The sequence below is a fragment of the Nuphar pumila genome, chromosome 7 (assembly GCF_984573655.1).
Source record: "Nuphar pumila chromosome 7, dmNupPumi1.hap1.1, whole genome shotgun sequence".
NCBI classification, from domain to species: domain Eukaryota; kingdom Viridiplantae; phylum Streptophyta; class Magnoliopsida; order Nymphaeales; family Nymphaeaceae; genus Nuphar; species Nuphar pumila.
Window position 1 is genome coordinate 128,803,462 of NC_143255.1, and position 54,030 is coordinate 128,857,491.

Sequence of the window (54,030 nt, forward strand, 5' to 3'; positions counted from 1 at the left end):
GAAACAGAAACAACCCTACTTATTTATTGCTTATTTGGTTGTCATATAGTTGTGAGTGATGAATCACCAACTACTAGGGTTCTTTGTTTTAGCCTTTTATTGGATCACACTTTGCTTAGTAGGTTCTTGATCAGCAATGCTGTAGAAAAAAAGCTATTAATTATCACATTCAAATGCAGAGCCAATTAAGTAGAATTTCAGGAGATGCAATATGAAGCAAATCAAAATAAGAAAGTCAATAAGTTGGTAAGCCCACGGAGTTCTACGCGGTTTCTTATAAGTGTAAATATAAAAAAAAAAAAAAGTCAATAAGTTGGTGTTTGATATTAAATAACAATTGATAGTGTCTCACAGTCCTGCAGGTTTCAAGTATAATTTAAATTAAATAAAAAGTTAACTGGACCTTAACTATGGTCACCAAGGCTTTAAAATATGGTCCAATAATATTAGCCACTGAAGTTTTTTCAACGTTCCTATTGGCTTCTAGAACAAAAGTGGCGAATCACTTATTAAAAAAAAAAATTTAATATCCCCCTTCAGATTGCCTACTATGCAAGAAGAACCATTGGTTACCAAATAAACTATTATAGTCTGATTTCTATATTCTATGCAACTTTCAAAGTAATAAAAAAGAATAATTGCTAGTTCCATCAAACTTCCTATCAATTTGAAATAGTTTAATTTTTTATATTTACACGAAGAAACCACCTCCAAGAACAAAGACCTATGGCTCTATCTGCCGTAATTACAGTCAATGTCCTGGCAGCATAAAATGCACTACTTACATAAGCTTGCTTGGATACAGTTCGATTGTGTGTTTAAATAAGAAGATAGGATCCCACCAGGAAACTTCAAAATCAAAGCTTCCATCTCTCCATTCTTTCTGCTGAATCCATTAAGTTTATTGATTTTTTTTTTTTTGAGAGAGAGAGGAGTCAAGTACTGAATTACATAGAACAAGCCCTACAAGCAATCTTGCATATCTAATGGCTCTTGGCCACATGATGAGTTGTCATATTCAACTCCCAATCTAGGACTAGGGGTGTCACAAAAAGAGATATCTACATCTTTTGGGCTTTATACACCAAATATAACATGGAGTTGGTGAAGATATGAAGTTGAGCAGACATTCACTCCCATTTGATTTTTGTAAGAAGCACTAACCAATTAAGGGGTGTTTGAGAGCTTCGAATCTCGGATCTATGGATCTGAGGTGGCATGTGCCCCATGCCAAGATCCAAGGCTTCTCAAACATTGGATCTGATATCAACGGGCTGAGATCTCCCATATAAAGGGAATGAGAGAGATTTGTATATTTGTGAACAGATGGGGAAGGGTCTGTTATCGGATCCTTGGATTTTCCTCAGGTTTGAGATATTAGGGACATGGTGACAAAAGTTTAAAAAAGGACAAAAATATTGGCAGCCAAAAATTCCTTGGAATTTGATTTTTTTTTTTAAATCTCACATTTTTTGACAAAATTTCAACAGTAAAAAATAAATTAAAAATATAAAAATTAAATTTATAAGAAAATATAAATAAAAAATATTTAAAAATAATACCACAGTTTTTCATGATAGATAGCTGATAAAAACACAAATATCATGTTTAAAACACGATATTTATGTTTTTGACGGAAAACTCACAAAAAATTACTGTTTTAACTTTCAGGTAATTTCTTGCGCTATTTTCGTGATATTTTCATAAATCTCGCGAGATTTGTCACTACGATGAGGGATTCAAACACACCCTTATACTATAATGGAAATGAATTCCAGGAACAATGAAACAAAAAAAAAACAAGTTTGAGATAATGGGTGCCATGCAACAGCCTCTGTTTGGGGACTTTGAATTGGAGTTCCATTGCTGTTTCTCCAACTCTCTAGCCCAGTTTTGGAGGCTCAAATTGAAGGCACTTTGCGGTTTCCCCCAGTGTTCTCATGCTCTTTGCTCTTTGGGAGCAGTGGTTGTTGCCAATCCATCCCAATGCAAAGATTCAAATTAGAGCCAATGAGAATAGCTTTTGCCATCGGTTGATCTCCTTCGGCCACCTTACTCTGCCATCCATCAATGAAAGCAACAAAACAAAGTATTTGCCATCCTATCAATTAGCACATCAGTATTAAGCAAGGAAAAATCATCTTTAGGCCTTTGCTTGCCTCGATGATTTTTCACAGACATAGGGTGTCAACAGGTCGGGTTTGCTTCGGACTCAGGTGAAACCAGACTTGGAACAATTTTTTGGATATGATATTGGGTCCGGACCCGAATCTAATCGGATTCATTATAAAAAAAACCCTACCTGGACCCGATAAGAATTACATTAACCAAACCTCGATCACACTCGGTAAAACCATATTTTTTGTCATTTTTACATTGAAAAATTGCAGGTCTTAATCAGAAGTTGGGACGGGTCAAAGTCTGGCACAAAATTTCACAAACTATACCCAGGTCCATGTATTAATTGGACTTTTGGGTCCGTACCAAGGTCTTGTTATTTATCACCATACCCGGACCCTATAAGGGTTGGTTTGGTTAACTAGGCCCGTTGACACCCAACACAGAAACAAACATCAATCAAACACGCATGCACATTCAATCTCATCATTCACAAATTAATGAACTTGTAACTTTTCTTTTTTTAACCATTAGGGTTATTGTAGTTGGAATGAGCCTCGGCTGTTAGATGGGCAATTAGGGTTCGATTCCTGTACGTAGGGAGTTAATCTCCTTGCGTAAGCCAAAGCCGGGAGTCAAGGGGTGGGCTCGGGTTTACACCCCTCTAGGGTGATATCTCCGTTTCTATATAAAAAAAACTATTTGAGAGATGTTGGTGCAGAGAATGGATCCCACTATCTGACATATGATAGAATCCATTCTACATTCAGTCATAACTGTCCAAACAATTGTTAGTATTAGTCTAAATTCTCACCTGCACCATTTATTCATACTCAGGTGGAAAGCCAGGATCAACATAGATCCTCTGACACCATATTTCCTTTATGCACAATAACCGATAATAAAAAAACTATTTAAAATTCAAGATTGTACAACTTTGCAGTGAAGCACCTAATAATGAAAGCAATCGATCACCAACTTGCTCCATCTTTTACAGATTCTAACATTGAGAGTGAGGTCAATTTGGAGCAATGGGCACTAGGTTGGACAGCTTAATATGAGGCATCTTTTTGAGCCAAGAAGCTTATTCGTAAACAAGCCTTTCACTCTTTTTCACAGCAAAGACAGACATAATCTTCTGGAATGCAAATCTTTGCTCGGTTGCATTGACTTATGAATGAGTTGGTGGACATTTTTGCATGGAATAATGAATCCATAAAGCATGAAAAGAGAGGGGGCTAGCAAACATGGAAGTCCTACCATGGCTGGATTGTGAAAAAGATTGGGATCCCAACTTTTTGTCAAAATCAAGCATGATTCTCTACTCTCTCTTTTTTAACTGAAGTACACAAGAATGCTTGAAAGGAACATTTCCCACTTTAGAATATGAAGCTACTACCACCAATACATGAGGATCACTCCAGTTAAGTGGCCATAAAAAACTTGAAGGGTCATTTGTAGAAGCTAGAGACACTAAAGGAGTTTGGTCTAGGCCGCTAGATAAGCACTCTAAGTTCAAATCATGCAGCATCACTCCCTGGTGCAAGTCAAAGCTAGATGAGTCTTTGAAGGTAAGGGGTGCATGCATGCACCCACAGAGTTTTACGCTACAGAGACGGCGACCGTGAGCGCAACAGGCTAAGTTCAGTGAGATTAGGTCTCCAGTTTGAGTTTGACTGTGCACCCGACTGCCCTTCATCGGCTTTTGGGCCCTACAACTGACAGACTGTCATCCAAAGATGGAGGGCATCAGGTACAGCGGCACACTTCAAAGTGTGCCATGTGATGGCACCTGATCATGGCTCCAGTTTCTTGGTGTTATAAAAAAATTTGTAGAAACTAGAGGACTAGTTGGGTAGCCCAACGAGCTACATATGCATTCTAGTGACAGCCATAGTGATAAAAATTTTGAATGGCAAAATAATAGCACAAAACTTTTGTGAGAGTTGTTTTTTTTTTTTCTTTCTAAATTTTCTCATATTTTGACAAAAATTAAATAATTTAAAATTGAAAATAGAAATGCAAAAATTGAATGATATAAAAATAAAATAGATTGTTTCTCCTTGAGATATTGCAGATATAAATGCAAAAAAACTTGACAGGATCATGATATTTAAAATTCACAAATTTCAGCATTTTCTCAAAACACACACAAGGAAACACCCACGAATTTTAACGTGGTTCGATCCTTCAAGGATCTAAAACTCTCTCACATTCAACCGGAGAGAGGTCACTTTATTGATAGATGGAAACGTTTGATTACAAACTTGCAGAGAAAGTCTCTCTCTTGATGACAACTTCATATATATTCTCTTTGGAAACCCACTCTTATTAGGAAACTCTTCTAATGAGCTTTTCTTTTTACAAGCACTCTCTTTAAGAAACTTTTTCAAGGTCACCACGTTTAGGTTGATCTTTCACAAGAGTTCCTTGAGCAACCTTAGTTCTCAACTCTTCTAGACTCTTCTTGGAAAACGAATCCAGACTCGGATCACTTGAAGTTTTTTTTTTTAGATTTATAACCTGAAGAAACTGCACCCGACACGAAGACCTGATTGCGCTGATCATAAAACTCTGAGGCTATAGAACTTGAATTTCGTCCTTTAACAATACTTGCATGATAATTTCTCCATATTAGTGATAATATCATGATATTTTAGATATTTAAAAAAGGTGACTGAAATAAAAAAAATTATATTTTTTGCAATATTTTCAGAATAGCACTCATATTTGTCACTAACACATCACCAATAAGACAACGGCATGACTCTATCTAGAAATTCTTTCGAATCATGAAGAAAGAGGAGGCCAAATAGAACCTCAAATCTTTTGTTGGGCCAAAAAATGATTAGAGAATATATTCCTTATGAGCACAGCTAGCAGAATTGAATGTTGGTCATGATCTCTGAGGGATAAGGTTGTGGATGGGGAGGAATGAAATTGAGCTCTTTAATTAACTGGCCAGATTTTCTCTGCTAGTTGAGTATAAGTTTATGTGATTTGGTGGATGTAGAAACATATGGGGTTATCAGTGCAACACTTGTGGCTTCATTTTGAGATGGTGAGGAAATGGGAAGAAGGGTCTCACATGAAGAAAAAGTGATCTTTGGTAGCCAAGGATGACTTGCCTATGTCCTTATTCAAAGGTAAGATGGCCTTGGGGGGCAGGGGTCCTCGGAGTTTTAAGTTGTTGGCACCATGACCGTAGGTATGGCAGACTGAGCAAGCACGACCAGGTCTTTGTGCCGGGTGCAGTTTCTTCGGGTTATAAATTAAAAAAAAGGTAAGATGGCCATCAATCTTTGTGTGGTGTAAAGGCAGTCTCCTTGGCTAGCCTGAATGACTTTTTTCTTTTATGTCAGACCTTCAAAATTCCTTCAATTGCAAGCATGGTTCATTTGTGAGATTTGGTCAATCCACTAGAAACTAAAAAAGATCTTTTGATCTACTTCTTATAGAAACAAGTAAATGTGGCGTTGCTCAATACTTTCTTCTTCTTTTTTATTCCTTTGATAGAAGGTGGGGACAACCCGTGTTGGATTCAGACCCTAGACCCCTCGGTTATGAGAGTGAGACCTCACCATCCATCTATTTCATTTGACACTGGTGTTCCTAGATCACAGTTGGCCAGTTCAATAGCTCCGCCAAAAATGGTGTGGAGTCCACTCTTGAACCGATGAGAAACTGGGTTGACTCACATTCATTTATGTTTTATTTTTTAATACACAAAATGCTAAATATTTGGGATGGGCGTAGTGTCAAACTGGTAAAGCGTCCGATGAAAATTGGACACTTTCCTGCCACTGATCGCTCAAGATCAGCAGCAGGGACATCTTTTTCTGATGAGACCTTTAGTAGTGGTTGTGACCACTGCTAAAGGAGGTCAAATACACAGAAAAAATGTGTAGCCCGACGTTATATATATATATATATATATATATATATATATATATATATAGTGTGTGTGTGTGTGCCCGCGCGCACGTTCTATATGATGTAAAAAATATCTAAAGTATATTTCTGATTACTTGACAAGCTCATATAAGTTGAGCTGAGCGAGTTCATGTTCAGCTTGTCATGCCAATTTTACAAGATTAAACGAACTCTATACAGGTCGAACATGAACCAAGCCACGAGCCGCTCGGCTTATTTTACAGCTCTAGCAGATAGCCCACTTGTACTTAGCTATGTGCAAGCACACTTGTGATTGCATGCAGAGAGAGAGAGAGAGAGAGAGAGCCAAACTATAACCATCAACATTACGATACGAAAACAGGTTAAACCAAACATTGAACCTACCGGGTAACCAAACACGGGCCCAAGACATGCCAAGTAGCCCAAAAAAGGAAAAAAAGAAAAGTAGCGATGCAAGGAGAAAAAGAAGAAATAAACAAGAAAACAAATACAGTTAGGCGACGAGCATCACTCTGGATCATGAATGGTCCCTGGAGGCAAATGGTGTTGCAGATCAGGGATGTTGATGCGGAGAATAGCGTATATGTCTGCCAAAATAAGGTTCACCATTTTGTTGAACACTGCCAGAATCTGCCGAAAAATAGCATTGTTGCGAGTCATCCATACGACCCACCGTGACGAGAGCAGCCAGGTTCGCCAAATAATATGCCATTTGTTACAATGACGAACTTGTTGAGGACCCCACAAAAAATCGTTGGCGAATGATTCCTGGCGCACGCTGACCCCGGCTTATTCCAAGTCACCTTAAAGATGTTTTGAAAAACAAAGCACTCCCAAAAAAGGTGGAAGGCAGATTCTTCAACCGCCTCACACAACACACATTTACTCGGCAGATGAAATCTGATGGATTTGAGAGAGAGAGAGATCTGATGGTAAAATTGAAGAATAAATTCTCCTCCTTTTATGTGAGATCAAAATATTCGTCAAATGGCAATGTGAAAGGTATTGAGAAAGTTGTAAACAAATAAAAATAAGATGAGGTAATAATTAAATTTTCCCACCTGGCACGATGCTTTCATCCACCTATAAAACAACCTTTGGATCATGTTTTTTGATAAGAAATTGATTTTTAAGCGTTGAATGTTTATGTAAATCTTAGATAGGTGTTTTTTAGACCTTATAAAACCTACCTGTGCATTAGAATCAGACAATCCAAGAGTAAATTCTTATAAAATCAAACATGTAAAGGTCGGATTTAAGAAAAACAAGAAAAACCTTTCAAAAGCCCCATAAGATGACAAATAGGCTAATTAAAAGAGTGGGAGGCAACTATCACCTTATATATATATATATATATATATATATATATATATATATATATATATATATATATATATATATATATATATATATATATATATATATATATAAAATTGAAATTTCACCATGCAAGCCGTTTTGATTCAACCTAACCTCGTAGATTTATTCAACATGGCCAACTTAGTGGGAATCAACCTCATTTTTTTTACAAAGAAACTTATTTTTTGAGTTGAGAAAAATTGGTGCATTTGTAGCTGTTGATTTTTGCATTGAAAAAATCAATACACAAGTCGGATTCCAACAATCCAAAACTCAATTCCTACTAAAAAAACATGTATATCACATCTCTATAATGTTAGATGAAAAAACAGAAAAAGGGCTTTGCTAAGCTGATTGTGTGTATGCGTATGCACACACACACACACACACAAGCATGCATGCACTCACACATACACAAGTGCCTGCACACATACACATATTCTACTGAAGGTACGATACTATTGAGCTAGACATCTTATTTACAAGCTATATCAACTCAATTCTACTGCATGGACTTGCCTATCGCGGACGTTGGTTTCCTAAGGATCACACTTTTGATCCTGTTTTATCAAAGTAAAAACATAATTTTATGTCATAAAATATTTATATATTGCGGACTGTTTATTTATGAAGCTTTTGAAAAATCTGCTACATTGCGAACACAGATTCAAAACCTGTTTTTAATGAACAAATTATGTAGATTACATCATTAGGATCTAATTTACAGATACAAAAAAAAAATACAAAAAAAAACTGTTATTTCTGCTCAATGTAATGATACTTCTAATGGTAACCAAAATATCAAAGGTCACTGCCAAAATAGCTCTAATGAGCCCATGAGACGTAACGAGTTTTTTTAAAGTCCAGCTGGGGTTAGGCAGACCTCTACCAGAACAACAGCCGCCCCATGTGGCAGAGGGATTCGATCTCGGGCCTTCAGCTTGACTCAGGACCCCGCTTACCACATGGGATACCACCTCGGTGGTAAAGAGATGTAACGAGTTCATTCCATGTCCTCTGTCACATTGCCTAAGTTGGGTATACTCCCTTATGGACCAAGGGGACATGGGTTTTCCACGAATTCATGAGTGTGGGAGGCAGTTTTTCATGGTGATCTGAAAAAAAAAAGTCAGACTTAAGGGCGTATTTGAAAGAAAGAAAAAGTTTCAAAAGAAAAGAAAATTTTGCCTATAAGAAATTTTGATACGATAACTTATCCAAATGAATTTTTTTTGTTTGTTTGTGCAGCATGAGTAAAACAAAATAGAAAATATGAGAAAAATGACATAGAGATAGAGATCTAAAAATCGTGGTAGGGGGTGGGGAGGAAGATGAAGATGAAGATGGAGCAAGCTCTTTTTATGGCAGATTATGAATTGAGACGTGTTGTAGGTGAATGCATGGTTGTCCTAATGCAAAAAAGGAATTTTTGATGGAAAAAGTTATTCCACCCGCTCAGGTGGAGGAACTTATTCTATCAAAAATCAAACTTTTTAGAAAAACTTTTCTTTCAAAAAAATTTCTCTCATTTGAAAAGGATGGAAAAGTTATAATTTTTTTTCCTACCTTCACTTTTTTTAAATATTTTTCCACTTCCAAAGCGCACAAAGTTTTGATGATACTTTACTTTGTCAGATCTCATACTTGTCCCTTTCGCAGGATTAACAAACTATACAATGAGAAAATCTAGGAGCGAGCTAAACCAACCAGTCAATCACTTTCATATTGATTAGTCAATGTAATCTTCTGTAATTTACCTATCATGTTAGGGTTGGATATCGGGTCTGGTACAAATGGGTTCAGGGTACGGACCCAGGATGGCTCCCAAAACCTGATAAGACCCAGGCGTGACATGGCCCCAACGACTAGGCTTAGGTCTGTGTTACAAAAGTTCAGTAGGGCACGCCGAGCCCAGCCAGGTTGCTCGTATATATAGAGGTGTGTAAATGTGTCTGACTTGGATCACATATAACTGGATGTAGGTCAAGCTGATTCAAACTCAGATTTGGACTCAGATGAAGGAAGCCTTTATGCCTACAACAGGGCTCAGCTTTGCGAATATCGATAAGATAAGTTGACTGGAAATCACAAGTTCGAAACTCATGGGAGCGTCCATTGCTGCAAGGTCGAAGCTGAGTGTACTCTCGTAAATGGATCTCTCCGGTGTTCCTTCCTTATTACAGTAAAGTTGCAAATGGAGCGGGTTTGGTTGAACATCCTGTCCGAATTCTCTATATTTCTTAAATAATTGGTTTCAAATTCGCTTTCATGAGTCTAATTTTTATATATACTTTTTATATTTACATAGAGAAACAGCTTCCAAGAACACAGACCTAGGCCCGCTGGCTCTGCGCCTTGCCGTACACTTATGGTCACTGTACGTGGGATTATCCCTTGGTCCCAAAGCCTCGGCCACGCTTCAGCTTGCACAAGGGGTGATGCCCTTGAGATTTGAACCTAGACCGTCTGCCTAGCGGCCTAGGCTCCATCCGACTACGCCAAACCCCTTTAGGGTGCTAATTTTTGGATTCATATCAGTATCTTACGTCGGACCCATGTTTGGATTCAAGTTTCAGACCTTATCGGATCCCCTTCAGATCCAGAATTTGATTTGGACCGTATTCCAATATGCTTAATCAGATTATTTTTCAGATTCGGATAAGTATCGTACATCAGGTCTGTGTTCAGATTCAGGTCCTATATTTTTGCACTTTTCACATGTAACAACAAAGCTTGTCATCCACAAATATCACCATATAGGGTTGCAAACAGGTCAGACTCGGGGTGGATCTTGTCAGATTTGAATCTGAATCCAAAATGTAAAAAATAGATCCAGATATGAACCCGGATCCGACTAAGTTCTGAGGAGGTAAGGTTGAATCCAAATGAAATACACGTGGTACTACTAGATCCAAAACAACAACAACAAGCTGTTTATATGTAAAAAAAATTGCAATCAGGTCGGATTTTGAATTGGATCAACTCAAGATCCGACTTAAAATGCTGATCTGATTTCAACCCAAATTGGAAAGTAATCCGATTGAACAGATCCTAATCCAATCCGAATATACATTTGGATTTTACTTAAAAGATCTATATCTGAAAAAAACATGTCAGACTCGATCAAATATTCGGATCATATCCAATCCGTTTGCAGCCCTAGACAGTAGACACCAATCACCATATGCATTTCGGATCCTGATTCAGACCTTTATGCATACTTATCCAGATCAGGACTCGGGTTCGGATCTGTGGCAGATAATCCGGGTTTTGGATTTGGATCAAACATGATTCGTTCCGTATCCGATGGGACTGAACTGGCGTGTCGTCTCCCTCTGCCCTCATGTATATAAGGCCCTCCGGCCGAAATCTGAGCGATAGGGCACACGGATAAGATGGCGAGATCGAAACTCGTGGTCTCCTTATTTCACCCTTCGTTGTGCTGCTTCTTCTTCCTCCTCTTCGCCTCATTTGTATCCGCTTCGTCCTCCGACTCCCCGTTCCTGATCGTCCACAAGAAAGTCGATCTCTCGAGGCTCAAATCCGGCGTCGAGCGGGTCTCCGTCTCGATCGATCTCTACAATCAAGGAACCGCGTAAGTTTCAGGGGAAATTCTCTTCAATCTGGTTAGTAAATGGTGATCTAGGGTTTTCGATGGGAGTTGGGTTCGCTTGACCCGAAATCGCGTTCTGATCTGGGTTTTTACGCCGTCGTTTGGTGTTTTCTCTGTTTGTTTTCTCGATTTCGTGCTTAATTATGGTGCTTGTTCGCAGTAATTTTGCTTTTATGATTATTCCGTCTCGGATGGAATGCCCAGGGTTTTGTTTTCAGGAATTTCTTCAGAAATGTGGTGATTACTTCGGTGTTGTTTTTATTGATATAGTTATGTTGCTTGTTTGAACTGCGTATTAGGTAGATGTACGGTTTTCATTGGCTTCACTGAGAGTTTGTGTGCCGTTTGATGTTGCGCTCAACACTTTGTGATGCGTTAATTTGTTGATTATTTTTGTTTTTGTTTTGTTTTGGATTTCATCTATTTCTGTGTTTTATAGACATGGTTGCAGTGCATATTGATATTCGTTGATGTATTTTTTAACGCAATAAAATGAGTCTTTTATCGACATTATTTGGGAAGGAGTGAGAAGGCATCACTCGTTAAGAAAGAAACTCAAGCAAATTAAGTACAAACTAAGTGAAATGCAGAAAGCGATTGTTGTTCAATGCAAATGCTTGATGACATTGCTAATTCTTAGAGTATCTTAACTAGATTATTTTCCTTAATTGCTGGGAATTGGGATGCTTAATTGCTCTTGATGATTTTCTTGCACTTTTACATGTGCATGTGGGTGGGTGGGTGCTCGCATGCTCGAAGGACTCGACTTTAACGTAAAGTTTTGAGTATGTGGTGATTTGTTTGACTTGTGTGAGGCATCAATTAACCATGTTATCTCTGTCCATCTTATCTTAATCAGCCTGGTTTTATTCATTCATTTCTTTCTTCCCCGTTGACCACGACAACTGAAACAACAAACAAATCAAAGTTTATTTAGTCAGTTTTGATGGTGCAATTGAAGTAAATTGGTATGCATGGATTATGACCGGTATATCTAGTATACATTAAAGATGATTAAAAAAAAATGGCAACTGGATTGGAATGTTCTGCCAAGTCTTAACAATATGGGAGTGCAGTTCCTTATTGTTGCATCAGTTTTACTCTTATAATCAATGAAAAGCACCAATGAATGTCCTGACCGATGAATATGATAAGCTACAAAGAAGTTGATAGTAGTCTTCCTTGCAGATTATATTTTCTAGCTGAATTTATCTAAAATTATGTGTACCAGCTAAGCAAAAGGCTTTTGTGGTTGCACTTCATGTATATCCAAATAATCATACAATAGTAAATGCTTTTAACTATTAATAGCATAAAGATATTTACAACTGTTGTAATGACTGTGCCTAAACAAACATGCTGATGAAAATAATTTAGGCAACTCCAGCTGTCACAGCAGACTGCCGACCAACCCACCCGCCAATGCACCTTTAGTCGACTCTCTCTCTCTCTCTCATGTTTAAAAATATATAAATACTCCTTTGTAAACAAGGGATTATTACCAAAAGTTTCCTTGGCATTTTTAAATTCTTACAAAGAAGATCGAGTTTGCACCAGACCATCATCACTTTAACATGCGTGTGTGCATGAATGCACAAAAACATTCACTGGCAATTCCATGATCGTGCTCATGATCCTATCCTTTTTACCAATTTGTATAATCTGTGGATATTTCATAATCAGATATTAGCTGTTTTGTATATTTGAACGAAATAATGAAGAGAACAAAGGGGCATTTATAGCCCAAACTTTGAAACATGCATATGGGATATGTAACATAGGCATCTAATAGTCTTCTGCTTAAGAAATGGACTTAGTAAAGAGGAGAGTGGAACTTGAGAAAATGATTTTGCTTAAGAGAAAGATGTGTAAGGAGGTGTTGTTGCGTTCTTCTCTTTTGAGGTATAATAGATGATTTGACTGGTAAATGGAAAACCTGATTGTTGCCTTATCGTCATCTCCTCGATGAGAAGTAGGTCGAAATCCATGATCAATACTAATCACTGGGAAGAATGTAAAATGGTTTGGAGGGTGTGATTCCATCTTCTTGGTAGAACTGGAGTGGTGTACAACCAAGTTTTGGTGGGAAGTGCTGTCTTGCATTCATGTTGTATAGGATGTAGATGAGTGTACATATTTTTTCTTAATGTTTTTCTTGAAAATCAAGGTGACTGCTTGGGGCACTCTTGGACATAGTGGTGCACCTGGTCCTGCTTTTTAATCTTTCCTCTCTTGTTCATATATCTTTAGGTGGGTTGTCGTTGCTGTAACAAACAAATTATGCCGTCTTTCTTCTGTAAGCATGGTCTGATCTACCCAGACGACCTGTTTGTGTTGCAAGATTTTGATCAAGAATGATGTTCCAGCTATTTCTTTTAGAAGTGCATCCGTTCTGGTTCCTTTCTTCACCCTCCCTTCTAAAGCAAATTGGAGGAAATTTTTTAGAAAATGAAGTGAAGAGAGAACCAGAATGGGCAACAAGGACTTGTTAGAAGTCCGACAGGCAAGGATGATGTTGTATCAAATTTCAGACCCCACCCAACTTACTAATGCAAACTATTTTCTAGGCCATGTAGTGGAGGCAGAGGCTTCTAATTGTTGGCATAAAAGCTTAGTTGTCACAGGCGGAGCCTAGGCGTTGCCTAGGCTTGGACCGCCTAGGCTTAAGCCTAGGTCGGTCCAATTCTTTTTTGTTACGTTGACTATAGACCGTATAAAAGGGGGAAAAGGGGGAGACCTTTTCCCCCTTTTTCTCGTTCTCCCTCGCTCGGTTCTCTCTCCTCTTTCTCGCTAAGGCAGAAGAAGAAGAATATGAGGTACATGCCTCTCTCTCTCTCTTTGTCTCTCGTCTCTAGTCTCTCACTCCTCTCTCTCTCTCTCTCTCTCTCATGGTCTCTGTCTCTCGGTCTCTTGACTGCTAATTCTGTGTTTGACTGTATCTGAGTTATATATAATCTGTTTATATACTGTTTGTGAGTTATATTTCTGTGTTGTATTTTTGGTTGATATTTCTGAGTTATGTTTTTCTCTTTGAGTTATATTTTCAAGTTATATATTTGCGTGACTGTTTATAGTTCATATGATCTGTTTATTGTTCTTGTTCAGAATTCACACTTCACAAGTTCACATGCACCCACAGTCCACAGACACAGAATTCACACTTTACAGTGTTCGACGACATGTTATTATTTGTCTATTGCTTATTGTTGATTGATTTTATGTTGTATACATGTTTGTTGTTAATTTTAGTAGTTTGTTTACATATTTTGTATATATTTTTTTATTTTTTTATTTGGGGTACCGCCTAGGCCCAGCCTAATCTTTTTAGGGGCTCTCCACCTAGGGCCTTTGACAACTAAGCATAAAAGTAATGACAATGATGAAACCAGTCACCAATATCCTCTGGCTATACAGCTGACAACAGGAAACTTCTTTCCTTCACAAATGGCAAAGCGGGTGCTGCTAACCCCAAGTGCTTTTTTTTTGCAAATCAAGCTACTTTCAAAATTTTATACCTTTTCTCCTTGGATTCTTCATCATCAAATGGTTTGATTTTAACTGAAAGCCAGTCATAAGTTTATCCAGAGGACTAGGCCCCCACACCCAAATATTTGTCTCATCCATGGCTTGAGAAGAGCATGATAACAAGATTTAAAGTCCTGCCTCTGCATCCCCACCCTCGACCGTCTTACTGTCTTGTGTTCCTTCTATGTTAAGCAGTAATTTGTAGATTGTACTTTATTGTGTTGATGGGTTTGATTGCTGCTGCCTTTAATCAAATACATACGACATGGTTTAATTTAATAATGGCTTTTTAACCATGAACATTCATGCTGTGTTAGTGGAGCTTCAGGGAATCTAAACCAGATAAGCTGATGGTCTGAAATCATCAGTAAATGTTGTGTTTGCAATGCTTGTATTGATCTACTTCTTCTTTGATGCTTGCAGAACTGCATATGACGTAAGTCTTAGCGATGATAGCTGGACAAAAGACATTTTTGATCTGGTGACAGGTAGCACGTCCAAATCATGGGAACGGCTGGATGTGTAAGTTGCACGATGATGAAAATCAGCGTTTCCCAGCATTCATTTGTATCCATCTGAAACCTTTATGTTGTCGCAGTGGCGCTTCTGTTTCACATTCCTGCATTCTAGAGTCGAAGCAGCAAGGTGTTTTCTATGGCACTCCAGCGGTAGTTAAATTCCGTGTGCCTTCAAGAGAAGCACTGCAGGTATGCTTCCCTTCTCTTCTAGTCTTCTGAGATACGCTATTGTGTGTTTTTTTTGGTGTCTGATTTCGACTGTTTACTGGTTCAAGGAGGCCTATTCAACCCCCATTCAACCTTTGGATATCCTTGCAGAGCGACTTCCAGAAAATAAATTTGAATGGGTGAGCTTCTTTTAAGTTTTAACCATGAGCACAGAGTTGCATTTTCAGTCTCGAGTTTCCTTCTTTGTATTTCTTAACATACAATATGACACACTGCTTCTTCTTGTTCATTGTTTCACGTCCTTGATTGTTCTGCAATCTCTGGAAATTTCTCAGGCCAAGGTAAGGATGGTAACATTCGTATAATCTTAGCGGGTAACATTTTAGTCTGTCCCACTCATATAAGGCAATTCCTTCCATGCAGAGACTGTTAGCCAAGTATGGTCCGCTGATATCAGTTCTCTCGATCGCTGTGTTGTTTGTGTATGTGATCGTCAGCCCCTCAAAGTCTGGTGCGGTGAAATCAAGCAAGAAAAAGCGTTGATCATTGAGGTCCTGTTAAGCTTTCTCTTGTTTTTATCTTTGAAAAGCTTTGTTACAGAATTTTCAGTACGTGATGAACCATGGTTAGCCTAGATCGCTTGGTTCACTTTTTTCTCTTTTCCCTTAGTTTTCTCCCAAGTATATTAGAAGGCACACGCTTCAGCCAATTTTGGGCTGTAACTGTGGAGGTGTAAGAAAAGAATTTTGTGCTAACTTGATAACGAGCCTCTTGATACTAATTAATCGGCAATCATCATTTATTCTTGGATGGTCATTTTTTTTTTTATGCCGAGGAACCCTCGCCAAACCAAGGAAAACCCGGGGTGAGGCCTCACGATAACCCTGCCCTGTGGATGGTCGATTTCAAGATTTGATTTGCTGGATCTGTTGGCATAAACGGTGGTAGATACACGGACTCTTAATTAATTATTAAATAGTCTCCATGGATCACCACTATACCTATGTGTGCAGCTGCGCCCCTCGTATTGTCTTTAGGTAACGAGTTGTTATTTGGAGAGGATGGTACCATTATATTTGCTGCGTAAACACGGTTTCATTATCATGCTTGATCTGGTTTGGAACAAATTCCAGCCTTCATTATTATTATTAATTTCTTTTTGAAAGGCAAGCTGGGGTTAGGCAGACCCCTACCAGTTATACAACTATACCATTGGGTTTTGAACCTGCATCGTCCCAACACAAGGTGACGTGCACTAGCTGCTCCTACCAGACAAGCTGAGCCTCCGTTGGTTTCAGCCTTCATTATTTGGGTGCCGTTCAGGTCAGGGGCACCCCTCGGGACCTCCAAAAATAAGTGTGGATACATGTTAAAGCTGTGCATGGATGCAATCGGGTAGCTTAGAGCGTCCAAAAATAAGTGTGGATCCGACTTCTTTTTGACTGGGTGGGTGTGTGTGTGGGAGAATTGGCTGCTTGATGTTTGGGCTCGGCTTACTTAGGGCATCCAATGATGAAGCTTTGGTTGTTCTGTAAGGACCAGAAACCAGGGGATTGAAGTTGGGTCTCAAAGTTCAAATGGTGAAAGATGTTTAAGATGTCTGATTAAGAGTGGGAGGATATGGGAGTAGTTACAGTTCAGTTCTCATGGCAAAATGAATGATAGGACAACTTTTTGCTACTGTCCGGAACACTTACTGATTCTCATAAAGGAACGATTGAGTTCCTCTCGGCCATGTTTTGAAGCAGGAAAATCGAAAGGCGGATTCTTTGAGAAATGTAGAAAAATGAATCTTCCCATGATATTCCAAGTGAAGGAAAAAAAATCCCTCTAACTTCCTACAATTTTTCGGGACATACGGGGGATATTTCTCCATCGTAGGGAGGTGAAGAATTGCTCACATGCGACAATCGTCCGTTCAAATGGTTGTCGTTTTCTCACGAACTCCAGTTTGTGACATAGAGCTTTTGATGTCATCATTTAAACAAGCATGAAAATTCATTGGGCGTTGCCCCCTGAGAAATGCAATGTTCTCTCTCACTGGTATCAAAGCATTCTTGTTTTGTTATCACCCGTAGCAACACATGGAGTTTGAATCTGCTTATGTTTAGACCCAATAAAATCCAACCTTGTAAATTACCATTAAAAGGGATAATTTTTTTTGAAAGAAAGATATTAAAAGGGATAATTCCTACCAGAGCTGAATCTGATTATCCTATGAATCCAATCAAATTATAGTTTTGTAAGTTTCCAAATTCTAAAACCGTCTATGATTGGTGCCTACTACCAAATCCGACTAAACACAGCCCGGTTGGTCAGAAATTTGAGACAAATTCGTGCCATTGAAGTTCTATCTACATATTTCTAACTTTTCAGGAAACAGAACAGTATAGAGATTAAGCTGATTTTTTGCTAAATCTTGAGCTGCCTTTAAGAAGGCAGAACTGATCGGTCTTGTATTAGTTCACCACTAGTCAAGGCATGACACTAGACGTACCCAAAGATTAGCCACCTACGCTGCACATGGCAGAGAGAGAGAGAGAGAGAGAGAGAGCACTCTGAAATAACAATCTCTTGTATTATGGGTTTCTGTAGTACTCTTAAAAATCACTATTTTTTACATGACTAGGAAGAGAAATCCACACCTTGATTATTCAAATATATGTAGATTTTTGCATAAGAGATCAAGCCAACACACAGTCTGTTGAATAAGCACGCATGGAGTAAGCAAATTCAGGCAGGCAGTGCAAAACTTTCCTGAATCCAGTGTGGAGCATCAACAACAGCACATGGATCATTTTTCTCAAAATCAGCAACCTGGACAGAAAATTACAGAGATTAGCTAATTTCCTGAATGATACTGAATTAAATAGTGATCCAAACAGGTGATAAACAGCATAGGTTCTTAATATATGGGCAGTAATCTGCTTAGTGAAGATGATGAGGCAGCTGAAATACTAAAAGCATGTTTGGTATGAACCAGATGGGATCTCTACTCTTTGCACAACAGTGTACTTGGAAATCAAACATGGAGTTGGTAAGATGGTTCACTCACCTTCTGTCCACAGCTTGGGCAATAGTGGTACTTATGCCAGAGGCAATCAAGACCAGGGCACAGGAAGCAAACTCCAAGCATCATGGGCATCATACAACCGATAACAGCAGCAAGACTTGGCTCAGATCTGCAAGTGCATCAAGAAGTTATGAGCGATTTTTTCCAACTAAGAAAATTACTTTCGAAGTGCATAGATCCAACAGAAAGCAGTTTTCAATATTGAATATGGTTCAAACTTCAATCTGATGCAGGAAACATTCTTTTTGGATCCATCATCACGTAGTGTCCAAAATAGTAAAGAAATGCAGCCACTTCTATAAGACCAATTCAAATTGGAAAATAAGCAATTTTAACAACATTGTACATAAAACAAATATTGTTATGAACGCAGCATCCCAAACTCTGAATCCTATATATATCATTAATCTAAAGTCACCGAGTTCTAGGAGGAACAGAAAATGAAAAGCATAAGAATTCACGAAAGACTTCCTAGCTTACCTACTAATATCTGCTCCCTAAATTGCACGACAAAGGCCTTCCACTTTATTTGACAATCCTTGTAATTGTGATTCTCAAGACTCTTCTTGGTCTGAACATCATTGTATACCAGACACCGAGAGAACTAGATAAAGCCTAAATGGAAGGATGAAGGCCTCTTCATAGAGCAGGTGAAAGAACTAACGAAATGCCCAAAGATGACTGGTCTACCATAGACAATGGTTCGATCAATTTTTGAATTACAGTAGTTTTGAAGTCAAAGAGGATTCCAGCAAATCAGGGTTTCCAAAATCATGACTAGGATTAGAACCTTCTACTACTCCAATCACCACTTACTACCTTTGGGAAGATTTATCATTTAAAGCTTATTAAAAAATTAACACTAAGACAATGATATTCCTCAACAATGTCAGCGAAGTTACTTCAAAAGAAGTTGGGGGCACAACACATTTGCTGTTCAGTCTAGCTGCAGACAAGAGATAGTTGTCCAAGTAATACACAAATTTAATAGTCAATAGGATTGGCTCAAAATTCCTAAACATGAAGCACAGCCAATCAAGTTATTACCCTTAGAGGGAGGAACACCAGCATATAGGTAGAAGAAAGAGGTAAGATGTAGGTATGTGCATCTTATATGCTAATACTTTCAAAAATAAATAATTGAACATATGTGCATGTGTATTTGTGTGTGTGTGTGTGTGCGTGACAAGTGCCAATTAGTATCAAGAATTGTGTCCAAGCTGGCATCCTACTGATGCAGACAGAGAAATTGCAAGATTCCATTGCCAAAATTTCCTTGTTACTCCCCACTTCATTCTCATATTTTGCTACACATTTTCCCTCACTTATATGTGAGAAAGAACTTGTGACTGCATTTATTGAATATCCTCAATAAATCAAAATTCAACGGTGGTAATATCAGCACAAAATCAAGGAATTTGTGGCGGTCACAGTTGGGTCTATCATTATTAGTTGGCAATGTGGGGCCATTTTACTGGTCTTGCCACACCAAGCGTCAGTGTGAAGAACAAAGAGAACAACCATTTCCGAGGCCTTTCTAGAGACTTTAGATGTTTATAAGAAATACAATTATGCTAGCAAACATATACAACACATAATTATATGCAGCACGCACGGGTACTACCTCTACCCAGTTGGATAAGCAGAGAGTATAGCAAGGCTATAAAAGAACTCATACATGGTGTCTGCAACTCAAACCATATAGAGTATGGTGTAACCTATAGCCATAACAATCCTCATCTAGTACTTTTGGTTGTTTTTTCATATTTTATTTTACAATCATTAGTAATAATATAATACCTTGCCTTTCTTCATTAGGCTTTTTTTGTGTGTTCTTTTTATGTTTTATATGTTTCATTTTTCTTTATACTTTAATTTAATTTTAAGAACTGGCTACCAGTGCTTCTCTATTTCAAGAAAATTAATCGATCTAGCTATTAACTATGTCCTACTTGATGCCCACACATAACTGCATAAAACTATGCAGTGAACAGGATGACTTGTATTAATTTAGCACAACCCGTATTACTTGATGTTCATGCTTCACATACAGGGGCTTAAGGGTATGTTTGAATCACTGTCCCCCGCCCGAAATGGGATCAAATGAACGGCGTCCGCCGCATCCTTAAAAAGGTGTTATTTTTGTAACACCCCTCCCCTTGTTATAAAAAGAACAGGACGCGGGGAACACATGTTAAAAAAAATCGGGGGTAGGGGTGGGGAACACATGTTAAAAAAAAAGTCGGGGGTAGGGGTCCCTCAACTCTCTCTCTCTCCTTTGCAGCCAAGGTGGTCACCGGTGCCGGGGTCACTGATGCCGGGGATGAGGTCGCCGTCAATGCGACGCGAGGCCGCTGTCTAGGCGACTCGTGGCCTCCGTCGATGCGATGTGAGGCCGCCGGCGAGGTTCCCCCTTTTCTTTCTTCCTCTTTTCTTCTTTCTTCTTTCTTCTTCTTCTTTTATTTCGGTTTGAATCAAAAAAATTTTAGGGCATTTTTAGGTTTTCTTCTACTAGGTTTTTTTGTTTGATTTTATTGATTAGGGTTTCTTCTTCTTGATTAGGGTTTCTTCTTCTTCATTCTTCTCCCATCAAACAACGGACATTTGTTGGACTTGGAACAAAAAGAACAGAATGAACAAAACCAATGCTGTGTTCCATTCTGTTTGTCCATTTCATCCAATCCTGGACAAGCCATCAAACAACCCCTAAGGACCCTTTGACACAGTAAATTTACGATTAATGAGTGTTAGCAACTGCCCAAACAATGCTAAAAACAACACATTATAATGGCTTCAAGCGGCTCCTGTAAATGTCTTATTCACGCAATGCTTCAGAAGCAGGAGGCATATGGGACTTTCAAGCTTGTTGAACCTAGCTTTGGGATTTTAAAGAATGCTAGGTAGAGTTGTCATTAAAGTGATTAAAGAAATGAGCTTTAGCCCCATTTCTCTAAAAGCTATCCACATTACAACACATGTCAGACTGTTGGATAATATATTAGCCATATTTGGCTTAATTTAACATTAGAAGCAGCATATAGTCATAATCTAAAATTCTCAAAATTGGATTTTATAAATCGTGAATTCATACTAGTATGAAATCCTAATACTACTATGCACTTGCCTTTACAAAAGGCATCTTTCCGTCCTAATTCACAACCATTCCACCATAAGTCTCATCAATATCCATGTACGACTATTCACTTAAATATGAATATTGTTTTATAAAGGAAGCATCCTTTCATAAAAGCTGTTCTTTTGAGAGGATAAAAAAAATTGAGAACAGCTTTGATAACAACTGTTGCGTGCTACTTACAGGCTTACGAGTAAATGATTTAATTAGTTTTTATATATCTTTCCTTGATAGGATGTAATCAATACTTTTCTGTAATTATATGGTATAAAATATGTGTTACTTAGCCTGTAACATACCGTATAGGGTGAATCAAAGTATTGAACACATCATCATCGACTCCATTTGCACAAGGTGTGAGAAGACAAGAGTAGAGACAGATTGTTGTATCATGGAGATAGAATGTTGAAACTACTTGCACTGTTGTGCGAGGCATCTGCCACCTTAAAGGCTGGCAATATTATAATGTGCCTGAAGCTTGGTTGAGGGTACCCTGAATCTTTTTCTCATTTATTAAATATGATGTTCTATATTTCCATAGTCGCTCAAATTTTACATCTGTTAACCTCTAGTGCTTAGTGATTGTTTGCTTTCAAGTATTGGAGTAATGCAAGCATATGAAGTCGGCCTCAAATTTACGGATTGTGAGCTATGGAGTCACATCCTGGTCATAGTGGTGTCATCAGTTCATGGGGTTTGAATGGGATAACTATTATTCAGCTATTTTTTAAGGCTCCGTTTGATTAGTCAAGAGGCAGCATGAATTTCATTTCTGACGTTAATTAGGAGGTCTATCTCTCCTCCAGTTGATATTCTTTTTCTTCAGTTCTCTCTTTGTCTTCTTCCACCATAGCACACAAAGGCCAAGGATGTAGAAGATGTAGGGACAAAGGACGCAATACCACATTACAACACTTTGTTTTTCCCAAAATAACACTACTGTTTTAACATCACGGCAGTCGGAATTGCACACAATTGTCATGTATAACTTGTTTCCCATTGTTTCATCCTATTGAACACATACAAGACATTATTACTTTTCATCACTCATGGTCTCCCGATTCCCAACCAACATCTTTCCCGTATATAAAAAAATTCTTTCTAATTGTGTGGATCAACAACTCAAAACCATCTTTAATCCCACAAAAGTACACATCCCAATAATCCCCAATTCATCAACCAAGGAAATCAATGAAAACCACCCTATATAGGAATCCCAACCTCTTCCTACCGTGCCAAGATCATTCAAAAGATCCATTCCCCAATTCATAATTGACGCACTAAAACAAGAAACCGATGAAACAATTCATCATAAACCATAAAGAAAACCCAAATCGAGCATCACCAAGAAAAGGAAAAACGCCGGAAAATTAACCAGTGGAGGGAGAAAAGCGAAAAACCTGACGTTGGTGAGGCCAGATCCCCCACAATAGACGCAATTGAAGGGGGCGGGGGTGTCCCGGAAGATGGTCTGCTGGATCGGAACTCCCTTGGGGTCCCCAAAGATCGCGTTCGGGGGGACGATCCCGGCCTGATGGGGATTAACCCCCGTGTAGAAATACTGCTGCTGCGGCGCCGGAGGGTTCGCCGTCGCCGGATAGGCGTACGGAATTCCAACCGCCGGTTCTTCCTTCGACATTTCTTCTTCTTCTTCTTCTTCTTCTTCTTCTTCTTCTATACCAAGAGAGGGAAATACTTTTCCTATGGTAGACGCGTTTTCTGCAGACACGGAGAAGAGAAAGTCTTGGAGGGTCACTCTCGAATTACCAAGAGAGGGAAATACTTTTCGTATGGGAGACGCGTTTTCTGCAGACACGGAGAAGAGAAAGTCAAGGCTCAAGTAGGGGTGGGCGTTGGGCCAAGCCGACCCAGCCCGCTGGCCGGGTTTGGGTCAAGGTTTTAGGCACAGGCCCATTAGCTACTGGGCTGAAACCCAGCCTGTTATATATGTGGGCCGGGTTTGGGTCGGCTCGCATGCCTGAGCTATTTATTAATTATTAATAATAAAAAAAATAAAAATTAATTAATTTCATGGTAACTTGATAACTATTATTATTTACCTAATTAGTTGTATTAATTTTATAAAAACTAGAAAAATAATTAATTGAGTACATAAGAACTTGTTAATTATTTATTATTTACCTAATTAGTTATACTAATTAGTTGGATTTGGGCCAATGTGTTAGGTCATGAGTTTTACTTCAAACTCGAGCCCGTTAAGAACCAAGTCATCTCTGGGTCAAGCTGCCCTTAAAGCCCAACTAGCGGACCGTGCTCTAAATGAGCCGGGGCCAAGCCGGCCCAATGCCCACCCCTAAGCTCAAGGAAGAAAATGAGAACATATGATGATTGGCGTCGTTGCAATTCATAGCCTCTGAGATGAACAGTCACCAATGCCTGAGAAGTTTCATCCGGTGAGAGGTCAGTCTGGGTCATGGAGGCATCAGCTGCACCTAGGGATGTCAATGGGTCGGGGTGACCTGAACCCAACCCATACCAAACCTTATAAGGTCAGGGTTTGGTAATAAATAAGAAGGCTAGAGTAAAATCCAGGTCAGACCCCAATTAGTATATGATACCAGGTGTGGTTTGTGAAGTTTCATACCATACCCGAATTTGACCCGAGTTCTGGTTAAGATCCATGATTTTTTCAATGTAAAAGAGATAAAAAAAAATCTTATTTCTATAGGGTATGAATCGAGTCTGGTTCATGTGATCCTTATAGGACCAGGTATGGTTTTCCTTATGATGGACCCGATTAGACCCCGGTCAAGACCTGGTACCCACACTTCAAAGTCAGATCTGGGTTTAGATCCGACCCGGTGACACCCCCAGCTGCACCCCACATGATTGGATCGGATCTTGTTTGATTCCTGTTTAGGATCTGGACCCAGTTTGGAAGATTCTCAGCTGAATTGGGTCCAAACTAGGGACATTGGGCCAAGTTTGTTATGGACATGAATCTATAGTTGAACCATTCCTCCAGATTGGTAAGCCCCTACTTGGTCCTAATAATGACCCAAAACCAATTGGGTCTGATTTGGTGATACATCCCTAATATTGGTGTTAAGCGGGTTGGTTTCAGTCACATTCCATCACCCAACTCTGAATGGGTTTGGAAATTAGACACCAAACCCAAACTGATATGAACCAAATTTGGGTTTGGTTTTTGAGTATCTAACGATTTACACCCGTAAAGGTCATCGGGTTTGGGTATATATCGGGTGGGGTATAGACTGGTGAATATCCAGAGATAGGACAAGGCACCCACCCGTATGACAGTTAGGAGGCTTGGCACTGCACAGGCTCTCACAAGTTCTGTTTGTCTCATGTCATGTGCCCGCAAGGCCTCCGCACTATCACGTGTCATGTTGTGCCCGCAAGGACTCCACACTTGGAACTTGAGGGTCTGTTTGATGCTGCATGACGGGTGTAATTTTGGACGGTGTGGTCGCAAATCATGCCAGTCGAAACAAACTTTGGACACGCAGACGCATGTTTCGCTGCATCTCAAGAATGAGATTTTACTATTTCACCCCAGCTATGAAAAGAACAGGATGAGAGAACCACACGTTAAAAAAAAAATGCTGAAACATCCTACCCCACAACATGTCTCTCTCGCTGCCTCTCTCCCCCAACCCTGAAACTCTCCTCATCTCTCTCTTGCTGCCTTCTGACCCTGAGACTCCCCTCACACTGTCTCGCTGTTATGAGCATTGATCCCTCCAGCGAGCGATAGATGCCCCCTGATAAGTGACGTCCCTCCGGCGAGCCTCTCTTCGCCACTGTTATGAGCATCCTTTCATTCATCCTTCGCCTTCTCTGAGCTTTCCTCCTCTGCATGTATCTCTCTTTGTTGTTGTAGGGTCATGGTTCTTTCCCTTCATCTCTCTCATGGATATAGTTAACCATAACCCTATTGCAAGGTTAGGGTTTGCTGAAAACAATTTTTTGTTAAGTATACTTAGGTTTTTTTTTAGTGAATTCATGCTAAATCTATTTTTTTGTTTGAGATATGCTTAGATGTTAAGAGTTTTGTATTTTAATTATTGTTTTTGCAATTTTTAGTGAATGCATGATAAATCTGTTTATTTTGTTTGTAATATGCTTAGATGTTAGGGGTTTTGTATTTGAATTCTTGTTTTTGCAATTTTTTGAGTGAATGCATTAGATGTTAGGGGTTTTATTTTGTTTTTGATATAGCTAGATAAGTGGTAGGCAATGAATCTTAGTTTAAACTTAATTTGAGGGTAAACAAAATGTATTTTTTGTTGTTTCATCACAAACAAGCAGTTTTTAGATAGTAATGTTTTGTTGTTTCATCACAAACAAGCAGTGTATGGGTAATATTATTTTATGGTTTCATTCCATTATGAACAAGAAGTATTTGGGTACAAAATATTTGCTGTGATATCTAAATGAGTGTATGCCGGTTCATTGTTCATTTTTAAATAAATGAAATAAATGTATGTATGAGCATATTTATTTTGTAATAAATGAAATAAATGTATGTATAAGAAAGTTTATTTTTTAATATATGTTATAAATCTAATTCAAGATCCATATTCGAAGCCAAAAATTCATGATTTTTGACATACATTTATAATTGGATCCAATATGATACCAATTATAACATTGAGTTATCAAAAAAATTGTTGTGTATTTATTTTTATGTATGTTTTATACTGTTTTGATATTTAAATCCAATTTGAGATCCATATTTAGGACAAAAATTCATTACTTTTTATATACATTCATAATTGGATCCAATATGATACCAATTATAACATTAGGATATCAAAAAAGTGATTGCTTATTTGTTTTTACACAAGTTTTATATTGTTTTATTATTTGAATCTAATTCAAGATCTATATTAAAAAAAAAATCATGATTTTTGACATATATTCATTTAGTATGTTTTCATTTTCCTATAACTAAATGAAACATGATGCTGGATTTCTGGTATTTTTTTTTAAATTCTGATGCCATAGATGTCTTAAACACGATTGATTTACTAGAAATCAACACTTTGATCATGCATTTTGAATGAAAAAATGGTATTTGGAGCCTAAAAAATTTATGAAAATTATAAGTTGTTGATTTGTGAAACTTTATAAAAACCTATTCATGCATCAAAATCTAATGTTCCAAGAAGTGATTCCTATAAAAACAAGCATATAGATCTCATATGTAGGGTCAAAATTTTAAAAAGTACAAAAAATTCATGAAAATCTAATAGCATGTTTTATTTAGTAGGTTTTGTATTTTGTTGGTTTGCATTTTTCATATATATATATATATATATATAGTCGTCCAACCAAAAGAAGGCCCAACATCTACAACTAATGATAATTGATGATGTTCTTTCTCTAATGATTGAGTTTTTTCATCAATCAGACTTTACATATTGGATTTTTGTCATTCATTTAGTGAGCATCATTTTTGGATTATGAATTTTTGATGTTTAGATGCATTTTTGAAAGCACTAAAAATCAACGGCCCACCATACTTTGAATTGTAAAGTTTTAATTGTATTGTAAGTTATCGATTTTTTACATTTCAAAAAATATGTCTATATGTCATAAAGTCTTTGTGTAAAACATATTTCTTATTAAATAAAATATGAAGAACAAGTATATGAGGTCTGATTGATGAGATGCTCAAGCATTGGAGAAGTGTGGTTGTCTTATCATTGTTGGTTGTAGATTTTGGACCTTTTCCTAATCCAGGTCTGAACCAATTAAATCCACCCCGGCGTTGGATTCACTCCATATAGGATCCAACCAACAAAGGTTGCGCAACCCCGAAAACTACATGGGATACCCCCTTGGATTCCCACCTGAGTTGGTACTCCAAGGGTAAGAGTGTAGAATGTTTTGCTAATTTACCCCTAGTGTAGCCTATAAATATGTAGCTTAGCTTAGGAATTTCTCTCAAGAGTTTGTTGTTTGATTTAGTTGTGGTTTGCCTCTAAGGAATGAATTGCTCTTCCTCCCCGAATCGTTCGCCTTCCACCATCACCGGTTCGTTGGTACGAATTGCTCACTCTTCCAATTGTGCCTCCGCCATCATGTCTTGCATCATTACTCATGCCCACACAGTGAACATCATCTCTCTCCCTGCCATTTTCCTCGTTTCCCTTGCCTTGGCTGAATTCCTCCTTGGGATCCGCCCAAGCTAGCACGCCCCCCGTTCCTCTCTTCTTTGGTTGTGTCCCCTAACTGAACATGTCCTTTCCTTGTTGCGGATATTGTGATTGTGTCCCTTGCTAGGACACGACTCTATTGTATGCCACCCTAGGCACCCCTCTGACTATGTCCTTGCTCTGCTGCACGCCTTGGATGTCTGCCCTGCAAGCGCCCTGGTTTCGTGCCTTGTCCCGCTCCCTGCGCATGAATTTGCAAAGTCAGCTCCTTTGGGAAATGCAGATTGTCAAAGAGGAGTCTTTTGCGCTTGATTTGCTCCTGGGCCCTATTGAAATTAGACGATGCAAGCGGTGGAGACTGATCTGGAAGACATGGTTGCTTACTACTTGGTGGTTTGTTTGGATGGCTCACAATGATGCTACTTTCCGTCAAATTCCGGTCATCCTTAATCATCTTGTCCATAAAATCCTGGTTGACGTATATGCGATTTTATGTATGCATCTTAGAGATCTCTCCTTTCATCTGAACAACGTTCACTCAACGGTGGTTTCTTTTAATCCAACGGATCCTGGTTGAGCTGGCTTTGTTGTTTGTTGCTAGCTGTTTGTAGTTTCTTTTTCTTTAGCTTTTGTTTTTTCTATATTTTAGTTTTGTTTTCTATTTTGTTCGGTTCATGGGTTTAACATTTTGTTGATCTTCATGAGTATTAATGTTGATCCTCTTTCGTCTCTCTCTCTCTCTCTCTCTCTCTCTAGAGAGAGAGAGAGAGCTGCTACTAAATGATAGCTAAATAGTTTTTCCTTCCCTTTTAATGTTTTTTTTTGCAGTTTCGACCCCATAAATGCATTGGGCATGAACAATTTACGAGGAATCCACACCTGGATCATGTGCTCTTTATGAAAAAACCTCAAAATTTTAAAGATTTTGGACTGTTGATTTTTTGAACCTTATAAAAACCCACCCACGTGTCGGAATCGAACGCTTCAAGAGCTGATCCCTATAAAATCAAGTACGTAGATCACATTTGTACGACCATAATTTATAAATAAAGTAAAAAAGAATTGAAAAACTTATTTAGCACCTAAAGTATGAGCAGCTACCAATCGCTTATATATATAATTTAATTAGAATGTCATTATACAAGTTGTTTTGTTCCAATCTATCCTTGTAAATGTGTTCAGCATGGTCGATTTACTAAACCCTTGGATCATGTTTTTTGGACAAAGAAATATGTTTTTTGAGTTGAAAATCACTAGTGCTTTTATAGCCATTGATTTTTCGCATTGTTGGAAAAACTATACACAAGTAGTATTCCCGTGATTCAAAAGCCAGTTCTTACTAAAAAGGTAGATGGATTACATCTATGGTTCAATTTGAAAAAAAAATATTCTCTAAAAATTTTTTTGAAAAAAAAGATATAAGAAAAAACAATTAAAGTCTGCTAAGATGTGTGTAGATACAAACGATTATAACAAGCTTTAAGCTATGTATATCAATCTGACCAAAATTAATTATTTGATGGGATGGTTTGTGAATGCAAGACGTAGGATGAAAGAAGGACCCAATGACCAAAAAAAATACTTGGTTAGTCGATTGAGGAAGAGTCACTTCTTTTACAAGATAGAAGATATTGAAAGAGTGTGTAGCCACTCTACATACATAATGGTATTTATTGTTTTGGTTAAAAAATAACACAGAAAAGAAAAGAGTTTTCTTGAGATCATTGGACAAACCGGAAAAACGTGCTATCAATTTCACCACTTAGTGTGGTAGATTCTAGCTTTCTAAACAATCAAAACAAGAGTCACAACCTTTCAAGGAGCCAAGAGACGCAAGATGCAAGAGACACAACCTGTATCCATAGTGACAAATCTCGCGAGATTCATAAATCTCTCAAGAAATTACCCTAAAGTTAAAAAACGGCAATTTCTCACAATATTTTCAATTTCTCGCTAGTTTTTTGTCAAAAACATAAATGTCACATTTTAAACGTGATATTTATGTTTTTATTGGCTATTTATCATGAAAACACTGTGTTTTTATTTTTAAATATTTTTTATCTACATTTCCTTGCAAAATTTTATTTTTTATATTTTAAATTTATTTTTTATTGCACAGATTTTGCTCAAAAATGTGAGATTTAAAAAAAAAATCAATTCCTCACAAGTTTTCTGTTGCTGATATTTTGCCGTTTTAAAACTTTTGTCACTATGCCTGTATCCATGCTTACCCTCTTCTCAAACTCAAATACGGCTGGCACATTCAGAAGGTAATAATCAAATTAAAATTTTAGAAAACTAGTTTTAGGAAATCTTTTTTATCTTTGTGCACATCTTGGCTGGTGACATCTAATTAGCTATTTATCTTTATTAGTATGCTAATTCTTTTCCCTAAAGCCTTTTTTTCTTCTTATCAAAAAATAAAAATAAAGTTGCGAAAATCTCTTTATATGCCAAAAAACTCTTTGAAAAGTGTTTTTGATGAACAACATAATCCAAAAAAAAAAATCGTTTCCAACAACTTTTCAGGCCTACAGCCAGCCTACGGTGAGCGAATGGATATTTTCAGGTTGTTTTCGCAAATCTGACCTAGCAGATATGATCGGTATGATTGATTCGCTAAGAAACGACACTTCAATCATGTCTTTTCAATAAAAAACATGATTTTTTAAGCCTTAATTTTTGTGAAAATCTTAGAACCTTATAAAAACCTACCTGCTTATTGGAATGGGACAATCCAAGAGTCGGTTCCTACAAGGTCAAGGTTTTAAGGAAAACATGAAAAGAAAAACCTTAAAAGGCCCAATACAAAGGTAGGCTAAAAAAAGTAGTAGGCAGCTACTATCTTCTCATAAAAATATATTTTTAAATATATTTTACATGTTTTGTAACCCTATTTCTTTCAGCTCCATAACACTGTATTTTTTCTATAAACAAGTCACAAGAACTTGCCAAGCTTGAATACTTCAAGCTCAGCTTGTTCCCTAAGCCCATAAGATCATGTGGAGAGAAGCAAACGGAAAAAAAGAAAAAGAATTAAAGAAAAATTGTATGACAAGTCGTAATCACCATATGGTCCTATTCTTCCATTATCCTCAATCCACCTTCTTGCAGAGGAATCTGCAACTCTAATGGCTAACCCCAAAGCTAAACAGAAGAACACCATAAAAAAAAAACTCAAAGTAGTGATCATAAAAAAGAACCATCGATCCAATTATGTTCATTAGTTATGAAAAGAAATCACCTCCCCAAAGCGATTTTAATTTGGAGTCTTCCCCACAAGAAGAGAGAATATCAAAGCAAGGAGTTCTCTGGTGATCCATTGAAGTGCAGCAACGAACTGCTGCATTTGGGGCACCGGTCTGCAATCTTGGGGAGCATGAAATACATGAGACAGCGTTTGCACCCAGCGACGACGAGAACGTCTCCCTGCTGCTCTTCCAAGTAGTTTTCCTCATCGTCGTCGTCCTCTGTTGATGAGCAAGTGGGAGAGCAACAGCTGCCCTCGTAATCGCCATTGTCGTCTTCTTGGTATTCCCCTTCGCTGTTGTTGTTACTATGATCGTCGTCTGCTTGATCTCTTCGGATGTTGAGGCTTCGGGGATCGTGCTTGGCCTTCCTCCCGGTTCTCAAATCTATGTAGTATATCTCTCCCGTCTGCTCGGCCCACAAGCACAATGAAAAGAAACCAAAGAAAACTTTTAAAACACAAACAAGAGGAGAAAAGCCTCTCTCTCTCTCTCTCAAAATACGAGAAATTCAAGATTCCCGTCTCTCTCTCTTTCTCTACCTAAAAATACCACAAATCCAAGATACCCGTCAAAACAAAAAGCTCTCTCTCTCAAAATACCAGAAATTCAAGATACCCGCTTCTCTCTTTCTCTACCTTAGAATACCACAAATCCAAGATGCCCATCAAGAGAAAAAGCACTCTCTCTCTCTCTTTCTCTAAATCCCCGTCAACAGAAAAGTTGTGTGTGTGTTAGAGAAGTGAGTTGGAAGAAGAGAAGGAAAGGAAGGCGTACCTTGAGGTCGAGGCATTGCTCCCATTGATAGGGGAGAGAGAGGTGGGGGTTGAGTTCCAAGGTGGTGGCAGGGGAATCTTGGCTTTCCGGCGAGGAGCCGGCGGCGCCATCTGCGTCGTTGATGGAGAATGCCCTGAAGGAGCGCTCTAATGAATACGTTTTCATTTTTGAGAGAGAGAGAGAGAGAGAGAGAGAGAGAGAGAGAGAGAGAGAGAGAGAGAGAGAGAGAGAGAGAGAGATGATGGTGATGATTAGTTCCGTTTGGAAAGCGTGAAGGAAGTCATTCGCTAAAGTAGATACTATCTAAGTTCCAACTTCACAAAAAGTAGAGAAAGAGGTGCAAACTAGGTAGATCTGATTTATTGAATCAAGCTTGAGCCTTAACTCTGACACATTTACTAAATCAAGCTTGAGCCCATATGTGGTGGTTCAAAACCAAGGGGAGCGTCCTTTGGTGCAGGGTCAAAGCTGAGTCTACTCTCTTATGGCTACGAATACCTCAAAGGTTTTACCAATAGGGAGCCTGTTAAATATGTGATGGGTGAAAAGAAAAAAAAAGAAAAAGTGAAGCTCAGAAAGACAAGCTTGAACTCATGAGTGCTTCTTTAAGCTTATCTAAGGGTGAGAGGAGCAGGTGCAATACGATTACCCTGCTGATCACCCACCATCTTTGGGATAAAGCCTGTTCACTGAATGTGGAACCCAACACCAGATGGTGGGTGATCAGGTGCAGCAGCAGCACGCTAAAAGTGTGCAATCACGTTGCACCTTATCTCAATTCTATATAAGGTGGGTGTCTGAATGCGCATGTGGCAAAAATGCATGTTTAATTTACAATGGATTTTTCAAAAAAAAAAAACCACAATAGCCGAGCTCAAACAAGTCAAGTTGGGCTTGGATAGGGGCGTATGCAGCCCTAGTTGTCCCCCTCACCTGACAGATTCCAATTGAATGAGAAGTTTTAATTGAATAGTTAGAGGTGGGAGCTTTGAGTAACTTAGATTACAAATCTCACCTTTTCTTACTCTTTATTCACTCCTCACACTTCATCTTTCTCTTTGTGATTGTACTTTGGGATGTAATTGGTTTGGATTCAGGTTGGATCTAGGCATTACTCAGATTCAGACGAAAAAATATAAAAACAAACTTAAATTCCACTAGCTTAAAACCCGGTATTTACACTTAATCTGGTTAGTTTTTTAGCCAGATTAGGGTTCGGGTTTGAATGCAATACTTATATATATATATGAAATGAGAGTACTGTCGAGCAGGATAAAACCATCGAACAGGCAGACATGCAGTCGTGCACCACCCGTCATGCCCAAAGGGCCTTTAGCGGTGGCGCCACTAAAGGCCTTACAGTTATAACTGTAAGGCCTTATCGTGTGCGTGATCAGCGGTGGGGGATTGTCTGATGCCCCTGTTCGACCATGGGTCAAAAATACTCCGGTCTCCATCTCTCTCTCTCTCTCTCTCTCTCTCTGTATATATATATATATATATATATATGTGTGTGTGTGTGTATGTGACCAGTGTGTTTAAATGAAAAGATCTATCGCATTGAAGGGCAAACAGAAAGATATGCATTGCGTTTTAATGATAGCTGCGTAAAATATGGATTATTCAGATGCAGGTTAAACTATTTACCTTAAAAATTACTTCAGTAAAATGATGGTTAATTTGGAGATCCATTATCATTTGGGTTGGTCCAACTGTAACTGGAGCAGACAAACGAACCTTTCGCTGGCTGACAGGATGGAATCCAAACAGATACCCACGAGAGAGAGAGAGAGAGAGAGAGAGAGAGAGAGAGAGAGAGAGAGTTGCATTAGCATATATTCACCTACTTTTACCCTTTCTACCCTCTCCCTTTTCACCATCCTGCGTTAAAAAAGACAAAACTGGGATACGGGAATATTGCAGAGAACCTTAGCAGCCTTTTCCCAGAGCAAAAACCTGCCTGTTGTTATGCTCCTTGCCGCAAGCGTTTCTTTCTCTAACCCTCCCCATATTATCAAATCATGTCATTACCCTAATGACTACTCGCTTCCACCTCCCACCTCTCTTAATTATTCAAAATGTAAGAGCCATGGATTTGATATCAATTCACAAATAATTGGTGACACTCACGCATACACGTACGCGTAAATATATAGCTGCTCACACGTTAAGTGCTAGATGAGCCTGCTAAATGGGGTTTTCAGTCTTTTTTCATTTTATTTATAAATTCTGACCAAACAAATGTGAGCTATGTACTTGATTTTATAGGGATCAGCTCTTGAAGAGTTCTATTCCGACACATGGGTGGGTTTTTATAAGGTTAAAAAATCAACAGTCCAAAATCTTTATAAATATTTGAGGCTCCAAATATCATTTTTTCATAAAAAACACATGATCCAGGTGTGAATTCCCCGTAAATCAACCATTCCCAATACATTTATAGGGTCAAAACTGCAAAAACCCCATTTAGCACATATATCATTTAGCACTTAACGTGTGAGCAACTCTCTCTCTCTCTCTCTCTCTCTCTCTATATATATATATATATATAGTAATGGGTAAGCGTTAAATGAAATATGTTAAATGATTCGTGCTAAATGGGTTTTCAGGGTTTTTATGCTTTATTTTAAAATTTTGGCCATACAGATGTGATCTATGTACTTGATTTTATAGGAATTAGAAGTATTCGATTCCGACACGTGGGTGAGTTTTTATAAGGTTCAAAAAATCAATGGTCCAAAAACTTTGTAAAATTTCAAGGCTCCAATCATTTTTTTATCGAAAAAACATGATCCAGGTGTGGATTCCTCGTAAACCAACCATGCCCAACACATTTATGGGGTCAGAACTGCGAAAAAATACCAAAAGAGCAGAAAAACCCATTTAGCACTTATCATTTAGCATATTTCATTTAGCACCTACCCATTACTCATACTCTCTCTCTCTCTCTCTCTCTATATATATATATATATATATATATATATATATAGAGAGAGAGAGAGAGAGTAGTGGTTGTAAAAATGTTTTTTTTGTGGTTTCAAAATTTAGTTCATTGTAGGTCATAATTTTTTTAAACCTCTTAAAATAAGACATATATGTAAGAAAAACAGGATCCAAATGTCGGTTTGTACTGAACTTAATATGTAGAATATATTTGTTGGGTTGGATGTGCAAAAATTAAAAAAAAAAGATATTACATATTTTTCACTAGAGGTTTCCTTATCCACGAGGGTGACAAATATTACCTATATATAGGAAAATATTGGCTACTAATGAAGGTATGAAATTAATGAGCTAGAAATCATAGCTGCAAGTTGTATAGACTAAATCAAACCACATAGATGTGTTCAACATGGTTTGTTTGCTAAGGATCAAGCCTTGGATCGTGGTTTTTAATGTATAAATGTGAGTTATGAAATTTGGTACATTATGGGCCATTGATTTTTGGACTCCTTTAAAAACCTAATTATGTGTCATAATAATATAATTCAAAATGAGTTTTGTGCTAAACAAACCATGTAGATCACATATGTGACATTTAATTTAAAAAAATAAAATTTTTTGAAGAAAAGAGTGATTTATACTCATTAGTTCCTTACCTACATTAGTAGCCAATATTTACCCTATATATAACCACTAGAATATGTTAAGTAGAAATATGTGAACTAGGCATTTCTGGTACCTTTTTTTGCAAATCCAACCCTGCATATCTATTCGACATGGTCCATTTGCTAGGAATGGGTTGCTGGATTGTGTATTTTTTATAAAAAATGTGATTTTTGGATGCTTGAATATTTACGAAAAACTTTGAGCCATTGAGTTTCAAGCTTTAAAAGATCCTTCTTGTGCATCATAATCAGAAGATCTAGGAGTTGGTTTCTATAAAACGAAGAATCGAGATCACATATGTATGGTGAAATTTAAGAAAAAAATTTATGAACATCTTGGTTCATACTCCAATTCACATATTTGTACTTAACATATTCAATAGCCTTATATATATATGTATATATATATATATATATATATATATATATAGAGAGAGAGAGAGAGAGAGAGAGGGCGGTTTTTTCGTCCACTATGCAATCAACAACACACCTTTTTCTTGTGCAAAATCGAATGCTCTAGGAGCATCTGATGCTTTTGTCCATGATTGGCCATTCACTATTAGGCCCAATCGTGTGTGTGTGTGTGTATTTGGTGCTATTGAAAGCATGAAAAATTGAACTGAAAATCATAGGTTCAAGCTTTACCTACTCAATCAGATGTGCTCAACATGGTAGACAAGAATATGCACATGGAGACTGGGGCCTCCTTTTGTTAACACTTGCCCTAAATTCATAAAATTATGATGCCACTAAAGAAACTGAATGGGCTCGCGTTTTGTGCAAGTACTGGAGTCCATAGTCCTCTGCGTGAATATTGCTTTGCTAAATGGAATAACAGAGGCACCGGTGACCTATCTGCAGTTTGAATTCCACCATGACATGTGGACGCCTGAACTCTCTCTCTCTCTCTCTCTGGTCCCCATTACTCCCATAAAATATTCTTGACAATGATTCACATGTTGGGGAAAAGATCGCAAATCATACAGCTTTACTAGAAATGATAATTGCATACGAATGCCTCATGCTAAGAAACGTCCGATTTCTTTCTCCTACGACAACATTGAGATTGATGATTGTTTCTTTTGTTTCTGAATGATAATATTATGAAAGCTATGATATAACATAATAATGATTATGATTGTGGTGATGATGATGGGGGTAGAGGAGGAAAAGCAGGATGATGATGGTTCTCTGTTGATATTAGGTCTGTCTTCATCTTTATCATGATTACTGTTATCCATTGTAATTGTTTGTTTTGTGATTATCATGAATGCACCTCATACAATTAGTTTTATTACATTAGCAAACAATTTACAGAAGCATCAGAAATTTCAGTCAGCGGGAATCTTGCACATTATTGAGAGAGAGAGAGAGAGAGAGAGAGAGAGAGAGAGAGAGAGAGTCTGTCTATCGGTGAAAAGTTCTCCATCCAATAGTTCATTTTTTTCTTTTTTTCTTAAATAGTGCAGAGTATGATCCTCGCTATCTAATGGTTGATTTTTATCCCTTTTTTAAAATGGTGCAGAGTATGATCCTGCATGAATCAATGCTGCATAAAGAGGGAAGTCCTACAGGAAAACCAATATTGCAGTATTAAAAGCAGCACTGCAGCAGTTTGAGCTTGTCAACATAGATTGAAAAGACATGTAACTGTGGCACTAGACGCAGATCAGAGCAAATCGGATTTAGAGAATTCTTTTTGGATTCATTCTTGTTATTTGATTTTTTTATTTATTTATACTTTAGAGTTAATTCATATATTAACATGTTAGGTCTATTCTTAAGGTTAGGGTTTCTATGTTTTTTAGTTCGTAAATAGAATAATATTAATTTTCAAGAGATATTGGATGGACTGCAGCTGGAGGGTATGAATCAAACAAAAAAGGACATTTTCCGGCTGCCACCGGCTGTGCTCTTAGCTTGGACCTTGCGGCAAAGGATGCACAGGCTTTTTTGGTTTGTCCTTGGTAATATAGAGCATTTATTCAAATGCTCAATCAGAGCATAAAGGGGCTATTGACTCTATGCACATGATGAATCCTTCAGGTTTATAACAACTTGCCTCATACTTGGTTGTACCTTGCCCCAAATGCTGTCGTCCTTTAGATCTTAAAGAGAGCATGGCTCAGCTTGCCCATATCCTTGTTAGGGACTACTTGCTTAGCCCACTTGCCAATTAGTCTACCCCTATTTCTGGCTTTGTGTAAAAAATCCTTTTGGTGTTTGTGTCATGTGATCATGTCTATATCACTTGGATAATGTCACTTTCTGAGCGAATTCTAAGTGTTTCTAGTCATCACCATGAGCACAATAGCAGTAAGTCAGAACACATTCACTATATGTATGTTTGGATGCAGCCACCATAAATATTCGGATTTTCAAATTCCCCAGAACTGTTGTAATTTTTAAATTACAGGAAATGACAGGATTGTGTGTAGTCTTGTCCCTCAAACTTGCTAAGCCAGAGAAAATTATTGGCTACATTTATGAGCATAGAAAGTTAAGGACAGTTTCTTTGGTCCAAGATATGAGTGTCGTCATAGAATGTAGCAACCCAAACTAAAAATAACGAATCTTTAGCAGCAAGCACAATTGCCACTATAGATTCCCGCAATTGCCACCAGAAAAGACAGTACCAACAGACAACCAACAATGGTGCTGCTAGTGGTGACGTCCACTTTTTTATTGGATTAGGCTGCTAAACTTAAAGACTTTAAATCGGTGGCTTTGCTCCCTAACTTTTAAGTAGCTTTGCTTGCTCGCTCAGTGCCTTGCTTTTGTTATCGGTCGCTTTGCTCCCTCTTTTTGTCAAGGAAAGAAAAACTTCTTAGGCAAGTGTTGATAAAAATATTTGAATTGAGAAGATGGGTCTTGTTTAGATTCGCAAAATCCTCTTTTAAATCGTAGGGAACATCGTTGCAAGCTCTGATCATCCTTCTCTTGATGAGAAGGTAAACACGGGGCAGGTTTCTCAATCTCCATAGCTTGAATCATGCCACAATATGCAAATCAAAGATAAAAATGTGTATAAATACCTAATCTAAAGATTAAATAAGATTGGAATAAACAAATTAGGAATTTGGGAAAATACCTTTTTCAAACTCGGGAGTCTGTTTGATTGTTCAAGCTTTTTTTTGTCTGTTAGTGCTTCACGTATATATGAGTGTTATTCAATGGCGTTGTAGGGCCAACACGTAAGTATCTAGTTTGTAGATTTTATGATATTTTTCAGATGTTCAAGGTATAGGGGTGAGCCCCTATTTATAGGACTCATAATGGATGTGGATCACTAATCAAGGAGAATCTACTCAGAAAGAAGTTCTTACAGAAAGAGTCATCTCGCTCTGAGAGGCGTGCACGGTGGTTGGGAGATAAAGATAAGCCATTTGACTTATGCACATGTTCGTTGCAACAGATGGCAAAAGGATTGTGTTGTCCAATAGCGGGTGACATTCCATGTTTTGTCATCTTACGATGGATGACATTCCCGTTATGCCATCTAGTAATGGATGGCAGTCCGTTCTACCATCCTATGATGGACGATGGTTAATTCTATCATCATGTGTCAGACAGTGAATCGTTCTACCATCTTGTGATGGATGGTGGTTCATTCTATCATCCGTGTGAGGGTGTCCAAGCCATTCTTTATTATTAATTGATGTGATTTGATTTATGATAAAAAAATAGACACTCAAAGCTTGGAACACTAGGTCATCAAGACTGGATTCAGTCCTACAAAATAAGGTTGGGCTAGTGTTTGAAGGAAAATTGGATTATGGATACCATGATTGGTCTCGTCGAACGAGGTCAGTGTCAGCATCCAAAGAGAGAAGTTAGACTATCAAAACCATTATGGGTCTCACCAAGCGAGGTCAGATTAGTCCAAAGATAACTGGATTGCCAAGACTATTTTTGTGGTCTTCTCGAGCGAGATCAATGCTCGTGTCAAAAGGTGAACCAGGTTTTTGAGACCGTTTGTGGTCTCGCCAAGCGAATTCGGGCCGGTTTGTAGATGACTGGATCGCTAAGACCATTTGATAGTCTTATTGAGCGAGGCTGGTGTCAGTACGAAAAAATTATTTTATTTAAAGTAGAAAGAGAAATGCCAGGCTTCAGGCAGGGATATCACAAGAGAAATGTAGTTCTTTTTCATAGCTTTTAGGCTCATTTTGATTTTTGATGCCTTTCGTAAACATTTTTTTTTTTAATTTGCAAGGGCAAACATCAAGAGTCCTATACCTTTCATGGGTTCATGGATAGGTCGGAGTTGCCCTGATAAGGTCTTACGATGGAGATACCCTTCTTGAGATGATCAATTTAAATGTAAGACTTCTTGCCCCAGTAAGAGGAGTCAGTCATACTTCGGTCAGATAACACCAAAGAGAGGGAAGATCTTTTGTATACTTCTTAGACTCAAGATCCCTATAGCTTGATCATTTGTTGCATGCAATGAGTTTTTATGATATGCAGTGAAGCATATGCATTTGTAATAGAGTGGGTAGCCTATGACAGCTATAGATGATAAGGTGTGAGATTTTTATTCTTTTCTCTCTTCTTCAAATTAGAACCTTTCTAACAAGTTGATTCCTGCACTTGAGATTTCTACACTTTAGACTTTTTTCCTCTTAGGATGATATCAAATAGCGACACTCGGCTTCATTAGTATTTTTCTTTAATTCTACCTTGGTTTTAAATGACTAGTTATAAAGATATGAGATTAAGTTTCAAAGCATTCTTGATAGGTCTGATGGTTCTCATTAAGGCTAAAACTTTGAAGGACTAGAACTTGATGAGAATGCATTCAAGTGCACCTCTTGTCCCTAGGTGAATTTATTGAAGTCTTTGTCATTAGCTCAAATGAGCTTTATTCATCACTTTTGTCATCCTTTGACTTGAGGCCTGACAACCAGAGGTCTCATGGATTCCTAGTCCAGGAGGGATACCCTTAATTATCCAACCTTTACCTCCAAAGGCCATATAACCAGAGCTTGTATAATGCCCAAAAATTTTTACCCTTAAATTTCAGAGAAAACTTTTTTTTCCTTTTTAAAACAACAAAAACAAACTTTTTAATTGAGTTAAACATTCTGGACGGGTTATAGTATAATTAATCATCATAACTCAATTAAAATGTGAACATTAATATTTAATTTAGTTTTAATAATTTAAAATAAATATCAAAGTATTTTGATAATAATAATTATTTTTTTAAAACTATCTCTGGAAAAGTAAAAGATTGGCTCTCGACGCCGCCCAAGAATTCTGCATCTGCTCTGCAGATGAACATCATAATTTACCTAAAACCCCATAAAATGAGTTAGACTCATGAAAGCTTGATAGAAAATAACATAGTTGCATAATGTACAATATCATAATACATTCAAACACAACCTCAGATATATCAATCATGTCATACACATCTTAGCAAACTATAACATAAAAATCATGCTAACAATTAAAATAACATATCAGTTATATGCACATCCATTCATGCTAAGTTTTTGCATTAACACAATAAATTATGCATACACATGAATATTTATAAAATGCATGAATATATACAATATGGATGAACTTACCATTTCAGTATTGTAAATCCTTCATGCATGAATAACTTCTTATCTTCACTTATTGTTTTCTTGCTTAAATAATACATGTCATGTTCTATCTATATATAATTCAAAATCTTATTTCACTTGCCAATATCTATTTGTGGGTACAACATAGACTCTCCCAGATAGAGGTACGACCCAGGTTTATATTTTAAAACAATTATGTCTTATTAACCTGCGGGATGCCCCCAACTATGCATATTCCAGAGAGGGAATATAATTTTATAGAGAGAGTTTTCAACTCCTGCAATCCTGATTTCTCATATTTTTGTCATAAGTCTTACCTACCACACCATGAACAAATCATGTTAGTTCTCCGGTCCTGTGGATGGGGGACAAAAGCAACTTTTCATGCTAAGCTAAATATTCCACATAATTGTCAGTATCATACTTAATCTCTCAATAAGCTCCAAGAGAATAAATTTTATTTTAATTTTTTAACTAACTTTCTTTTTAATAATGTCAATGCAAACATGCAACCATATTCAGGTTTCAAATGCAATAATATTTATGGCACTCTATGCATGCTTTTGATTAGTCTCTACCATAAAATCAATGCAATAATGCAATCATTCTGCATTTACACAATCAAGGTAGGCTAATCATTGATATTTATGCATGCTTAATTCAATCAATAATGAATAGCATTCATTTAACATGCATATCAGTCCAATATTCCATTTAAGCATCAACAAACATGTTGCAAAAAGTAAAATAACATTAATGCATGCTATACTGTGCAATTTGGATCCCTGTTAACCTAATTTTGGAAAACTCACAAAAAATCATAGGTACCGAATTTAACTCTAAATTTTATTGGGATTTCTCCATCATCTTAGAAACACAGTCTAAGAACAAAATTTGTTGCAATAAAAAAAAATTAGACTGAACTCTATTAAAAAATTATATCAGCTAAGACAATGAAGAAATATGACAAGAATTGAAGAATTCAATAAAGAATCTTTGAAGACAAATGCGCAAATGTAAATTTCATTAAATGTCTTAGATTCTTGTAAGAGCCTTACTTAGAGTGCATATTTCAATTGCATTTCACCTAAAAAGTCTTTAGAAAAACTTTTCTAAAAGAACCCTTGATAAATATCATTTTAGAAAACTCTTTACTTAATTTTTCATGTTTATTAGTCGAACAACAGACTCATCAGTCGACCAACTTTTTCGTGCCAATTTTTCAAAGCAAAAACGTCAACTTTCTAAATTAGTCGACTAATCGACTTTAGTCGACCAAACAAAATGTTTAATTTCTAAAAAATTTAGCAGCAGTCGACTAAAGGTTTTCTTAGTCGATCGGACATAATGTTTAATTTCTGAAAAATTTAGCAGCAGTCGACTGAAGGTTTTCTTAGTCGATCGGACAAAATGTTTGTTTTCAAAAAAATTTAGCAGGAGTCGACTGAAAGATTTTTCAGTCTACTGATGATTTCATCAGTCGACTAGCTTTTTCTTTAGTCGACTAAGTTTCAAACTCCAGATTTTAAAACGGCTCTGTTAAACACAATAGTCGACTGACGATAACTGTCAGTCTGCTAATGTTTGATTTCAGTCGACTAACTACTGTTCCAGTCAATTAATATTGTCGTTTTCCTGTAACTTTTAAAATGTGTCTTTTCATTTTTCAAACGAATTGACCATTCAAAAGTGATTATTTTGACACCCCTACATACCCTCAACGTATGTGATGTTTCAACTATAAATATGAGTGCATTCTACACTCAAAAACATCGAATTATAAAAAATCAAATTCGTTTTCATTCAAGTATTCGTTTTCTCACTTGATTATTTTGCTTTTCATTCCTATTCATTCAAGTATTCGTTTTCTCACTTGATATTTTCACTCCAGTTTTTTAATCAAATTCTTTTGAGAGATAGTGAACGATAGAAATTTAATCTAGTTTTAGGAATTTCTCAAGATTCATAAAAAAATCGTTTGACAAAATTCTTTTTATAGAATCTTTTTATACGTGTTACCTTTCACACAGATTTTTCAGAATTTATTTTTATCAGTGTTAATTAGGGTTTTAGAGCTTTCAGAATCTTTGGTTGGAACAATTCTATTGACATGGCAAAAAATCTATGCGCTATTGCAATGAACATTTTGGCCTCCAAACTGAACCAAACAGGATGAAACACAATTCTAAATTTAAGCTCTGGATGTGTAAAATACTCCAGTATTTTTATTTTTATTTATTGACCTTATTTTTATAGAGATCAATTTTTTCTCAAACTAGTCAGAACAAAAAAAAATGAGGATAGAATAACCAAGATCCAAACTCATGCAAGATCTATTAAGCAATAACAAGAAACATGGTGAAACTCATACAATCATGGTTTTTAGATGTTCTAAACACATTTACAACATCATACAATGCATCTTTGATCATATTTAGGCTAATCTTGCTAAAACATTAACAAACAAAATTCAAAAATCATAAAACTTTTATGAAATATCTCAAATACGATTTCATCTATGCAAGAATCATAAGAGACATAAAAATAACATAGAATCATGGATTATTTATTCAATAACTTAACGTTTAATCATGATATACATGTCATAATCTACTATATATGATTATATTAACTTTCTTTATCATAAAACATCAAAACCCTAAAATATTTTTAGCAAAAAAAAATTCAAAATGATTTTCACATATTTTTAACTAAGATCTATATGAGAGATATTTATAGCATTAGGGTCCATAAAAAACACTCAAAAACATGATTCTACATTCATTATTCATGCTAAACAATGAAATAAAATACAGATCTATCTATTCACATGATTTTTTCTTTTTAGGGTTTCAAAACTAGTCTTTTCCAAATTATTTTCTCAAAACTGATTTTCTAAAACACTATTTTGGGTTTTCAAAAATCTTTTTCATGTAGATCTAATAGCCATAAATATTCTAGGTATAGATTACATGAAGATCCAAGCCCTGCATAAAAAAGAAAGTATGCTAATGCATCCCAAAACTGAACATCATAAAAGTAGAGATTCTCTACCAAAAATATGCTTTTTGCAATAATATCGTCACTTTTTCCTCCACTCGTACCTCGTTCTGGGCTGGATTAGACCTTAACCAAGGTGGTTGCAGGTTTCTAATGGAGTTCTGAACTTTCCTAATAGCTTGAAGGAAGATGGAGATGTGAGGAAGAAGAAGGGACATATGCACATCCTTATCATGACAACCTCTATTTATAGATGGGCGTATGCAAGATTCCCATCTTTAATATAAAAAATTAATATCTATTAATTTTTTTATTAATAAAATAAGAAAATAAATTATGGGTCCTAACTTATTAAATTTTAAAATTGATTCAGCTAGAGAAGAAAGGTAGGGTCTTCTTACCTTGACTTGGGCTCTATTGACATGGTAACCTTCCAAGTGGTCTACGGACCTAAAGACTCAATAAAATTCGATGTTTAAATAGTCGATTTAATAGCCCTCAAAACATAGATTATTGTGGTAGTTTTAGATTTAATCATATACATACAAATCAGTAAGAAAATTTAGTCAATGCCAAAAAATATTGATTTTCAATATATAATTAGGCATGGACTTAATTCGGTCGATGATAAAATGCTCAAATCAACACTAATTTTGATGCTCTCAAAATGAAGAACATCAAGGTCGACTTCAATTTAATAGGTAAGGCACTAATCAGTCAAAGTTTTTGTCAAAACTATAATAATATTGTTGTGAATGTCTCACCATATGGGTCCAATCCAATGAGATTCGATCCAAAAATCCTGAGTTATATCCAACCCAATTCATCCCTAATAAGATCCAAATGTCATGGATTATATCCAACCTAATTAGGTTGGATTCAAATATCATGAGTTAAATCCACTACCTAGTATTAGGTTCAAATCCATATTAGACCTGAATGCTAGAATTTAGATCAAAATCCAATATCTATAATCTAAACAAATACAGATCATTTACTTTTTTGTTTAGTCCATATATTTGAAATCTTAAAATTATTCTTGCAATATTCTTCATAACTTGAGACTTAATTTCAGAATATTTCAAAATCAAGAAAATCAAGAAGTTCAAAAAAACCAAAAAATTGCACTCATGCCATAGATGCACATAAAGCTCATCATTTATTAATTTTAATTGTCAAAGAAAAATCTCAGGTTTTACATCCTACCCTCTTAAAAAGAATTTCATCTCTGAAATATAGTTCAATCAATTGTAAACAACCAAATTTTGAACTTTATCCAAGTTAAAAAACCTAAAGTAAAAGATGATTAATTTTAAAAATTAATTTTTTTTAAACCAACCCATAACCGAAATCACCAAATCTAATCTACAAGATCTACGACTCATAACGACCTAACTTAAGTTCTAGTTCAAATTAAACACTTAAATTTTGCTTAAATTTAACTTAATTTTAACTCAAATTAATTTGAATTTTGCTCGAATTTAAAATTTAAAACAAAACAAAATTCACAGGTGTTATATTCTACCCTCTTTAAAAAAAATCATTCGTAAAATTAACATTTTTGAGATTTTCAATTGCACAAATAATTTATATCAAATAATAACAACATAATTAAATAATAGACAATATTTTTCTTTTTAAAATAACAAAAACAAACTTTTTATTTGGGTTAAACATTCTGGGCGGGTTACAGTACAATCAATCATCATAACTGAATTAAAATGTGAACATTAAGATTTAATTTAATTTCAATAATTTAAAATAAATATTAGAGTATTTTGATAGCAATAATTATTTTTTCAAAATTATCCCCAAGAAAGGAAAAGATTGGCTTTCGACGTTGCCCAAGTATTCCTACAATAATGCAATCATTATGCATTTACACAATCAAGGTAGGCTAATCATTGATATTTATGCTTGCTCAATTAAATCAATAATGAAATGCATTCATTTAACATGCATATCAGTCCAATATCTCATTTAAGCATCTATAAATATGTTGTAAAAAGTAAAATACAACTCGATATTAACACATGCCATACTATGCAGTTCGGATCCCTGTTAACTCGATTTTGAAAAACAAACTAAAAATCATAGGTACTCATTTTAACTCTCTAAATTTTACTAGGATTTTCCCATCATCTTAGGAACATAGTCCAAGAAACAGAATTGCAAAATTTGTTGTAATAAAAAAAAATTGGGATTGAACTCTGTTTAGAAAATATATCAAATAGATCCTGTTAACTACAGAAATTTAATCTAGTTTGAGGAATTTCTCAAGATTTTGTGCTCTGTTGAAATGAACGTTTTGGCCTCCAAACTGAACCAAATGGGATAAAACAAGAATCTAAATTCAAGCCCTGAATGTGTAAAATACTCTAGTATTTTTATTTTTATTTATTGACATTATTTTTATAGAAATATCAATTTTTTTAGACTAATCAAAACAAAAAAATGAGGACAAAATAATCAAGATCCAAACTCATGCAAGATCTATTAAGCAATAACAAGAAACATTATAAAACTCATACAATCATGATTTTTAGATGTCCTAAATACATTTACAACATTATATAATACATCTTTAATCATATTTAGGCTAATCTTGCTAAAACATTAACAAACAAAATCCAAAAATCATAAAACTTTTATGAAATGTCTTAAATATGATTTCATCTATGCAAGAATCACAAGAAACATAAAAATAACATAGAATCATGAATTATTTATTCAATAACTTGTTGTTTAAACATGCTATACATGTCATAATCTAGCATATATGATCAGATTAACTTTGTTTATCATAAAACATCAAAACCTTTAAATATTTTTGACAAAACCTTCTTCAAAATGATTTTTGTGTACTTTTAACCAAGATCTATACGAGAGACATATTTATAGCAATAAAATCCATGAAAAAACACTCAAAAACATGATTCTACATTCATTATTCATGTTGAACAATGAAATAAAATACAAATCTATCTATTCACATGATTTTTGCTTTTCAGGGTTTCGAAACTAGTCTTTTCTAAATCATGTTGTCAAAACCGATCTTCCAGAACACCATTTTAGGTTTTTAAAAATCCTTTTTCATGTAGAGCTAATAGCCATAGATGTTCTAGGCATAGATTATATGAAGATCCAAACCCTAAATAAAAAAAAAAGATATGTTAATGCATCCCAAAATCGAATATCATAAAAGTAGAGATTCTCTACTGAAAATACGCTTCTCGCAATGACTCCGTTGCTTTTTTCTCTACTCGTACCTCGGTCTGAACTGGATTATACCTTCACCAAAGTGGTTGTAGGTCACTAATGGAGGTCTGGACTTTCCTAATGACTTGAAGGAAGAAGGAGATGTGAAAAAGAATAAGGGAGAGATGCACATCCTTATCATGAGGGCCTTTATTTATAAATGGACGTAAGTAAGAGTCTCATATTTAATATAAAAAATTAATATCTATTAATTTTATTTATTAATAAAATAAGTAAATAAATTATGGGTCCTAACTTATTAAATTTCAAAATTGATTAAGCTAGACAAGAAAGGTAAGGTCTTCTTACCTTGACTTGGGCTATAGTGACATGGTAACCTTTTTGAAGGCCTACATACCTAAAGACTCAACTAAATTCAACGTTTAAATAGTCAATTTGATAGCCCTCAAAACATAGATCGTCATGGTGGTCTTAGATTTAATCATATGCATACAGGTTAGCAAGAAAATTTAGTCAATGAAAAAAATATGGTTTTTTGACCTATAATTAGGCATGAACTTTGATTGATGATAAAACACTCAAATCTACACCAATTTAGACATATAAATAGTCGATTTCGATGCCCTTGAAATGAAGAACATTGTGGTTAACTTAGATTTAATAGGTAAGGCACCGATCGGCCAAAATTTCTATCAAAACCATAATAACATTGTTGTGAACATCCCACCTTATGCGTCCAATCCAATGAGATTGGATCCAAAAATCTTGAGTTATATCCAACCCAATTCATCCCTAATAAGATCCAAATGTCATTAATTATATCCAACCTAATTGGGTTGGATCCAAATATCATGAGTTAAATCCACTACCTAATATAAGGTTCAAATCTATATTAGACCCGAATGCTAGAATTTAGACCGAAATCCAATATCTATAATATAAACATATACAAATTATTTACTTTCTTGTTTAGTCCATATATTTTAAATTTTATAATTATTCTTGCAATGTTAATTTCATAATATTTTGAAATAAAAAAATCAAGAACATCAAAAAGTTCAAGAAAATTAAGAAATTGTACTCATGTCATAGATGCACATAAAGCTCATAATTTATTCATTTTAATTGCTAAAAAAAATCTCAGGTTTTACACTCTGCCACCTTACCATAGGTCTAAAGGTAAGTATTGGCTTTCTCTTAGCTCTCACTTTTCAATACAACCTCTACCTCTACAGCAATCGTATGATTCAGATGTGAGTATTGGTCGCCTTTTTTTTCTCTTTTTTCAATGTCATTCCCTATCAAGATAAAAGAAAAGGACAGCTTAGGGAGCCAACCTATTAAGCAAATTAATATTGAAGGCATTCAACATCCAACCCTTTTTTTGGAGAGTTGGTTACCTAGGTGGATTTTCATTGAATCTACTTTAATATCTGACATTTTTCCTTGAAATAAAAATAAATAAAGATGAATTATTATGCATTTATGGCTTGAATGTGATTCTTGATTTTCTTGAATATCTTGATTTTCTTGATATTCTTGATTTTCTTGATTTCTTGATTTTCTTCAATTAATGGTGAATTCAATCTTAATTGATGTTGAAATAACTTGTGTGTTTGAATGTGAAAAATAAATGATAATTTAGTTGATAATGTGCAGTTAAAAGTGTATTTAATTTGAATCTTGAATATTTTGAAAATGGACCTAATCTAAAATTAATGTAATGCATTAGAAATCCAATTAGTGATTGATGGATCCAGATCATCAATTAGATCCATTTGAACCTGTAACTAATTCATAAAACACCTAGGGTGGGATGCCTCTATATGGGCCCCACTTGGATCCAAAAATCATTGTTGACTTACATGGTAGGTAATTAAACAAGGTCGAGCTAGGTGGGACGTCCCCACCTCTTTCACTCTTTAAATTAACCCCTAAGTAATTAGTAGGTTAATTAACTAATAAGTCTTGGTCAAGGAGGTTAGTCTAGTCTTGGGGTTGACTAGTCAAATTAGTTAGTAAGGCCATGTGGCAATGATCTTGACCATTAGATTAATTGCTTAGGATATTAAAATTTGAATTTTTTACCTACCTAGGGATAAGGTTTGGTAAATTGAGAAGTTACCATCCCACATCTAACATTTTTGGGTAGGAGTCCTACTTGAGGTAGAATTCCAACCTAGGTGGGGGTGAGGGATCTATAATTTGACCCCCCCCCCCCTCACTTCCTCACTTTCCTCTTTTTTTGAGAAAACGTTTTTGGGTTTCATCTTCTCCTTCTTCCTTCTTCCTTTCTCTTCACGCCCCCTTTAGATAGGTGTGTGGGTGCTTGGCAGCCATTAGAGCTACAACAAATCTTGGAGGAAAGCTTCACCATCGGTTTGCTCATGTTCTTCTCCAAATTGGTTTTTCAGGTAAGGTTTTACATGGCTTGTTTGTGTGCATGGCCTCAAGGATGCCATACATATGGGATGTTTTAGGTCTGATAATGATCTGAACATCAACCATGGAACCACCATGGATGTGTGAGATTAGTTTTTTAAATGATTTCCAAGATGATGATTGGATGTTTGTTTCATTCGTGGTGGGAAAATGGGGGAAAGAAATGTCAGCTCAACAATTTTTCATAAAAATTGCATGAAATAAAGAGGCCCTAAATGTAAGACCCGAGATTTTTTTGAGAAAAGTTTTTCGATACACAATGAAAATTCATGATTTTCTATATGTTTGCATAGGCCGTGTGTGTATATATATGTGCGTGTAATTGTATATCAGAAACCCTAATGCAGACAAATGTTTATATACATATTGAAATAAATGCATATGCATGCATATTTCGATATATCGGCCATCAAAACCCTAAGTTTTATTCAAATTGCATAAGATCAATCAGATCTCAAATCGAGAAATTTAAACAATGTTAAAACCCCATCATTTTATGTAAATTAATAAGGAATGTAAATTTTAAGAGGCATGGGTCATACCGAAGATGGTTTTTCACAAAAAAATAATAATTTAGAATATATTTTAATATTCAGGTTATATTTGAATTTTTGTCAGGTTTGAGACCGACTAGGGGGTTGACCTAGCCCATGGTCGACCATAGGTAGACATGGATAACCTTGGAGACCAGCTGGTCAAGTTGACCAAGCTGGGCGATGGCATTGTGGTAAAATAAGGTAAGACTTTTCTCAGAAATGTTTCTGATTGGCCATGTGGACAACAACCCATGGCACTTCTGAAAGAATTTAAAGGTAGCTAAAAGGATGTAATCTGATTGGTTCCAGCCATGGGACTCTTTTTAAAAAGTTTTAAAGGCAAGAGGGCATAATAGACTTTATTCAATGGCATTTTTGAAAGAACTTTTAGAAAATTCGAATGCTTGCTTCTCATAGGGGGTGTGGGAGGTGGGTTTGGAAAATCCCAACCATGCCATGGCCTAGATGGGTGTGCAACCTATCTCAGCCCTTCCTTTTTTGAGGATCAATCCTAGCCATTCAACCAATTAACCCTACCTATTTAAGCTTTGAGAGAAAAGAGAGAGAAAGCATTTGGGCGATTTCTCCTCTCTCTCTCTCTATCTCTCTCCCTCCCAACTGTGAGCCCTACCTTCTCTTACTCCCATTTTGTGCTTGTGTGTAGGGGTGGGTACCACGTGAAGGACTCCCCTCTACACTCTAAGCAAAGGGGAGGTCGACATCCTTGGATTTTTAGAATAGCATTGTGAGATTCCTTCCTTTCTTCATGTGTATTTTTATTTTTGTTGTTCCATGAAGTAATGTGTTCTTCATTCCTTATGTGTACATGAAACCGGATTCCACAATGCATATATGTTGAGTTGCATGTGGATTCAGCTAATTAGATCTGTGTTGTTGCTCTTTACTTTCATTTCATAGCACTAGATATGGTGCATTCCATGACACACACACACACGGTTTCAAAAAAAAAATGTATGCATTTTGATAGTTAAGGCATTTCGGCTGGCTCGCTTTCTTTTCTTTTTTTGTTCTTTCTCCTTTTCTGCTATTTGATGGCTCTGACCCGGGGTCTAAACACATGGTTCAGACCTGCTCCGTTAGCCCAATCCATACTCGGTATTTTATCAAAATCAGTTTCCCGAATCCAGAGTTGTTAGAGATACCTCTGATAAATCGATTGTATCTCCCTAGATATTGGTCGATTTTTAGTGTTCTTAGACATTCTGGAAAGCTTAGACTCAGGCCTCTAACTTTTTAGTTAAAGGCTTAGCCTAATTCAATCTGCATAGTCCTCTAAAATCCCTGTCAAAAATATAGTTTCTGCATGCAGTGGTTCTTTCCGATTCTAGAGTTGTCAAAGACAACTCTGATAAATTGATTGTATCTCTCTGGATACAGGTTGAATTTCGGTGTTCTTAGATATTCTAGAAAGCCAAGATACAGTCCTCCAACTTTGTAGTTGAGTAATTTTCCTGATTTGGTTCGCAGAATCCTTCAAATCCCCTGTCAAAATATAGAATATTTAGATTTTTGTCAGTCCCTGCTCAATCCAAAACACCCTGGACAACGTTTCATATTTTCATGATTTCTCCTGACTCCCTCAATAAAAAATTGATTGATTTCATTTTGTAGAAAGCTAAGAGATAGCTCTACAACTTTTGTGTTTAAGGTCAAGGTTGAATTTTTGCCTAAACATCTCAAAAATATTGAGCTTTCTGCTATTATAGAAAGTCATGGTTTTTTTTTATCCTGTTTGGATCTCTCTTGTTTTGGGGCCGAGTTGGGTGCAGCCCACCTGAGACACCAAGCAACCTAGCACACTGGGTCTGCTTAGTTACAGACCTGCCTTTGAATAAAAAAAAAATATATATAAAATGGTTTTTGGTAAAATTGCAAGTTTTTAACAGATGTTTCTATGTTAAACGTGTATACAACTTGTTCAATGCACGTAGTTCGCACTTTGACATTTCAAAAATTTGGTAGTATGCTTGATAGAATGAAGAGTTCATGTGTACCATGGCGTACCTTGTCACTGAATTCAAACAACTTAATTAAGCTTGTTTATCATTAAGTATGGTCGAATTTTGATTAGCCAACATGCAATATTATGTTCGTATTGCTTTGATTTATGTATGCTTATGCACTACATAAAAATAATGTGATATCAATGTTATGGCACGAATGAATATGTTCTACTTGCACATCTTGTCATCGAATTTAGATGTATTGAATGAATTACGTTAATAATTCAAGTGTTTTAGCATTCAGTGAATGATTGAATGTTTTTGTGTACGGTTGCATTAGACACACAATTCACCATTGACACCTGATATGTCCCATAAGTACAACGAAGACTTGAAGCACATTGTAGAAATATACTTATCCTTGAGACTTGATTGTATGACAGACACTCCGTGGTGAGTTAATGTGGGCGATTAACCCACCTCGTGAGTCAAGCTCACTTATGTCAGAAATGTGTGGTTACACGTACTTTTCTTCTTAGTACATCTGGTATGATATGATTCTAGAGGTGTCATACGTTGGATATATAATTAATGAAATATTCAATGTTGAATGCTAATGTCAATTCCATAACCATGTTAGTCGCTTTATCATGAACACACTGCTTGTTTTTTATCATGATGCAAGAATAGTATCTTCCTTACTCATTTGCTTAAATATTTGATGTTACCATTTAAGTATGTTAGTGCCTGGCATTGTCACTTATTACTTAGCATTATCCATTACTGTCTTGTTACTTTGTAGTTGCACTTGATTAACCATTTTAAATATTCTAACTGTCTCACCATAATGCACATATATATGTTTGCTTGTCCTGCTACTTTGATCATTTATGTTAATGAATGCATGTCATGTTATAAATGCTATGTTTTCTTAGACTTGTTTGAATGTCAGAAACTTTGTGGCAAGTTAGTGTGGGCGATGGACCCAACTCGTGAGTCGAGCTCACTTATGTTAGAAATGAGTGGTTACACATACTTTTACATCTTGTGTGATACCTTTCATAAATCCTCATATTAGGGTTCTAACACTAGTTTGAAAGTTGTGGAATGTTTGAACTCCATGGCAAGTAAGCATGGGCGATGGACCCATATTGTGAACTAAGCACACTTATCTAAGAGTATCACACCCTGAATGCTAAATGATTGTTATCGCCTTCACCAGCGAAGTACTCCTTTTGGTTTGTAGAGCTAGAGCTCTTAAATATTTGAGTGTGACCTCAATATTTTTATTGTGTTGCCCTATGAGAAACACAAGTCCGGATGGGCCTAAGTACCTCAGAAGGAGGGAATGTTGCTAAATATGCCTAATTAAGATTAACAGTTGATTTATGATATAATGATTTCCATCATCATAATTGTTTAAATTGTTCAGTTGATTATTTACATAATTGCTTGAGGGCTAAAATGCTCAAGTACACTTGGTTATGCACCTAGATGCATATTTGCTATCTAATGATGTTATTCATTACTTAATATCAACCCCGTGTTTTAGGGTTGTATGTTTATGCTCTTAGTTATAATTAATGAGATGTTCATTATTGTCATTGATTGCTAATGTTAATTACATAGTCATGCTAGCCATTTGATAATAATTCATATTGCTTCTTCACTTATCGCAGTTACACTTGTTTAATCACTTTAAATATGCTACCTATCTCACCACGATGCACATATATGCCCACTTGTACATATGCATTGTTTGCGATATTTTATCTATTCTGTCATGATATATTCTCTTGTGTTGTTACCTTAGTTATTTATGTTATTAGATACATATCATGTTATAAATGCTATATTTTTCGCAAATGAATAGTCGTGGATGATATCTCACCACCTCGCAAGAGTATTGACCACGTTTTATGGGGATGCAGGTGCTTGACTTCTCGTGGTGCGATGGAGCTCGATGTGCGGCGGATGACTGAACACACACTCTAGAACTCGAGATCTTGGCAGTTGTCTTTTGAAAAGGGAAATGATGTATATTTCTCCTATATCATTTTGTAAACTGTGATAATAAAAATGTTTCATG

The 54,030-nt window shown here is 36.4% G+C and overlaps 2 protein-coding genes and 1 pseudogene across 2 annotated transcripts; 1 reads left to right on the forward strand and 2 right to left on the reverse strand.

Annotated features, from left to right (window-relative positions):
- The first annotated feature begins 10,638 nt into the window (after positions 1 to 10,638).
- Positions 10,639 to 16,018, forward strand: LOC149833484 (uncharacterized). Its single transcript, XM_090015152.1, has 5 exons — positions 10,639 to 10,987; positions 14,954 to 15,052; positions 15,129 to 15,237; positions 15,324 to 15,395; positions 15,640 to 16,018. Exons 1-5 carry the CDS (start codon positions 10,788 to 10,790, stop codon positions 15,757 to 15,759), a joined length of 600 nt encoding a protein of 199 aa, XP_089871278.1. The 5' UTR covers positions 10,639 to 10,787; the 3' UTR covers positions 15,760 to 16,018.
- Positions 16,019 to 17,775: 1,757 nt separating this feature from the next.
- Positions 17,776 to 23,228, reverse strand: LOC149833485 (GSH-induced LITAF domain protein-like). The gene is made up of 3 exons (XM_090015153.1): positions 22,823 to 23,228; positions 18,272 to 18,398; positions 17,776 to 18,033 (listed from the first exon to the last, which is right to left on the reverse strand). Exons 1-3 carry the CDS (start codon positions 23,059 to 23,061, stop codon positions 17,950 to 17,952), a joined length of 450 nt encoding a protein of 149 aa, XP_089871279.1. The 5' UTR covers positions 23,062 to 23,228; the 3' UTR covers positions 17,776 to 17,949.
- A 7,634-nt stretch (positions 23,229 to 30,862) lies between these two features.
- LOC149833486 (protein CURLY FLAG LEAF 1 pseudogene) lies at positions 30,863 to 31,758 on the reverse strand (annotated as a pseudogene).
- Between the last annotated feature and the right edge of the window lie 22,272 nt (positions 31,759 to 54,030).

What these genes read in the sequence shown, in the direction of transcription:
- LOC149833484 (XM_090015152.1), top strand. Translation starts at nt 10,788, where the DNA reads ATGGCGAGATCGAAACTCGTGGTCTCCTTATTTCACCCTTCGTTGTGC. An exon ending in CTCTACAATCAAGGAACCGC is followed by an intron (nt 10,988 to 14,953) that starts GTAAGTTTCAGG and finishes TGATGCTTGCAG; the next exon opens with AACTGCATATGACGTAAGTC. An exon ending in TCATGGGAACGGCTGGATGT is followed by an intron (nt 15,053 to 15,128) that starts GTAAGTTGCACG and finishes ATGTTGTCGCAG; the next exon opens with TGGCGCTTCTGTTTCACATT.
- LOC149833485 (XM_090015153.1), bottom strand. Translation starts at nt 23,061, where the DNA reads ATGTCGAAGGAAGAACCGGCGGTTGGAATTCCGTACGCCTATCCGGCG. An exon ending in TCTGGCCTCACCAACGTCAG is followed by an intron (nt 18,399 to 22,822) that starts GTTTTTCGCTTT and finishes ATGCACTTGCAG; the next exon opens with ATCTGAGCCAAGTCTTGCTG. An exon ending in GCCCAAGCTGTGGACAGAAG is followed by an intron (nt 18,034 to 18,271) that starts GTGAGTGAACCA and finishes TTTTCTGTCCAG; the next exon opens with GTTGCTGATTTTGAGAAAAA.